The sequence below is a fragment of the Carcharodon carcharias genome, chromosome 11 (assembly GCF_017639515.1).
Source record: "Carcharodon carcharias isolate sCarCar2 chromosome 11, sCarCar2.pri, whole genome shotgun sequence".
NCBI lineage: Eukaryota > Metazoa > Chordata > Chondrichthyes > Lamniformes > Lamnidae > Carcharodon > Carcharodon carcharias.
The window spans coordinates 154021378-154093466 of NC_054477.1; positions in this window are offsets into that span (position 1 = coordinate 154021378).

The following is a 72089-nucleotide window of genomic DNA, read 5'->3' on the forward strand; positions in this document are numbered from 1 at the left end:
TTTGAATCCCACCATGGCAGATGGTGAAATTTGAATTCAATTAAAATCTGGAATTAAAACTCTGGCAATGACCATTACCAATTGTCATAAAAACCCACCTGGTTCACTAATGCCCTTTACAGAAGGAAATCTGCCATCCTTACCTGGTCTGGCCCTACATGTGACTCCAGACCTAGAGCAGCATGGTTGACTCTTAAGCACCCTCCCAACAAAGGCAATTAAGAATAGGTAATAAATGCTGGCCCATGAATGAATAAACGAAAAGTGCTTTGACATGTCTTGAGTCCATGAAAAACACTATATCAATGTATGTTCTTTCTTTCTATAACACCGGCTTTCTCAGTTGCTAACTATTAAAGTACAACATACTTATATAATATGATTGTTATTTCCTATAATGGCATGTTAATAAAATTGTATCATGTACATCACAATTAACTAAGGCTGTTTATTACTCAGTGTCTCTGTGGAAGCAGGAGTGCCATAAATGAGGTAAAGTTGATGGCTCAAATGAATTCTGAAATTACATCCAAGTTGTAATTTAACAGCAACGTTGGACCATGGGCACAAAGCACTCAAACTTGGCTCTTGAGGCTTTTTACATTAACTAAGCTCTTCAGTTTCATTATAGGCTTTACAATCATTTCCAAGTAACTATTATTCCTATAATTATGGAATGCTAATATACAAATCTTATCTGAATTCAACTAAACAACAGTGAAATAGCAATGAAAAGTAAAGCTCTAATTGGACGATTAACCTTAACTCACTGCCAGAACGCAACACAGAATGGTAGAGTCATATGGCACAGAAAGAGCCTATTCAGCTCATCATAATTGTGCTGGCTCTTTGAGAAGGCTATTTAATACTTTTACCCCCATATCCCTTTTTAAACATTACCATTGACACTGCTTCTGCTCTCCTTTCCGGCAGTGATCACCATAAAATTTGCTGCATAAAACAATTTCTTCCCAGTTCCTCTTTGTTCTTTAATCAATTATCTTAAATTTGTAGCTGTTGGTTGAAGACCCTGCTTACCATAGTTATTAAGAGCATGATCCCCGTAGAGACCAATAACTTTTAAAAAGAGGCATCAATTTCCCACTGGTCAAAGCAAATGATTGTGCAACAAGGTTTCACATTTTAAAATGTTTTACTGGAACAAACAAACTAAAATCAGCATTTAATAAACATTACTTGGCAGGCAAATAATATTTTAAACTACAGATCCCTATCATCTTCCTAACACAGCTGAAAATCCCATGCTATTTTTGACATCACACTGCACTCTCCGTCAGCATGCGATCTTGAGTTTCAGGTCCAAAACTCCTCCCAGGTCTAAAAGGACCGTTGCTCCCTGCTTCAGCAGGGTGAATCTTCCAGTGTTTCTTTAAGCAAAGTCCCTTTTCACTCAACCCTTTGAGCATAATTAATTGGACTTCCTGTTGCAAAATACCTTCTGCTGATTCTGTGGTTATTAACTCTTCACAATCCTTGCTCCCTCAAACACAACTTCCAACCTCACCAGCCCTTGGCCTGACGGTTAACCCAAAGGCAATCCTTTTCTTCTGCCTGACATAGCAGCACCTATTATGGATCTTCTTCCTCCAAAACTGTCTGGCTGACTTTGACAGTCTGTGAGTCTATATGCAGCTGCCTCCGCTTTTTGCCCAGGTGTTAAAACTTTCATCTTATTTTCAATAAGTAGTGACCTGTGTCCTTACCCCCATGACAATCAGCTCACATGGGTTTCTTTCCATAAGATAAAAACAAAAAAACTGCGGATGCTGGAAATCCAAAACAAAAACAGAATTACCTGGAAAAACTCAGCAGGTCTGGCAGCATCGGCGGAGAAGAAAAGAGTTGACGTTTCGAGTCCTCATGACCGTTCAGTTCGGTCGAAGGGTCATGAGGACTCGAAACGTCAACTCTTTTCTTCTCCGCCGATGCTGCCTGACCTGCTGAGTTTTTCCAGGTAATTCTGTTTTTGTTTTGGGTTTGTTTCCAGGCAGATTTGGCATGAGGTCACATGAGCTTATCTCCAGGCAGATTTCATATGAGGTCACATGTCCCTTCTGCACACTATTCCATTCTACTTTGAATTAAAGGAGACAATTTAAAACATAAACATCTTATCAAATCCATTGTCTGTAACAATGGGAATCCAAATTTGACAAAATTCCAGTGAAGCAACATAATATGCCATATCAAGTATGCATTCTACCCAGTACAGATCAGATAAGGATCCTCTTTCAGTTATCACAGTTGGAAACTGTGGTAATTGTGGCTTTATCTGATGTGTAATATATATTTAAGAAGAATTATATAAAGGAAGATCACATGATCTTAGTATCCAACAGTACAGTGGCGTGGGCTACCTTAGTAGTTAGTAGTGTAGAAATAGAGTTTGAAGTGTAAGCACATGTTTAGTTGCTGCTGATTACCTTTGTAAATAAACTAAGAGTATCTACCTTTAGAAGTGTCTGCTGATCAACTTGATTAATGCATGAACTTGGTCACCACTCACAACAAACATGCAATGTGGATCCACAGGATCCAACAAACTAATGATGAGGGAAAATCAGGTTTAATAGAAGAAATCATGAGAAATGGAATAGGCAACATACGTCTCACAGTAATTGTAAGTAGAAGTCCTGTTCAAATCGTCAAAGTAATTCCCTCACAAAATGCTGCAATTTGTAAGAATTGGCCCCTTCAATCCAGCAACGGACGATTGGTCTTACTACTTTAAACGCCTCACGTTCTTTTTCCAAGCGAATGAGATTACAGGGGAAGAGAAGAGGTGGGTGATCCTCTTAAGTACATGTGGGAATAAAACCTACGGCTTGATTCAAAGTTTGATGGCACCCAGTGCCCCAGATATGAAAAATTTTGATGAACTGGTGGTCCTTGTGAAGGGTCATAATCAACCAAAGCCCTCAGCAACGATGCAAAGGTTCAAGTTTAGCTCGAGAAATGGAGCCCCCACAGAGCCAGTTGCAAGCTATGTGGCAAGCTGAAGCAATTAACGGAGCATTGTGAGTTTGGTGCATCCCTAAATGATTTGCTAGGGATTATTTAGCGTGCAGTGTGAATGAGGACACAATTCAGAAGCGATTGTTATCCAAAACAAATTTGGATTTAAAGAAGGCGCCAGAGATAGCACTGACATTGGAGAGCACAGTAAGAGGTTCAAAAGCCATACAGGATGTCAAAATGGCGCCATCCTTCACATCGGGCAGGAACGCCCAACCAAAAAGTGCGCGAAAATGCAAGACTCTGCCAAGAAGCGGGAAACAGCCGCCACCAGCTGGAAAATGAGTAAAAAATTACTTAGTGGCGAAATCAAGAAATAATTTCGATAGAGGTGGAAACAAACAATCTTTTAACGATTGGTAGTTAAAAAAAAAATGTTTTTATTGTCATAGAAATGGACACATAATGAGACAGTGCAAGGAAAGAGTCCAGCAGACATTTAAACAAAATAAAAAAAAACCCAGTGGGATCTAAAATGTAGAAGGACCTGAAGCAGAAAATTCAGATATTTATTCATTATTTAATTTGAAGGTCGGAAAGACAGAACCAGTGAAAGTGAATGGCAGACCTGTTAGAATGGTAGTGGACACAGGAGCTTCCCCTACAGTAATTGGGGAACATACTTCGGACATCTGATAATGGGGAACAGCAATTACATTTAGAAGAAACAGCTGCCAAACTGAAAATATACACAGACGCAGACATACAAGCCAAAGGCACAAATAGACTAACTGCCGACTATACCAGCCAATCGATATGGCTACCAGTGTTGGTACTGAGAGGCCGAGGGCCAAGCCTTCTAGGGCAACATTGGTTAAGGAAAATTGACCTGAAGTGGCCACTGTGGTGCCAAAAGGAAGCAGGAAGCGTTTCTGCTTTGGAAAAGGAGTGTGTAAAGACTCAACAACCTAAAGAAATGCAGGCTGTCTTGAGCCAAAACATAGGAGAAAAGCAAAAGGAACTCAAAGAGACCGTGCTTAAGGACAGAGTTTGAGATGAAGTGAGCAACCTCCGAATGGAAAAAGAGAACCTGCTGAAAGACCTTCACACACTACAAGATTCTCTCCGGTCAGAGTTTGTATTATTGGAAAAGTATGAAGAGAAACAAATAATTCAGCACATCTCTGAATAAACTGAAGGATGAGTTGGCAGAGAAGACGCAACAATGCTCAATTTTCCAGGAGGCATCAAACAAAGACAAAACAGAGTTGGAAGAGCTGAAGAATCAACTACATTAAGCCAAAGAAACTATGGAGGAAAAAGTCACTGAATTTTCTTGGAAGCAGACAGATGATGAAATTGTGGAAGACTCAATCACTGAACTCACTCAAGTTGAGAGTAGTCTGGCTAATATTGAAGTTGAAAGGAAGGGTGAGATTAAATTCAGCACTAGAAAGAAGAAGGCACATAGAGAGAAGACACTGAAAAACAAATAAGGCTTTAATCCTAGCAGCATGAGAGTATACTTTCATACATTGGCCTGGCAGTCAAATTGCAAATGCCGATGCACTTAGATGATTGCCTTTACAAGAGAATGATGAGGAAGTCCCAGTTCCACAAGAATTGTTTAATTGCTAAACTTCTTAGATTCCTCGCTGGTATGCGCTTGACAGATCAGAGACTGGACAAGTAGGGACCCAGTCCTACCTCAAGTACGAGAACAAGTGCTTCTTGGTTGGTCACAAGAGCCTGTATCTGATGAGATGGAACTGTACTTCAACAGAACAAATGAAATAACCAGCCAGGATGGCATCTTATTGTGGGGAGCACGAGTGATCATTCCTCCAAAGGGAAGAAAGCCATTGTTAATTGAACTACACAGCACACATCCAGGAATATCCTGAATGAACACCATAGCTTGCAGCTATCTATGGTGGCCTGGGAAAGATGGCAAAATAGAGAGTTTAGTGAAGAATTGTATGCAATGTCAGCAACTGCAAAAGTTACCTTCAACGACTCCAGTTACACCCTTGGGAGTGGCCAGGAAAACGCTGGGTGTGATTACACATTGGATATGTGGGACCTTTCATGGGAACAATGTTTCTGCTCATTGTTGATGCCCACTCAAAATGGATGGAAATATATGAGGTGAAGTCACCAAGGTCTTCTGCTGCAATTAAGAAGTTATGTCAAAGTTTTGCCATTCACGGACTACCAGAAGTAGCCATTTCTGATAACAGTACGGCTTTTACAAGTACTGAGTTTCAACGGCTTATCAGCCTCAACGGTATCACTCATGTGAAAACTTTACTGTACCACCCTTCCTCAAATGGACTGGCCGAAAGGACAGTTCAAACGTTCAAGGCTGGCATGAAGAAGTTAATTGGAGATTCCTTAGCAATGAAACTGGCATGCTTTCTTTTTCATTATAGGACCACCCCTCACACAACAACATGTGTCACACCTGCGGAGTTATTGATGAAACACTGCCTCGGGATGACATTGAGCTTAGTAATGTAGAATTTAGGAGGGAGGGTGGAAAGGAGTCAGGGAAGTTAGAAAACTAGACGCAACTGGCATAGCCGTGAGAGGAAGTTTACTATGGGAGAGACTGTATACATGAAAAACTTTGGAGAAGGATGAAAGAGGTTACCGGATGAAATAAGCGCAGTGACTGGACCTCTATCTTACCCCATGGAGGTGGAAGGCCAAGTCATACAGATACATGTAGAACATCTAAGGAAGAGAGAAACAAATCACCAAGAATTGATTTCACTAGTGTTCAGGACCAGGCCAGCGTTTCCTATTGAGAGTACTCAACCCAGTACAGACATGTCTGATGTTCCTTCAAGAGTTGAGGATACAGATCTGCAGGTATCCACCGAAGCAACTGATGTTCAGGCAACTCCAGAAAAGGAGGTTCCTGACAAGGCACCTGAAGTTGTAGAGCTGAGATACTGTCCACGCATAAGGAAACCCCCACAAAGACTGAATTTGTAAATCACTTATTAGTGTAAGTATTCTGCTATTTTGAGAAAATGGTAATGGTAAATATAAAATGTATTTCAGAGTAAAGGGGATGGATGTGATAATTATGATTTTATCTGATGTGTAATATACCTTTAAGCGGAATATTATAAAGGAAGATCACATGATCTTAGTATCCAGTATTAGAGTAGCATAGGCTACCACAGTAGTTAGTAGTGTAGAGATAGTGTTTGAAGTATAAGCTCATGTTTAGTTGCTGCTGAGAACCTTTGTAAATAAGCTAAGGCCTGAATTTTTCCTGCATCGGGCGAGCTCAATGGGAGTGGGCAGAGGTGGTCGGGAGCCTGCGATCTGCTGCGCACTGCCACTTTAAGTGAGCGGGCCTAATACATGAACGGTAGCGCTGACGCTACCTGTGCGGGCGGGGGGAGGAGGGAGAGTCGGGTCCAGTGCTCTTTCGTGCATGCGTGCGAAAGCACAGAGCTGCCTCAGGGAGATTGAAGCGCTTTTTAAATATATAAAAGCAATAAAAATTTAATGAAACATGTCCCCTCATGTGACTGTGTCAAATGAGATGTGACATGTTTTTATTTTTCAGACAAAGTTTTATATAATCATTATTAAGAAACGTCATCCCGCTTGGCCTTTTCGCCTGCCCAACAACCGTTAGGTTGGACAGACAACATAACATTCATGTTAATTACCTGTCTAATGGCCTTAATAGGCCTATCAATTATCAGCAGGCGCGCAGCTGACTCTGGCACGCGCCCACCGAACCAAACATCGCGAGACTGCGTGATGACATCGGGACACATGCCTGACATCATCACGCGTCACTTTACATTCCGGCTTGTCAGGCCCGCCCCCACATGCCGGAATGTAAAATCCTGGCCTAAGGGTTTCTACCTAAGAAGTATCTGCTGATCAACTCTATCAATAGCACCAACTTGGTCACCACTCACAGCAAACGTGCAACGTGGGATCCACAGGATCGAACAGAGACAAAGAAAACCAGTTAATTGAGATGTGGAAAAAGTAATTTATCACTCAAGATAACCATGTTATGACGGAGATGAATCCCTTGCAACACATGCATGCAATCTCAGAAGTGCACATAACCAGGCTTGTGGTAGACTGCACTCTGTATAGTGTTAAGTTAGGTAATTTGAATCAAATGAAAGTTCCTGTTTCATATACAGAGCATTCTTTGTTGCTGACAGGTAGCAAGGTGGTTCATTCCCTTGGGGATTCTGCCAAAGCTTTAGTGCAGGGTTTAGAGTTTTGGGTCAGGAGCCCAACATCAGGGACAAAGGGGGGTCACGATCCCACACTGTGTGGAAAGCAGTTATTAGTCAATGTTTTTCCCTGAATTGGCCAATTAGTAACCTGAGCGCTAGCCCAGAGAATGGCAGGCAGGCTCCTGAAGTCGGACGGCCAATAGGAAGCTGACCAGCCTGGAAGGAACTGCAGCCTCCAGTTCAGGTAAGAGGGTCGGTGGGGGTGGGGGTGGGTGTGGGGGTGGGGGTGGGGGGTGTCTCTATTTTGAGGCACCCTCTCTCCCCAACATTTAAAATTTTAAAATTAAAAATGGGATCAGACTCAGCAGCCGGACCACCGTTGTAGAGGGGGAATCACAAGGCTGCCTGTAGCCCCAGCTGTGACCAGGCAAGCTGGGAAGGCCTCAAAGCCTGCCCGGAGCACTGAACTCCTTGGCCTGCTGCCAGGAGGCTGCTTCTGGGTCGCTGGCCTAATCACCCACACCCCAGGGAGCCCACAGGTAAACAGAAAATTACCAGCCTACCTCTGACAATAGACCTTAATGGGCCTTTAGTTCCCCTTAAATGACTCCCCACTGCCTGTGGCCGGGTAGCCACTTCTGACCCTCATCCTGCCTTTGAGAAAATGACCTGGGGATGCGATGGTACCAGCACGCTGGCCGATGGTGCGGGATTTCACGCCATCCCACCTCCATACTTAGAGGCAAAAATTTAGGCACTGCTGATGGAGTGGGTGAAGTCCGTGTGAAAATCCATCGTCTGTGTTATGGAAGCTCCACTGCCAAATTCTTGAGGCAAATCTTAATGGTTGGGAATCAGGGGTGAATGACTTACTAACTTCCACAGCCAATTCTCCAAACTCTACATGAGTCCAACAATGCAGAGTCTCCAAAACGATATGTCCCTGCATATGTCTTGGAATTGCATTTCAAGGCTTGAATAACCCCCTTCACCTGGAAAATCATCTTTTTTAACCACCTGTTAAATATGCCATGCTAATGGTGCTTTTTTTGCAAAATCAACTAACAGTTTTGAATAAGTTTGAGTTGCACTACTCTTCCACGTTTAAAGCTTTCCCTTTCAATGCCATAAAATTCAGTTACATCATGGATAAGCAACCAAAATTTATTATAAGCCCAAATTATATATCTTAAAATAACTTTCTTTGAACATTTGTTGAAAGTTCGCTTCATTCAGATTTTCTAAATGTATTGCAAACTATATCAAATGTGAATGTTCAATTCAGCATTTATACACTTGAGATCACAAAAGCAATTATTCTATTTGATGCATTATTTGCAGTTGTCACCCATGCATCAACTGTGAAGAGTAATGAGTTTTGTTGTTTTATCACAGTACCTATTAGGCACTCTATGTGAAGGACAGGCACCAATCACATTTTCTTTCATTCCTTATTAATGACAACCAAATAAATATCTGAAAGCTGCATCTTTGATCAGAAAGCAACCCACATCTGAAGGAATGCACAACAGATGTATTATTGATAAACAGAAGGGGGAAAGCAGACTGAAAATGAGAAGATGCTTTAGGATTGTATAATAAAGAAATGCGCTGGGGAAATAGTTGTGAGTCCTTGAATGTTTCTTCAATAATTCAGCTGTTGTGTAAAACTTTAACTTTAGCAGTGGTGTGCGTACTCGACTGACATATATGATCCAGAATTTGTTTTTGTACATAAACTAAAACTTCTAAAGAGCTCAAGAAATAAATAATTACAATTTGGCGTGCTTTTCTGATAATAAATCTCAAATAAATGTTCATCAACTATAAAACTGAAGGTAAGCTCCCAGCCAACAGGAAAAACCATGAGATCACCATTTGTTGCAAAAATGGATGTTAACAGTGTCCCAATAACAGGGACTGTAACAGTGCCAGGTAGATGGGAAAGATCCACTTTCAAGCCTGATTTTACTAGGCAGAGTGAACAATAAAAATTAATCACTGTTGACTGGTGAGCTAAACATTAAAGACATGCTCTGAATGCTTAATCGGAGTTGGTTCAACTTGAGATTTTCTTTAAATGGTTTGTTAGTATCAACTAATATTTTGATAGTCAAGAGAACCAGTCAGCTCAAGTGTGTTTCACCTTTAGCTTCCAGTGAGAATATAAAACAACGGAGTTCAAGCCAAGTACTTGAAGTGATGCTGCAACTAAATTTAACTGGCTGGAAGGAATGTACCAGAGCCTAGAAAGGCTAACCTCCATTCAAGGTAACTAACTGTAGGATTGAGTATCTTGAAGTCCAACCTTATTGGAATTTTTGAACAACTGCAAAACGGAATAGTTATTTGACCACTTCACGATTGACAGTGTTGTTGGGTTGCACACCTCTAGTTCTATAATAGATATATATCATTGTCAAGAATGTTCAAAACTAAGGAACATCACAGCTGAGCTTGATCCTATCCTTGGACATTTGTTTCCATCCAGTAGAGACTGCAGTAGGCTGATCAAGAGTAGAAGCTATGGGAACATTTTTCCTCTTGAATCCTGGGACACCAAGTTGAATTGTAGCACCTCTGTCACTCCCTCAGCTGAAATGAACTAATGAGATGCAGATTTCATATGGGACTGTGACCTTTCAGGTTTGCATGGCTCAAGAGCTGAAGCCACACATCTGAACTGGAGCTTAGGTTAAAAAAAAACAATGTTTTCCTCTCCCTCACTGAAAAGTGGAGATGTGCAATAGACTCACAGAGCAGGTTCAGTGATTTGGGCTTGATAGAAGAGGAGCTGCATCAGTTCCTAATGAGAGAGGGAATTGACGCAATAATTGTACATGGGCCAGGAATTTCCTGGTGGTTACTCGAAATCCAGCACAGCACATTTGGTTGAAATCCAATCTGCATTGTATGTTGCTTCTGAAGTGCATCCAGCAAAGCTATGAAAATGGAGATGGATCATAGGAAGGAAATTCCCAACCATGAACTCAGGATGGAATGAGTTTGATATACAACAAGGCCTGTTCTCAATCAATCTGTATTTTTGTGTGTGTGGGTTTTTTTTGAGCTGTGGGTTCTTTTATTGCATACCAATTTAAAATAAAGGGGACTACTATTCAATTTTTGGATTCATTATTTCTCCAACCTTCACCTGGTGCAATATAGATCTTTGCAAATCCAGGGTATGGTAAGCAAACTAGGGTGGGTCCCTTTAATTGCTTGCCATTGTTCAGACTTTTGTACTCAGATTTCATATGGCACTGGGACCTTCCAGATTTGCATGGATCACCTGGTAACACTGATTCCTCTTGGGAGACTTTCACAATTGATGGAGCCCTGTAGTATTAACCTATTGAGGCCAGTCTATAACTAATTTCCAAAGTTAACTTAGCTTTCATATGCCACTTTTCTCCTCACATAAGCTTACACAAAATGTACAGCACAGAAATCTTCCATTTGGCTCAACTGCTCTATATGGTATTTTTGCTCCAGATGAGTCTGATTCTATTCCTCTTTATCAAACTCGATCAGCATATCCTTCCATTTCCTTTCTCCCTCATGTAGTAAGCTAGCTTCCTCTTCAATGCATTTATTCTATTTGCCTCAACTACTCCTTGAGGTCATGAGTTCTATATTCTAACTGCTCTCTGAATAAAGTTTGTAGAATGTTTCTGTTGCAGTTTCCTGGAGCAATATGTTGTGGAACCAACATAGGGCTAAAGCTATTTTAGATTCAACATTCTGCAATGAGACAAGGTTAATTAGCAATATCATAGTAAAAAATCCTCTAGGGAATAGTGATGATAATACAATTGAGTTACGTTTGAAAACAACACACTCCAATCACAAGCAAAAATCTTAAACTTAGGACAAAGCTAATTACATTGGTACGAGTTCATAGGTCTCAGTTCAGAGAAGGTTCACTCGACTGATTCCTGGGATGAAGAGGTTACCTTATGAAGAAAGGTTGGACGGATTGGGCCTTGCTACAAAAACATACTTTATGTCACATAATGGTTTTTCATCCACCGGCTGGAAAACTGAATTAAACTTTTAAAAACAGAGGCCCGCATCTTCTGGTTGGTGTGTGGGGGTGGACCCCACTCGCCTACACATAAAATGACACGTGGTGATATCAGGCGTGCACCCCAACGTCACTGCGTGTCATTCCAATCTTCAGTTCGGTGGGTGCGCACCAGAGTCAGCTGCGTGCCCACCGAACTTTCAAAGACCTATTAAGGCCATTTAAAAACTAATTGAAATAATTAACGGAGCTGCCCGTCCAACCTTAAGGTTGTCGGTGGGGCAGGCGAAGAGCCCAGGCGGCCTTCGCATTTTTCATGGAACCTCATCCACGGGCGGGATGAGGTTTCATGAAGGGTTTAGAAATGTAATAAAAATTTTTAGTGAAATTCATTGACATGTCCCAGCTCATGATGCACGGTGACATTGTGGCACAGTCACATGAGGGGACACGTCCAAATAATTTTTAAAACCCTTTTTGTTCTGTTTTTCACAATGAAATTAAACTCCCCGAGGCAGCTCCGTGCCTTAAAGAGTTTTCTGCGCTCTTGCCACTCTCCCTCCTCCTCCCCCCTGCCCACACAGGTAGTGCTGAGCGCTTCCGGGTGTGTGTCACACTGGGCGGGCCTTAATCGGCCCACCCACATAAAATGGCAGCACGCAGCAGATCGGCTGCGCGTCTGCCCACGCCCGCTCCTGTCCAGCCCGCACGATGGGGAGAAAATCCCCCCTCGGCTCTTCTTAAAACGCAAAATAAAAACGTGACTTAAGCTTGCAGCAAAGATGACTACCCAATTTGTATCACCGTAATCTTCACTTTGCAACCCACCGAGATGGAGAGACCACGTCTGCAAAGACCCATCATGGACAATGGCCTCAAGAGAATATGAGTGAGCTGCATACCCTGCTCCCATTATTAAGACATCATGGCAAGCACTGAGGATATTCCCAGACGTGAACCCATCAAGTTGCAATGAAAATGTGCTAAACCTAATCACTTGAACAATGGGACCCCGACTGAGGGAAAGGATTTGCAAGACATGAACTGATTCAGTTACAAGGGGAATCCCCTAGTCATGACAATATTTGGATCATTAGGTGACAGTCATGTGATACGCCCACACTTTGGGTGTTTAAATTACTGCTTTCTCTGCATTAAGAGTACAAGCAGCTGAGATGCTGACCAGAGAAGACTGGAGGGGGGGAGGGGGGGCTCCCTTGCTTCCTCTCTCTCCAACCCACTTAGCAAGCTTTGAACCCTGTTTGCTGACAATCACCGTCCAGGGATGCTCCTGCTGCAGACGGAGACTCCTTAAAATAATTCAACACACCACTACCATCTCTAGGAAAACATCCAGATCATCCAGCTACATCTTTAAATCAGAAGCATTAGGACCACTAAAGGGAAGTCACAAGTCCACTGAATTCAATCTGAAGCCAGCCAAGTCACCAACCTCCATAAATCGTACACCCCTTTTATTTATCTGGACTCAAAGGTGACAAATCTATCCTTCCCACTCTGTGATGTGCATGTGTGTGTGTGTGCATGTGTGTGTGTACATGCATGTGCGTGCATGTGTATGTGTGTGCGTGTGCATGTGTGTGCATGCGTGTGCATGTGTGCGTGCGTGTGCATATGCAAAAGTCAGAGCATGTTTTATTATTTTATTAGCTCAGTTTAACCTCTTAACTTGTTAAACTCAAGAAAATCTGCCTGATTGATTTGTTTATGATCACATCAGAATAACAGATAAACATTCACTGACATGGCAAGCAAATCCTTTTAAAAAAAACTGTTATGGTCAAACAAAGAGAGGGAAAAGGGGGAGCCATTCACCCCCTCCTCACCCTATCGTAACAGGCCTGTATCCAATGCGGTTTAGAAGAATGAGTGGTAATCTTACTGAGACATATCAGATCTTGACAGGGCTTGACAGGGATGGTGAGAGTATCCCCTTATGGGAGGGACTAGAAGGACTAGGGGACACAGTTTAAAAATAAGGGGTCTCCCATTTAAGACGGAGATGAGGAGATTTGTTTTTCTCTCAGTGGGTCATTAGTCTGGAATTTCCTTCCCCAGAGAGCAGTGGAGGCAGAGTCATTGATTATTTTGAAGACTGAGTTAGATAGATTCTTGATTAACAAGGGAGTCAAAGGATATAGGAGATAGAAAGGAAAGTAGAGTTGAGGCCACAATTATATCAGCCATGATCTCATCAAATGGCGGAACAAGCTCGAGGGGCCGAATGGCTTCATCCCTGCTCCTATTTGTTTGTCTGTTCATATGAACATAGGGAAATAGGAACAGGAGTGGGCCATTCAGCCCATCAAGCCTGCTCCATCATTCAATTAAATCATGGCTGTTCGTTTACCTCAATGCCACTTTCCGGTGCTGTCTCCTTATCCCCTGATGTCGTTTCTCTCCAGAAATCTCAATGGTTGACCCTCCACAGCCACCTAGGGTAAAGGATTCCAAAGATACACCACCCTCTGAGTGAAGAAATTCCTCCACACCTCAGTTATAAATGGCCTTCCCCTTATCCTGAGATTACGCCCCCTGGTTTCAGACTCACTAGCCCGGGGAAACATCTCATCTTTGTCCATCCTGTCACGCTCTGTAAGAATGTTGTAAGTTTCAATGAGGTCACCCCTCAGTCTTTGAAACTCTAAGGAATACAGACCTAGTCTCCTCAATCCTTCCCCATAAGACATTCCCACCATCCCAGGGATTAATCCTCTGTTGCACTCCCTCTTTACGTGGACAGGGGATGATTGGCAGATTGGATGATGATTTGATTTCATTTCCAGGCTTTGATTTAGCTAGGAACAATCATCTTGTGCCTAAAATTAGTGAGGAAGGAGTTGAAAGTTACTTCTGTGTCCTTTGGGAAAATTGCTACAGAACTAGCTGTGCTGCAAGAGAAATGGAACAGTCCTTTGCGTAGTGTCTTAATGGGGAAAGCATTAGATGACTATTCAAGTCATTTGGATGAACAGTTCTCCGATTATGCAACAGTTAAAACTGCGGTACGTAATTCTGCTGAGCTTGCCCCCAAAGTGTATAAATTAAAATTTTGTACTTTGATGAAAGGACAGAATCAAACATTTGTAGAATTTGTTAGGGAAAAAGAAATGTTGTTTGTCCAGTGGTTTTGGACACTGAAGTTAGAATAGACTTTTGAGAATGTGAGGGAAGTAATAGTAATAGAAGAATTTAGAAACAGCATCCAAATAACTATTAGGACACATCTGGAAGACTATTACATTTCGATAAAAAGGGAAGCTGTGGTTCTGACAGATGGGTATGATAGTGGGGAGTAGAGGTCCATTTGTAATCTCACAGGGAAACTAGATGAATAGAAAGCTTAGGAAGGGAAAAGATCCTCACTTTAGGAAGAAGACAAAAGCCACTCTGGTCAATAAAAATGAGGATAAATATGATGTAAAGAAACCAGTATGCTTTCACTGTCATATGATGAGGCACGTTAAGGTGAATTGTGGAAAATTGGAAGTTAAATCAGTGACGGGGAGAGCTGGCTAAGGTTGATTGGGTAAATAGACTTAAAGGTATGGTGGTTAATTAGCAGTGGGAAATATTCAAAGAAACAATTCAAAATGTATGATAAAAATACATTCCATTGAAAAATAAAAATTCAGTGAAGAAGATCCATCTGTGGCTTACTAAGGAAGAAAGGATTGTATTAGGTTAGAGGAGGAGGTGTTAAAGTGGTATTGTCACTGGCCTCATAATCCAGAGACCCAGGGTAATGCTCTGAGGACCCAGGTTCAAATTTCACCTTGACAGATGGTGAAATTTGAATTCAATAAAAAATATGGAATTAAAAAAGTCCAATGATGCCCATGACACCAGTGCCAATTGTCATAAAAACCCATCTGGATCACCAATGTCCCTTAGAGAAGGAAATCTGATATCCTTACCTGGTCTGGCCTACATGTGACTTCTGACCCCACAGCACTGTGGCTGACTCTTCAATGCCCTCTGAAATGGCCTATCAAGCCATTCCGTTTTCAAGGGTAATTAGAGATGGGCAATAAATGCTGGCCTAGCCAGTGACACCCCCATCCTATGAACAAATAAAAAAAAGAGAGGCTTATAGTTGCAGTCTGCGGATTGGGATTGTTTTAGAAACCAGCGAAGAGCTACCAAAAAATTGATAATAAGCAGATAAAAATAGAATACGAGAGTAAACCAGCCAGAAATATAATCTTTGGAATTCTCCGCTCCATCGCATTGTTGATGTGCCATCATTGAATACATTTACGGCTGGGATGGACAGGTTTTTGATCTCTCAGCGAATCAAGGTACATGTGGAATGGGCAGAAAGTGCAGTTGATGCCCAAGATCAACCATGAACATACTGAATGCTAGAGCAGGCTTGATGGGCCAAATGGTCCACTCCTGCACCTATCTCTTATCTTCGTAAGTAGAAGTTCCCCTTGAGTTCCATATTGGGCTTATTGGTGATTATCTGATGTCTGGCATTCATTTTCCCATCCACCCATTTTTCAATGTGATATTTCTCCTGAAAACGGAAAGAATTTAAGAAGGTTGGGTTTTAGGATGGATATCAAGAAGAGGCCCAAATCAAATTGAAACTTTCAGCTGGCTCAGCTTGGAGTTGTCAGCTGTATTGTTTTGTAGTCATTTTAAGTGTGAACAGTACACAGCTGCAACCTTAGCCCACCTAGGTATTTAATTCTATTGGGCAGAATATTTTCCTGTGAGGCTTAGCTTGGAACAAATAATTGACTGTTTATAATTATTCTCTGTCAAATTTAGTAGATGCACGCAAACATTAATTGTGAGTATTTTGAGATTGGCTGGCCTAGTTAAGAGTCTGTCACGCGAAAACAATTCCACCCTGGGTGAGAAGTGGGGTGAGTCAAATTGGCTGCCACCAGTGCAGTGTTGTGAAAAGAAATAACAGGTTTTACAGGGCTTTATTTTCTTGGCCTAAGGGTAATCTTGCGCAACTTAAAAGGCCACTTTGTCCGGACAGAGTTCTTGTTGAAGATTACAGGAGCCCAGACAATCCCTGGTAACCTCTTGTATTTTCCAGCTATACTTTGATCATTTCTTTTCTGGCATGATGCAAGCTGAAAGCATTTTTTACTGGGTAAACACATCAAGCTGCTTAAGTAGAGCCTAGTCAGGCTAAGCTCAAAATTAATTATGGTCCTATTTTTCTCTGGATGAAGAATGCTAAAATGCGAATACAGACCTTTGTACCAATATTACAGTCACGCATATGCAACCAGCCATATTTGGATTACATCTTATACGAGAATTGATAAGCACATGAGAATTGAAGGGCATGTTGAAAGGGTTAAGTGAAGAGAGGTGGAGCATATATCCACTGGCATGGGCCAGGTGCTGTGAGTAGTCTCTTTCTGCACTGTGAATCTGAATTGAACCAAAAATACCCTTACTGACACCAGATTGAGCTGTAAGTTTATTTTCTGTGCCACTTTGAATTTTGGAATGATGCCTTGGTTTGCTCTGCTTCAGTGTAATAAAGTCTGATGAATAAAATCAGTTAGAATTTCATTGGCAGCAGTAATTGAAGAAATCCCACAGAAACAAGTAGAAGTACGCAAATGTAACCTGCAATAGGGGTGCAGAAAGGACACTACATCCCTGGAGATAATTGTGGTCACATAACTACTGCCTGCATGTGTAATAACTGATCTAAAACATTGAAAGAAAGATCACTTGAAATCCAAATCAACCTGGCTTCTGCCAGGTATTGTCAAGATACAGCTTTGCATAAATTAACAGCTTCCACTCTGCACGTGCATCTTACGTGAATGCATTACTCCCGATTCAGACCTGTTCCTGCATGTCATGTTTACAGATAGCAGAAGACTCCAACTTTAATGGGGAAAGCAGTTGTGAAGTTGCCTTAAGGTGATTACATGCAACATTAATAAGGTAACGTTGAGACTACCAGCGAGCAGCAGAAAAATGGAATAGTGATTCCTAGGGGCAAAACTTTTCAAGTTTATTATAATCTGCATTATAGTTTAAAAATGTTGAATAAGCTGACTTTGTATCCCCTGTGATTCAGTTTTCAACTCGCGAGAATATCTAACAGTCAATTTACCAGATACGAATGTGTTAAGTTTCATTAACACCTCCAGACTGAGCTGCTGCATTCTACTTCAGCCTTGCACCTTGAACAAGTACATGAGGGAGAAAGGAATAGAATAGAATTTTGCTGGGGTTAGATGAAATAAAGTAGGAGCAGCCCTGGATGGAGCATAAACATTGGCATAGACACGTTGGCCTGTTCCTTTGATGTAAAATTATATGTGGTTCCATGAACTTAAACATTTTATGGGAGTAATTTTCTACTGTTGACCACCCTGTTTTGATAGCATCCATCAGTTGGAACAACAGCTGGCTCCTGGGTGCCTACCTGACGCAATTTTGCAGGTGGGCCTGTAAATAAATGCCCATCATTCATGCCTGATGCGTGTGCAAATCTAGACCCCATGTCGGTTATAGGGCCCCATTTGCAACTCTCAGGTACAGATGGACAAACCATCCAGTGGCAGCAAACTGCCCATTTGTGCAAGCAGTGAGCAGGCTAAATGGTGGGCTTTGGAGGCTGCCTCCAGAACGTTCAAGAAGATTTTTTTAGGAGAATTTTCATTGAACCAGAAGCAGGAATAGCCCTCCTCGTCCTATAAAAATACTGTGGCCTGCTGTTGGTCAAAGAGTAGGCCCTCAGTCTCCACCCCCAACATAACCCCAGTGCCCTCTCCCCCAGTGATGTCTTCGGTGGGGGGTGGGGGGGGGGGGGGTGGCGGGGGTCATTAGGAGGATTAGTTGGAGGTTTAAAGGGCTTTTCAAGGAATTGATAGGGTAGACAGAGAAAGAGAAACGTTTTTCCCTTCAGCCGAGGAGTAAGTATAACATCAAAGCCTGAGTCAGGCTTTTCAGTAGGCAAGTTAGGAAACATTTCTGGATTCAAAGATGCTAGCTTAATTAATAATTTCATATCTCAGACTAATAGATTGTGGATTAAGGGATGTAGAACCATGTTGAATTGATGGAATTAGGCTATCATCCAGATGAATGGTGGACCAGGCTAGAGGAGCTGAGTGGCCTACTCCTGTTCTCTCAATGCTATCAGCTACCTACGAGTGGACATCCATTCCCCATTATGGATCACTATAGACGCCAGGTGGAAAGATACATCTCCAGGAAATTACAGCCAGAGGGGAGGAAACAGCCAATGAAAGCATATTCGCTTTGGAGTAGTTAAAGACAAAAATTATATCTGTTTAATAGTATTCAATAAGCCACTATAGTTCATCTTTCATATTAAATTAAACTTCAGTAACAACCCTCAGAGACCTCACATTTCAGCAGGTTAAAGAAATCTTCTATGAAGCTAATGATTTTCTTTTTCAGGCCCCACTTAACAACCAGCTATGATGCATGATTTTTTTTTCATGTTTCCAAATCAGGAGAAAAAGGCTGAAAATCTGCTGTGGATAATGAAAACCCATGTCTGGCATCCAAACGCTATTGCTTGTACACACACCAGGTGGTGCTGCAGTACCTCTTAGACACTCAGAAAACAGCAGAAGCACCGACATTGTGTTTATTATTCCATCAAGCTTGAAGGTTTTATTTTAAAGATAAATCGAATTTATATTGCTATCCTTTCCTGTGTCACTTATTCTCCAGCAATGAAAATAGGCATAACTTTTGCCAGCTTAACATCTCTCCAAAATGTTTTTACCTCTTTCGAACAACCTTCAGAAGTATCATATATTAATACATACTTGCTCTTCTTCAATTAATCTTCAGGCTCTTTCTGAGCTTCATCAACATTTCAATGTCACCTTTCACATCCACCTCGGAGATCCTTAAAAAAGAATAGGCTGGCATTTCCCACAGTATTTAAACTCAATACCATTTTATTTAATGTCAGCAAGAAATAGAAGCAGTGAGGGATCATTCCCAACCTTCATAATGGCGTTTCTTGTGTGGTTGCATATATTGAGGGCTGTTGCATACATCAAACTGCCACTCAACGCCAATATCTCCTGCCTTATTTGCAGAACGTTTAAGTCACTAGGGGCAGAATTTTATGGCCCTATTGCGACAGGGGTGGGGGTCATAAAATGCAGTCAGCCGTTCAAATCTCCATTGACTTGCACATGAACAGGAGAGTGAGCACATCCAGAGTGTGGGGCACAGCCAGAGAGGGTATTCTGAATTTGGTGCAAAGTGGGAATTCGGTGCATAAGGGACGAGGTGCTCTTTGCATTTTTTCCTTGCTATCCAACTTCTTAAATCTTCAGAGCATGCTGCAGCAGTAGAGGCTACAAGGGAAAGGAATCACTGGTAAATAGTGGATAAGGTATTTACTACTTTAATCGCTTATAGTTTCAGGTCTTTTTGTGGTTTACAGTTTGTATATTCTACAGCAACGAGGATCAGGAAAGAAGGGTCCGAGAGTAATTGCCTTAAAAGGTTTAATTTAAAGGGATAAGTCATGGTAGGAGAGCTCAAAGCCGTGGTGTGCTCCTCGTGCTCCACGTGGGAAGCTGGGGACATTTCCAGTGCCCGGGACCAGCACGTGTGCAGGAAGTGTGTCCAGCTGCAGCTCCTGGAAGCTCGGGTTTCAGAGCTGGAACAGCGGCTGTGGACACTGTGGAGCATCCGCAAGTCTGAGGGCATCGCGAAAAGCACATTTAGAGAGGTGGTCACACCGCAGATGAAGGACTTGAGAAAGCAAGGGAATGGGTGACCACCAGGCAGTCCAAGAGAAACAGGCAGGTTGTTCAGGAATCCCGTGGGGTCCTGGTCTCAAATCGGTATACCATTTTGGGGGCTGATGAGGGTGCTGGTTCCTCCAGGGAGTGCGGACAGAGCCAAGCTTCTAGAACCAGAAGCAGCCTGTCTGTACAGGAGGGGAGGAAGGGAGGAAGAGCAATAGTAATAGGGGATTCTATAGTCAGGGGAACAGATAAGCGCTACTGTGGCCGTCAACGTGACTCCAGGATGGTATGTTGCCTCCCTGGTGCCAGGGTCCAGGATGTCACTGAACGGCTGCAGGGCATCCTGAAGGGGGAGGGTGATAAAGCAGAGGTCATGGTACATGTTGGTACCAATGACATAGGTAGAAAGAGGGATGAGGTATTGCATCAAGAATTCAGGGAGTTAGGCAGTAGACTAAAAAGCAAGACCTCTCGGGTTATAATCTCTGGATTACTCCCAGTGTCACGTGCTAGCGAGCTCAGAAATAGGAGAATAGCGCAGATGAAGATTTGGCTTAAGAGTTGGTGCAGGAGGGAGAGTTTTAGATTCCTGGATTACTGGGACCGTTTCTGGGGAAGGTGGGACCTGTACAAGCGGGACGGTCTACATCTGAACCAGAGTGGGATTAGCATCCTTGCAGGTGGGTTTGCTAGTGCTGGAGAGGAGTTTAAACTAATTTGGCAGGGGGAGGGGACACAGAATGTGAGCAGAATAGGGACACATCATGATACAGTAAAACAATCAAGTCAGAGGGAGTACAGCTGCATTAAACTTCAAGGGAGTACGGCAAGGGTGGATGGCCTCTACTTTAAGGCCAGGAGTATTACAGCTAAAATGGATGAGTTAAGGGTGAGGATTGACATGTGGAATTGTGATATAGTAGCCATGACTGAGATGTGGTTGAGGGAAGGGCAGGATTGGCAGCTCAGCATTCCAGAATATAGAATCTTCAAACGAGACAGGGGAAGGGGTAAAAGAGGAGGAGGCATTGCATTATTAGTTAAGGAGTCAGTTACTGCAGTGAGGAGAGATATCTTGGAGGGGGCATCGAATGAAGCTTTGTGGGTGGAGTTTAGGAATAAAAAGGGGCAGCCACATTGTTAGGTGTTTATTATAGACCCCCAGATAATCAGCGGGAAATTGAGGAGCAAATATGTGTACAATTTGTGGAGGTGTGTAAAAACAAAACAATAGGGTAATTATATTAGTTAATTTCAACTTTCCCAACATTAATTGGAATGGACATAGGCTTGGATGGAGTGGATTTCTTGAAATGTGTACAGGAGAACTTTTCAGGTCAACATGTAGCGGGTCTAACAGAGGATAACGCATTGCTGGACCTAATTTTGGGGAATCAAGCCGGACAGGTGGCTGAGGTGGTGGTGGGCGAGCATTTTAGCGATAGCGACCACAACATGGTGCAGTTTAAGTTTGTTATGGACAAAGAAATCGACAAGTTGTAAAAAAATGTTTTGGATTGGGGGAGAGTGGATTTTAGTAAAATAAGGCAGGATCTGGGCAAGGTAGACTGGGAACAGCTACTTGTGGGAAAACCTACAGAGGAACAGTGGGGGGTGTTCAAAAAGGAAATGGGGAGGGTACAGGCTCAACATGTCCCCTCTAGGGTGATAGGAAGGAGTAACAAGCCCAGAGAACCATGGATGACCAGAGATATTCAGGTTACGATGAGAAGGAAAAGAGAGGCTTTTAGCAGGTACAAGGGAAGCAAATCAGCAGAGGCATTAGTGGAGTACAGACAGTGCAGGATGGAGCTTAAGAAAGCAATTAGGAGAGCAAAGAGGGGATATGAGAAAGCTCTGGCTGGTAGAAGTAGGGAAAATCCCAAGATATTCTGTAAATATATCAAAGGGAAGAGGATAACGTGGGAAAGAGTAGGGCCCATAAAGGACCAAGGGGGAAATCTATGGGCGGAACCAGATGACATCGCTAGAGTGTTGAATGAATACTTCATATCCATCTTTACCGAAGAGAATGAGGATGAAGGTATTGAACTTGGAGAGAGAGACTGCGAGGTTGTTAAGCAAATTGATACAGGGAGTGACAAGGTATTGGAGGTGTTGGCAGGCTTAAAAGTGGACAAATCTCCAGGTCCAGATGATTTGTGTCCCAGACTGCTGAGAGAGGCAAGGGAGGAGATCGCAGGGGCTCTGATCTGAATTTTTAATTCCTCTCTGGCCACGGGGGAGGTGCCAGAGGACTGGAGAACAGCTAATGTGGTTCCGCTGTTTAGGAAGGGTTTAGTGACTGGAAGCCAGTGTCCAGTGATGTACCACAGGGATCTGTGCTCGGTCCCCTATTATTTGTCATTTATATAAACGACATAGGTGACTATGTGAGGGGTAGGATTAATAAGTTTGCAGATGACACAAAGATTGGCCAGGTGGTTAACAGTGAGGTTGAGTGTCTTGGGCTACAGGAAGATATAGATGGGATGGTCAAATGGGCAGATAAGTGGCAGATGGAATTTAACCCTGAAAAGTGTGAGGTGATACACTTTGGAAGGAATAATTTGACAAAGAAGTATTCAATGAATAGCATGACACTAGGAAGTTCTGAGGAACAAAGGGACCTTGGCGTGTGTGTGCATTGGTCTCTGAAGGCGGAGGGGCATGTTAGTGGGGTGGTGAAAAAGGCATATGGGACATTTGCCTTTATCAATCGAGGCATAGATTACAAAAGTAGGGAGATCATGTTGGAGTTGTATAGAACCTTGGTGAGGCCACAGCTGGAGTACTGTGTGCAGCTCTGGTTGCCACATTATAGGAAGGATGTGATTGCAATGGAGGGGGCGCAGAGGAGATTGTCTGGGGTGAAACATTTAAGTTATAAAGAGAGGTTGGATAGACTTGGGTTGTTTTCGTTGGAGCAGAGAAGACTGAGGGGTGACCTAATCGAGGTGTACAAGATTATGAGGGGCATGGACAGGGTGGATAGGGAGCAGCTGTTCCCCTGAGTTGAAGGGTTAGTCACAAGGGGGCATAAGTTCAAGATGAGGGGCAGGAGGTTTAGGGGAGGATGTGAGGAAAATTGTTTTTACCCAGAAGGTGGTGACGGTCTGGAATGCATTGCCTGGGAGAATGGTGGAGGCAGGTTGCCTCACATCCTTTAATGAGCACTTGGCACATCATGATATTCAAGGCTATGGGCCAAGTGCTGGTAAATGGGATTAGTTAGGTAGGTCAGGTGTTTCCCATCTGTTGGCACAGACTCGATGGGTTGAAGGGCCTCTTCTGCACTCTGTGATTCTGTGACTTTGGCGAGAGCATAAAATCCCGCCGGAGTGAAATTCCACCCTTGGGGAAGGAAGTAAAATTCAATTTTTGTGAAGTGTAGAATGGGTGGGGGGGAGGGAGGGGTGTGGAGGTGGAGTATGGAGGGTCGTAGAGAATCATCAGCCCACCATGCACCCCACCCTAATTTCCTTATCACTGCTGAAAATGGGCATTAAAATTAAGCAGGCTGTATAAAGGTTCAAGTGTCATTGTGCCTCATGGACCAGATGATGTGAAGCCCTATGATACCAAGTGTATTCCACTGAGGAATATTTATTTCTGGTCAGTCATGGAGAGGACCATGGCATCCCATTACTGTGGTACTGTGCAGTGAATACTAGATTACACACTAGTATGTAGAACGAGCATTTGACTCAACTGGTCCATGCTCGTGTTTAAGCTCCATGCATTCATCTTTATCTAATCCTTTCAGCCTATCCTCCTATTTTCCTTCTCCTTTGTGTACTTATCCAGCTTTTCCTTAAATGCACCTATGTTATTCACCTCAACCACTCCTTGTGGTTGCAAATTCCACAGTCTTACAGCTCTCTGAAGAAGAGATTTCTTCTGAACTGCCTATTGGATTTACTGGCGACAATCTTATATTTATGGCTCTTGGTTTTGATCTCCTCTAAGAGTGGAAAGATTTGGCTTTGGATTCACATTTATGTTTAGAGTTGAAAACTGAAGTAATCTTTACTGATACTTGTCAGAAAAATGTGCCATAAAACATGTTATAACTATTGATCTTAATTTGTAACACATGAATCAGATAGGCTTGATTTTCAGTGTTGTCTTTTTAAGTCTAGGACTGAGAGGTTTCGAGACAGGGGTTCTTATCTGGGGGCCCACAACTCCTCTAGGGAACTGTAAGATGGTTTCAAGACATCCACCCAAAATAACTAAGAATGTGGAGACAAAAATACAACACATATCCATAACTTAACTGCTTACGACCTGGAAGAACTATTTGTCTGAGCGAGTTTGCCTACCTAATTAGGGTCACTGCTTTCTGAAACTAATTTGTTACAGCCTCATCTAAGGCAGACAGCTTATAGGAGAACTCAGTAAAACTTGGAAATGACTAGTACTGTCCCTGGAAGTATCTCAGCCACTGGCTCTTGTCTATTTCGCCTTCTCACTTTCCCATATTTCAAGTGCCAGGCTGCTGTGTTGAATGTGTCTCAAACTCAATATCATCATCATTGTTTGAAGCAAATGCATTTCTTAATAGTGATAAATCTGAGAGAAACTTCCAGGTAATGCCGGTGCAGAGAATGGAAAATGTCCTTCGCTTCAATTCCATACAATCATCGTCATGGTGATCAGTCAAGGCCTTTATCCTATTGACCTCGATCTTTGGTGATGGGCTATTTCGCTTTCATGAAACATGAACAGAAATGGAGACAACAACATTTGTCACCTGACAATGATATACAGTTTACTTTGAAAGTCATCTACATTTATTTTACAGCTAGCATCCGGCGAGGCTGGATTCCCAATAGCATTCTCTAGGAACAGGAATTCTTAATCTCTTCCTTTATTTTGAGGTTCCCTCGCCCATGCTACAAAAAATCCATGGATCCTCCATAACACAAGTGTTCTTATCAATTGAGTATTTATTAATTATTATTTTTGCTTTACTTAGTTGTTGTGGGCTGAGCAATTACTTGCTGTCGTTAAGCCAACATTCAAAGCTAATGTCATATGATTTCCCTTGCCAATTAAAGCACATTTGCTTTAAAAGTCATCCATCACACAAATACAAACAATGAAGAATCATCTTGTAATCTTGCCTGAGCGTTTTGCTGTTCAGATAGGAGACATTCTTCCTCCATCGCGAACTGAGCTGACGGTCAACGTGCAGCAGCGGTGGATCAGCAACTACGTCAGATGATTGACACCATCATAGCTGGTGCCTTGACCTCCCTCCTTTGAGGTTGAGTAGTTGAGTGACGGTCAGGTGAACTTGCGTTGAGACACGAACACCTTTTCATGTAGCCGCATCATTTCAACACTGCTCACAGAACAAATTACTTGCACAATGCAGTCACCCTAGGTAGGTAGACAAACTCATCAGACAAATGTAGATATTTCTTTGAGATAGAAAGCTGTTAATTTAGGGGAGCATTTTGTATTTTTCTCGCCACATTCCCTCATTATTTTTAGCAGACCCCTCGAAATTGCCTTGTGCATCCCTAAAGGGGTCGTGGACTCCTGGTTGAGAACCCCTGTCTCAAAATGTCGCAGTCCTATACTTGAATTAAGCCTATCTGATTCTTCTGTTATAAATTAAGACCTGTAGTCGTAATGTTTTATGTTTTGTATTTTGCAAGATTAATAGCTACTTTTTGTGCTCAAATAAAAATTGCAGGTAGCTCCAAACAGATGTTTTATTAAGGGTAAGAGATGCTAACTTAGACACCAGGGAGTGGGATTGAATTGCACAGTGCAGTTATCTCTCGGTACCTCATTTCAGGCTTCCGCATTCGGATTGATGACTGACAATGGGCAGTGGGTGGGAAATTTGCCCAAACGGGTGCACAGCTAGTGGAGCAACTGTTCCATGTGCTGGTCCATGTTGACCTGAGACATGAGACACAATTGGCTTTCGGTCTCATTTAAATGCCGTCGGTGAGTCGCTGAATTGGCAGCCCACTACAGCTCGCTGGCTCTGGAAAATCATTCAGCTCCATGCGAACATCCCAGGTCTTAGGTGAGGCTCAAATGTGCCAACAGCAAGTCAGAAACATTTGATTAGGGTCTAGGAGGCAGACTCCTGGGCCTGGTAAAACAATAATCCACTGCCAGGTGGCACCAAGACTAGAGTTAGGTTCTTCCTCTGCCGCCCAGGTTCGAGTTGACACAGATTTGAGTAGAAGTGTCTGGAAAATAAGGTGTTGAGGTCATCCCTTCACCAATCAGTAATCTCCTTGCCTGCCCTTGCTAATATGGTCATTGATTACCCCTTCCCAAGCCATTTCATTTGCTGCTCAATTACAAAATCAATTTCCCTCCTGTCTACTTTTTGTGCCTGGTGGAGGGTTTCAGTTGGTCAGAAATTTGGACAGTAATGACTACAAAATCCCCTGTTTCAGGAAGAAGCCCTGGTTAAAAACCTCTTCTCCCTTCAATTTGGCCTAAACCCTGCCTTATTTGGCCTCAGGAAGACATGTTTTTTAAAAAAAAGACAGTCAAGCTAAAGCTGGCTGAGAATGTAAAATAACCACTTGCTGGAAAATTCCTATGTGGATTACGCTTGAACGACTAGTCCAGAGAACAGAATGTCACACCTAAAAATGTGTCATGGCCTACTTCAGTCAGAGACACTTCAAAGGAAGAGATGCAATGCAAAAGACTGAACTTTAATCTCCTGTGGTTGTGGAGACAATGGAGACTGATTACCATCTCAACAGAAACCATCTCCTGTTGAATTATATCCCAGAATGTGGACAGGATCTAAGTTGAAAGAAACCAGATTCTTGGCATAAGACATGTTTGTTTTCCCCTTACAGGAATACACAAGAAAATGGGTTAAAGAGCCAGCTGCAACCCTGATCTGTGCACGCTACCTTTGGTATTCTGGTTCTGATGTGCTGGTGTGTGCTGTGAAGGTCACAGCTGAAGAACACCAACTAGGCATCCATGCAGCATGTAGGTAAAAAAAAAAGTATTTTCTCTGTCGCTGAAGGTAAGTCATATGTCAGCAAAGCCACAGGCATCAAAGAACCAGGAGAACTTCAGCTAACCTGCAGAACCAAGTGTCTCCAAACTAGCTGTTCAACTGCCGAAAGCAGCTGCACTGGAATCAACAACCTAAAGGCCGCAATGTTTTTCCATCTTCTCCTCATGGACAAGTCAAACTTTTACTTTTGGACTTGACTTCTCATTTCTAATCTGTGTGTATGTGTGTTGCATTTTTATTATTTTTTCTCAAGTTTTTAGTAACTAAAAAGCTCACTCTTCCTTTGAATCAAGAAAGCCTGGTTAAAGTCCTTCTGGCTCCTTCTAATACATGAATAAATTTGGATTGGGTAAAGGTTTCCACGAGGGAAGCGATCTTTTTTAAATTAACCTTGTTGTGACCAAATGTGGGGTGGGGGGGGTGGTGGCTGAATAAAGAAGGGCAGCCAGTTTACCCCTCCTCATCCAGGATCATAACAAATTGTGGGACCTCACCCAGGGACTGGTTGTAACAACATGCGCACGCACACACACACACACACACACACACACACAATCTACCATTGCAAATGACTCTCAATCCAGGAAAATGAATCAAATAGTGTTGGGCCAGGGGAAGAAGATGAAAATCCTGTCCCACTGTAATATCAACACAAAGAGCAGTGTCAAACAGGTTTACTAAGGATAGGGAGGTAGCTGCAACCTATATTCTATTTCTGGAGAAGCTAGCATCATTTTAAAAAGATTTTTTGGAAATGTGTGAATGGCTAAGACTCATACAACACGTAGGGCAAAATTGTATTCCAAAAACTGTCCTGCAAAAATTATATGATGATTTTTGCTGTGATTTGAATAATTGTGCTCTTAATTTGGCACGATATGTCTTTTACACCAGTTTGTGACAGAAAAAATTATGTTGGATGGTGATATTTGACTTCATAGTTCTACTATATCCATCTGATCACTGATAATCTTGGAGAGAGAGAGATAATAGTCTTCTGATTCTTCTTCATTCATTAAACATTAGTCTGTCAGGATGCAAATTTATTGTAGTATTACATCCTTCCTGACCAACATCCAAATCATACAGCATCATTCAGCCACCATGCTTATGCTGGCTCTTTGGAAGAACTGTTCAATTAGTTCCACCCACTTTCTCTTTGCCCTACAACCTGGAAATGTCTCTTTTTCAAGTATATAGACAATTACTTTCTGAAAGCTACTATTAGACCTGATTCCACAACAATTTCAGGCAGTATATTGCATATTCCAGATCATAACAACTAGCTATGCTTGACTCATTTCCCCAATGATTTTTTTTAAAAAATAACTCAAAGCTGTGGTTACCAATTCTGCTACTAGTGGAACCAATTTCTCTCCATCTATTTCATCAATGTCTCTCATAATTTTAAGCAACTCTATCAAATCTTCTCTTTGCTCTATCTACCCAAAGAACAGTTCCTCATCCCAGGTGTCATACTGCTAGTATGTTTATCGTCATTTTACTAATGGTTTCTTAATGTGCAATTTGCTTGAGGTGAACAAGAAAGAGTAAAACATCAATCTCATTTGAATTGTAGAATAACTTTGGAAAATTGGAATTTGATACTCTCTGGAACCAAAGCTCTGAGACAGGTTCTAATTCCAAAACATAAAATCAAAGCTGAAGTTCTTCTATAACACTGCCTTAGTATGTGCAAAAGTTGCCCCATCTGTTACGCCAAGTAGAACTGATTCCTTTGTACATTCACTTTCATTTACATGTGTCTCAATGTGTAGAAGATATTTTCAGCTCAGTCATTTCTTGTCTAAATAATTTGATCAATGCAGCATTTTCCATCATCCTGGAGTGTTTGCAATTTAATATTCAATCCCCATGCAAATCTTTGGACTGTTAAATTATTCTTGCAAAAAAAATAAAATCACATAGCATCATAAAACTGCATGGAAAGTGCTCATGTCACTCTACACCAAATTGAATGTTGTCTTTGGGTCTATTGAATAATTAATGAATTATTCAACCATTCCTATTATATTTTTGTTAATGACTTGGTAAAATTAGAAGGGAAAATGATAGAACTAATACGTTAGGGGAGGAATAAAAAGAGTAATTTCCTAGGAAACTATGTAAATCGGTGACGGATACCTGTTCTCAGATTAAATCTGCTGGAGGGATTGTGACATCAACATCGTTGATAGAGAACTTGACCATGTTAATCTTCTATCACCAACATGACAAATGGCTGGTCAAGTGTCAGTCAGAGAATTTTTATGGAACAATGATCAAAGGTTTAGGTTAACTCTGGACAAGGGCAAGAAGCAATGTTAAATAAATTAATGATATATCCGTGGATTTTCAGAAAGCTATTGGCAACTTATATGTTGGCGATTAATTTATCTTCCTCTGCTTTTTTGGTAACAGAATGGAGAACTAGATAGCCTTCCAGATCAGTATGCCAAGGCACCAATGAGGGAACAGGCTGTTTTGGATCTAGGTATTGCACAATGAGAAAATGCTAATTAATAACCTTGTAACAAAGGGCCTTATAAGAAAGTGTGATCATTGCTAATGGTTTGTTAATTATGTTGTTAGGAAGCACAGGTGAAGGGCATTGTTTAATTAAGTACTTTGAGCACATATAACAGTCAGCTCCCAAAACAACATTTTAATTTGATTTGCTAAGTTTCCTTTAAAGTTTTGTCTTCTTTGTTATAGTGCCCCCTTATGGGCTGTCAATTAGTTACTTTTTCTGTTTGTTTATTTTTATTGGTATACTCAAAAGAGTATAAATAGGGGACAGTTGGGACACTGGGTGTGTGAGGAAAGCTATGAGATTGAACAAAGTCAAGAACTCTCTCAGAAAAGATCTGCACCTTTGTTTTGACTTCACCAACTGGCTTGGATTATATCAACAATCAAAACATGGTAGAATAACTAATTGAGTTTGATGGATAGTTGACAATGACGGATATCTGTTCTCAGATTAAATCTGCTGGAGGGATTGTGATTTCAACATCGTTGATAGAGGATTTGATCATGTTAATCTTGATGAGGTACAAAATTCTTCTATCACCAACATGACAAATGGCTGGCCATGTGTCAGTCAGAGAATTCTTATGGAACAAGGATCATAAGGTTTAAGTTAGCTGTGGGAAAAGACAAGGAATAATGTAAAATAAAATAAAAATATTACATTGGAGGAGGGTCGATTTCAGTGGGATGAGAACAGATCTGTCCAGGGTAAACTGGAACCACAGATTGACAGACAAAGCTTTATCCCAACAATGGGCTGTCTTTAAAGAGGAGATGGCTCAGGTACAGTTGAGGTACAAACCAACAAGGGGGAAAGGTGGGGCAATGAAAGTCAGAGTCCCCTGGGTGATGAGGGGGGGAAGCGAATTAGATGAAACAGAAAAAGGGTGGGTATGACAGGTATCAGGCTGATAATATAAATGAGAACTAGGGTGACTACAGAAAGTTCAGAAGCAAAGAATAACAGGAAACTGGTGAGATAAAGAGAGAGTATCAGAAATGACTGGCAGTTAACATAAATGGAATCCAAAAGTCTTCCTTCAGCATATAAATAGTAAAAGAATGGTAGGAGGAGGAGTGGGCCAATTAGGAATCAAAAAGGGAGTCTACACATGGAGGCAGAGGGCATAGCTAAGGTATTATATGGGTGCTTTTCATTTGTCTTTACCAAGGAAGAAGATGCTGCCCAAGTGAAAGAGAAGGTAATTGAGATTCTGGATGGGCTAAGCCTTGATAAAGAAGAGGCATTAGAAAGGCTGGCTGTACTTAAAGTTTATAAGATAACTAGGACCAGGTGGGAGGCATGAACATATGCTAAGCAAAGTAAGGGTGGGAACTATTGAGGTACTGACCATAATCTTCCAATCCTCCTTAGAGGGTTGTGCCAGAATAATCGTCCTGGATAAATTAATGGGCTAAATGGTGACCAAACCCAAGACTTGATGAACTGCATCCTGGAGTTTTTTTAAAAAAGTAGCTGTAGCAATAATTAATGCACTTGATTTTGAGCTTCTAAAATTCCTTACATTCTAAAACAATTCCCAAGAGTTGGAAGGTAGCACATATAAACCTGATATTTAAGGAAAAAGGAAGAGAGAAAATGGGAACTACAGGTCAGTTAGCCTAACATAATGAGTAGGCAAAATTCTAGAATCTATCATTGGGGGTGGAGTAACAGGGCACTAAAAAAATTGTTATATGACTAGGCTGAGTCAACATGGATTATGCAAGGAAAATCCTGCTTGAAAAATCTGTTGGAGGTTTTTGAGGAGGTAACTGGTCGGATAGATAAGGGGAAACCAGCAGATGTAGTATATTTGGGTTTTCAAAAAGCATTTGATGAGGTGCCACTCAGGGTTATTACATAAAATTGGGACTCATCACATTAGGGGTTTTATGTATATAAGCAAGGATTGAGGGTCAGTTAATGGACAGAAAACAAAGAGTAGGAATAAAATGGATTTTTTTTTAGCTGACAGGCTGTAACTAGGGGGGTACTCTGGGATTAATACTTACATCTCAGCTATTTACAGTTTATACCAATAGCTTAGATGAGAGGATTGCGTGTAACATTTCCAGGTTTTCTGATGGTGCAATCATCATTGTGAAAGTAACCACTGAGGATGATACAAAGATGCTGCAGGGGGGTAGAGGCAGGTTGGGTGAATGAGCAATAACAGGCCAGGTGAAATATAATGTGGTGAAGTGTGAATTTATCCATTTTGAAAGGAAAAATGAAAAAAAGAAGCAGAATATTTTTGGAATGGTGAGAAAATGAGAAATGTTTGCGTTCAGAGATGCCTAAGTGTCCTCGTTTATGAATCATAGAAAGTTAACATGCAGGTGCCACAAGCTATAGGATGGAAAACAGTGTGTTAGCTTTTGTTACAAAGGGATTCGAGTATCAGGTTCTTAAACCTGGAACTCACTCCCTAACAGCATTGTGGATGTACCTACACTACATGGACCGTAACGGTTCAAGGTGGTGGCTCATCACTACCTTCTCAAGGGAAATTAGGGATGGGCAATAAATGCTGGCTTAGTTAGTGGTGCCCACATCCTGTAAATGAATAAAAACACAGGTTATCAGCTGGTTTTGAGGCCTTAATATGGGTGAATAATTTTTCTGCATTATAACAAGTGACTGCCATTCAAAATGTACTTCATTGGCTGCAAGACTGCAAGATGCTTTGAGGCGTCGTGAGGCTCAGAAAGACGCAGTAAAAATGCAAACCTTTCTTTTTCCTATCTTAAATGAGCCATACCGTATCACAAGACTTATTTTGGGGAAGGTATGCACAGCTGCCTGCCTGCCGTGGAGAATAGAAGACAACATGCACACCTGGATTTTCATCTTTGAGGCAGTTACTGGGAGTCAGGAAAATTCTCAGCTCTGCCCACCTGCCTCAGGTGAAAGTGCCCACAAGGGCGGGATCTTCATTGCCAGTGGCCGGGTGCAGGCTGGAGCCTGGCCAGCCTACCCGGGAAAGAGGTCGGAGGCAGCCACAGGGGTTGCTGTGTTCAAAGGCAGGCTCTTTTAAAGGCTTGTCTCGGTGCCGTGGGACCTTGTTCCAGTTAAAATAGAATCTCAAAGGCCCCTCAGCCTTCACCCCTCACACCCTCTCACCCCCACATGCTCCCCATGCCTCATTCGTGCCACCTCATTCCCCCCACCTACCCACTATGGTCCCTCATTCCCCCATGTCAAGTTCTGCCTTCCAACCACCCCCAAGGCCCTTCAAGCCCCCATGCCAAGCTATGACACTTACATTCCATTGGCCCAGTTTATGCTATCTAGAACCTGTAGTGACAGTAGCACATGTAAAAAAAAAGCTTTGAAAAAAGCAATTAATTCATAACTTTCTCCTATGTTGAAAATAATTCATTTCACCATAAGCTAATAAAAGTGTCTATCATCCAGAACCTTTTAAAGTATCAATAACAAAACCAAAAACCCTTGGCGCAAACAAACATTGTGAAATTGACAGCAGAGATCAGAGAGCTTGAGCTGTCAATCAAACAATGTCTTCTCTGGGGCACAGCTGTTTCAACAAGAGTAATAGTTGTCTGGGCTCTCAGCCAAATATACATAATGAGGATTGGCTGAGAGCCCAGAAATCCATTCAGTTTGTTGAAACCCCAGAGAAAACATTATTTGTATAAAAGCTCAGGCCCTCTGATCTCTGCTGTCAATTTCACAATGTTTGTGACACAGTGTTAAGTGGGTTCAAGAGCTTGTGATTTTTGTTATTGATACTTTAAAGGGCCTGGTTGATTAACACTTTCATTAGTTTGTCATGAAATTACTTCTGTTTAACAAAGGAGAAAGTTGTGAATGAATCACTTTTTTAAGGCTTTTCCCCCCCCCCCCCCCACATTCTATTGTAGCTACAGGACTACAGGGTTCATTAGTTCTAGATAGTGTATGGTGGGTCAATGGTCATGAAAGTGCAATAGCTTGTCATCGCGTCCATGAAGGTCAATGGGAGGTGGGGGGGCTGGATGGAAGGGTAGAGCTTGGCATGGTAATATGAGGTGCTATGGGGAGGGGTGGATGGGCAGAGCTTGGCATGGGGGCATGAGGGGCCATGGAGCTGGGTAGAAGGGAAAATGTTTGGCTTGGGGACATGAGGTACCACAAGGGGTGGGTGTAATGGCAGAGCTTTTCATATAGGACATGGGGAGGAACTTTTGAATTTACCTTTTAAAAGGTCCCTTATGAATACTAGGGCTCACGACTCCTCTGAAAGGCTATGAACCACTACTCTTAAAAAACCTGGCCCGACTCCATTAAATTACAGAGGAATAGTACATGCCTATCGCCACCATGGAGCTGGCCAGATTGGGAGTGCCAGTTGCAGGCTTTTGACAGGAAGCAGCTTGTACCCTTTACAGGCACCCCCGATAATCAGACAATCTGGGAATGGGGTTGGAAATCCTGGAATCAGGACCTGCCACCATTTCTAAAGGGCTCCTGAGTTATCCCACATCGCTGAAAATCCAGGCCACTGTGTGTACACAAGTGCCACAAATTCTGAGTTACTCCGTCAATTAAAGATAATTGTCAGCCCATAGGGGGCAGCCTAACACCACCATTTAAGCCACACTCTCTCTTCCATGCAGTCTTAAGTTTTCACATTGAATTTTCCACATATGTGAGCTTTAGTTACAATCAGACAAATTACTATTGATATTTTTAGAACTCTTACAAAATATTGAGGGATTTGTTTTCACGTTTTTTTTCTGAAAGACGCCAGTAACCAGTTATAGCTTGATGACAATGTTAACTCTGAACTCTTTTTGACTGAGGAATAGTTAGCAGTGCCATCACCACCTAATGAGATTAGACTACCAGTGGTCGGGCTTAGCAGTAGCTTTGCCTTTCAGCCTGTTCCACAAAAGATATTTGTGAATACCTCTGAATTATTGATAAGTTCAGTGAGTTCAGTGAGTCAGTAAGTTCAGTTACCTCCCTAAAGGCAGGTAAACAAACTGATCCTCAATTAGACGCTTAGTATTACTTAGTCTGATAAAAGTTGGTGAATTGAAGATGTGCTATGTGCAGCAGTGGATATATCCAGTGACTCACAAATCAGGAGGTCATGGATGAAAAGGATCTGGAATTGATCACCAGTGAAATAAATTAAATATGCCACTTTTCCTTTCACAGTGTCGCTTCCTTCAAATTGAAAGTGCTACAATTTATTTGAAGAATCTAGATATATTTGTGAAACAAAATGAAATGGATTTTTTCCCTCTATCCAAAGAGAAACAGAAATGAGGATTTGAATCTGTTTCCTGAAGCTCAGGAAGGTTTTTGACAGTCCTAGGTATAAACTGAATCAAGGATGGTGTGTCACAAAAGTTTAATAATTCTCATAATTTTATTGTGATTTATTGTAAAAGTAGGTTAATGGTGGGGTTTGGACAGTTTGTGTGTGCATGTGTGTGTGTGTGTGTGATTTAATTGAAATGGAGCTGGAGGCTTTGACTCATCAAAATAATCTAGGTTTGAAATGCTAACTTTGTAAACATGGCTGAAGTCTTAGAATGTAAATTGTGAGAAGAATTTGCATTTTTAGATAAATCAGGGCAGCTTGAATTTCAAAGAGATCGTAGGATGTTACACCTAGCCAGAAAATCTCAGGCAAGCAGTGTGTTTATTTTTCCCAAAGGTTACTGATAATATTGAAAAGATTTACATTATGAGAAAGGTAACATTCCAAAAACATATGAGAACAATGGGATTTACATTAAAAGAAAGAAACACTTATAAAGGAGAATGAGGCTATGAGTCAGGGAAGGCCTTGTAAGGTCTATCAGAAGTGTGAGAAGCCTCCTGTATTGTGTGCATTATGCCTGCTGTCCACAGAAACCAAAGCTGGGAAAAGCCACTTTCAATTCTACTGTCCAGGTTATTGTGTGGACTTGCTTGGTTTTTTAATTTAGTTTTTACCATTGCCTTAATGAGGGTGTAACTGGAAGCCAGATTAATTAGGGGTTTTAGGAGTTAATATAATAGTAACTTGTAAACCCATGTATGTGCTTGAAATATTTTGCTTTAATATATGTTTAATTTAGTTTTCTAAAAATCCCTGAAGTCTTGGTAGACTAAGGCATGCATCTCAAAATAAAATAGAAAATTGCAAAACCATTGTGATCGTGGGATTGAGTTTCTTTCATGGATTCGACCCGTTTGGCACACATCATCTACCACGTCATAACAGGTGCTTATTACAGGGGAAGGGACATTTAAGGGGAAATGCTTTCAGTGTGGGGAGGCATTGTGATGCAGTGGTAGTGCCCTTTCCTCGAGGTCAGAAGCTCTCCAGAACTTGATGGCCACAGGAGCTGTGTTTATAATGCGGCCGAGCATGTTGACTATCAACTGTAAATCTTTTCAGTGCATCCGATGGAGAGTTTGCTCACCAGCCTAGTTGCTGGCAAACCATTGCAGTGCTTTTCTAAGCATGATTATGGACCAAACCAATGGATGTTCATGGTTACAAATGCCCCCTTAAGACATGGTACCTGGAGGAGGAAGAGTCTTCTGCGAAAAGTAATTTCTCCAATGTCTGTGTGTATGAATTAATTATTAACAGGTAAAATTTATATTCCAGATTTCCAGCATCCGCAGTATTTTGCTTTTATCTGAGGGAAGATTCTTCTTTGTCCAAGGCTGCCTCCAAAGTTTTATCATTGTTGGAACTTCGGACAGCGAGCGAGCAAATGCTTGCAGGTAAAGAAACGCCAACTGAGGTTATAGCAGTGCATGGAGCACTATGGAGTAATAGTTCCCTGAAGAAGAACCAGGATGAAGGCAATTCCAGGGTCTTGCTAAGGCCAGGCTGGCAGGACTCGGCGAGGGGGCTGAGATCACCACGTCGGGGGGGGGGGGGGGGGGGGGGGGGGGGGGGGGGGGGGGGGTGCGGGTGGTGGATGGAGGGGAAATGTGGGAATGGTGAATTTCTGTGGGGAGCATCTGATGGGCACAGGTTTCCTGAACAGGAGCCAGCTCCCACCAACGCCACCCCTCCCAGCCAGGCTGGACACTTTGCACCAGCCTCCTCTGCTGCAGGTAAAACCCCATTGGCAGAGGAGGCCAATTAGTGGTCATTTATTGGCCACTTAAGGGCCTCAATTAGACCACAGGCAAATGGGCTTCCTCAATGTCCCCCCTCCCCACCCACTGCAGGTAAAATGTTAGCCCCAGTGGAGAGGAGACCACATTGTGGATAGTGAGGAGAGAGGAGGTAAGATAATTGTTACACCTTCATTTGCACAGGAAGGTGCAATGAGAAGGGAATGATTGAGGAACGCTCGCTTATCATGGAGGAAAAGGTCCCTTCGGAATGCTGAATGGGGGAGGGGAGACAATGAGTTTGGTGGTGGCATCACAATGTATTCGTTGGAAATGGCGTGGACGTTTCTCAGTACCTACTTCCTGCAAAGATTCCATTCCATTCTTCCAGCTGCTCCATTTCCATTGCATCTGTTCCAATGATGCAGCCTTTCACACAGTATTTCTGAGATGTCTTATTTGTCCCTCAACCGAGCATTTGCTCCAACATGGCTTTTAGGGCCCTTGACCGTGTCTACTACATCTCCCACAATTCTTCTCTCATCTTTTGCCCTCCGTCCCTCCCAGAACCATGATGGGCTTTCCCTTGCCCTCACATTCCACCCCACTAACCACTGCATTCACTTTCCTTGCCACATCACCATTCCTTGTGGCTCTCTAAAACCATCTCTCCCCCTTATTCAATCTCTCCTGACTTTAACCCTATCACAGATCTTCCTTTTGTCCTTTTCCTACCCAACCCTTGCTCCAAACACATTACATCTCTAACTTTTCTCAAGCCTGACATTGAGCTGAAAGGTTAACTCTATTTCTCCCTCCACAGATGTTGCCTGCTCTATTGAGTGTTTCCAGCATTTTCTGTTTTCGTTTCAGATTTCCAGCATCGGCAGGATGTCACTTTTCAAAGAATTGTCCAACATTGTCCAGTGGCCTGATATATGATCTGGGATTCCAGGGTTCCCAGAAGCACAAAACAATGAATGGGCATTTTGCACCTAGCATTTTACAAATCCACTATCCCTTTGATCTTCTCTGGAGTTTAGAAGAACGAGAGGCAATCTCATTGAAATATACAAGATTCTGAAGGGTCTTGATAGGGTAGACGCTGAGAGATTGTTTCTGCTGGCCAGGGAATCTAAATCATTTAGGACTGAGACGAGGAGAAATTACTTCACTCAATGGCTTGTGAATCTATGGAATTCTCTACCCCAGAATGTTGTGGATGCTCCATCTTTCAATATGGCTATGATGTACAGATTTCTGGTCTTTTGGGGGAATCAAGGGACACAGAGAATGGGGGGGGGGGAAAGCGGTGTTAAAGCCAAAGATCAGCCATGACCTTATTGAATGGCGGAGTAGGTTCAACGGGCTGCCGGGCCCACTCCTGCTCCTATTTCTTGTGTTCTTGTAAATGCTTTGGGGTGATTTTCAACTGCCCCATTCACACTGGAAACAGAGGAAGACTGGCTCCCCACAAAAGATGTTAGATTCTTTACCTTCTCATACTGCGCTACAGAAACGTTGGGAGTGTTCTTGAGTGACACCATCAATTTCCAATATGGCCAGTCCCCTCACCATTCTCAACCCCGCCCAACAACCCCCACCTTTGCTGGGTAAACTGTGTGGTTTAAAACTGGAATTGAAACGTTCTGTCCTTTGGCTTCCCAAGGTCAGTTCAACACATAAGAAGTTGTTGACCGCCACAGCTGAAAGGTGGGAGCTTACTTCAATATTTAAATTAATATTCCACACCAGTCATAAGAACCCTGCACAGCTTTCAGGGACTTCAGGGTGGAGTGTTTGCTGTGCGTGAATGGGGAATGATCGGAATGGTGGAGGAGCAAAGGGATTTGGGTGTCCAGGCACTCAAATCATTAAAAGCCTGTGCACGATAACTAACAGTGATCAAAAAGGCTAATGGAACGTTTGCCTTAAGAGAGCTAGAATACAAAGAGAAGGGAGGTAAAGTTTAGTTATCAATCTCCACCCAGAGTGCTGCATTCAGTTTTGGACATTGCACTTCAGGAAAGACTTGGAGACACTAGAGAACCAGAATTATAGGAGTGCTCAAAGAGTTAAATTAATAGAACAGTTTCTTTGAACTGGCATAAATATTTGTATTTCCCAAAGTTTAGAAGATTGAGGGATGATATAATTGTGATGTTTAAGATGATACAAAGGATTCGATAGAGCAGGTAACAGGAAATATTTCCTCAGGTGGGGAAATCCAGATAAAGAGACATAACCTTCATGCTAGAGCTCAGCCATCCACAGGTGAAATCTTTCAGTGTCAGGAAACAGGTGCTCATATTTCTGGTAGACACTCCCAAGCATGAAGCTCAAAGCTGAGGTGCAAAAGATTAAACATACAGCCTTTCTAGATTTAGGCTTCAAAAATAAGGACTCTCAGTTAGACCACACAATTGATGCAGAAGTACTTAGATTAACAACTAGTTCAATTTTGCAGCTGTATGCTGGGTTTCTGCTTGTTTTCCCTACTGGAGCCCATTGTAAATGGCCCTATGGGATAATTATTATAAAACGGTGCACTTAAAGTGGTTCTGTTGACATTATAGTTTTTAATATGCTGTTAAAGAGTCATTAGAAGCATTTTCTATGTTTCTGAAATGTTTGCTAATATGCATTTTTGACCCTATTTATTTCTCAAGGACACAAGTACAGGATTGTATGGTTCAAGTGATACAAAAATGAAACAAGGCATGCCAGAGAGATCAGCAGGCATCAGACCATATCTAGAGACCTTGGCACACCTACCTGCCAAGTACGTGGAGACACTAGAGAACCAAAATTATAACAGTGCTCAAAGAGTTAAATTAATAGAACAGTTTCTTTGAACTGGCATAAATATTTGTATTTCCCAAAGTTTAGAAGATTGAGGGATGATATAATTGTGATGTTTAAGATGATACAAAGGATTCGATAGAGCAGGTAACAGGAAATATTTCCTCAGGTGGGGAAATCCAGATAAAGAGACATAACCTTCATGCTCGAGCTCAGCCATCCACAGGTGAAATCTTTCAGTGTCAGGAAACAGGTGCTCATATTTCTGATAGACACTCCCAGGCATGAAGCTCAAAGCTGAGGTGCAAAAGATTAAACATACAGCCTTTCTAGATTTAGGCTTCAAAAATAAGGACTCTCAATTAGACCACACAATTGATGCAGAAGAACTTAGATTAACAACTAGTTCAATTTTGCAGCTGTATGCTGGGTTTCTGCTTGTTTTCCCTACTGGAGCCCATTGTGAATGGCCCTATGGGATAATTATTATAAAACAGTGCACTTAAAGTGGTTCTGTTGACATTATAGTTTTTAATATGCTGTTAAAGAGTCATTAGAAGCATTTTCTATGTTTCTGAAATGTTTGCTAATATGCATTTTTGACCCTATTTATTTCTCAAGGACACAAGTACAGGATTGTATGGTTCAAGTGATACAAAAATGAAACAAGGCATGCCAGAGAGATCAGCAGGCATCAGACCATATCTAGAGACCTTGGCACACCTACCTGCCAATGACCAAGAAAAATCACCTCAGCTGGCTCCATTCAGCAGGAAGCCATTGACAGAGATTAACAGTTTGCAGCAAGGATGCCTGAAACTAGCTTGCAGTTTAGGAATGGCACAATTAGTGGTTGGCAATTTCCCACTGCCCTCAACTATCCTGCATCTTGCTCATTACTGTCTCACACTGCACTATCAGTTAATATGTTGCTCACATACATGAGCATCAAACTTTTGTCTACATCCTTTAAAAATATTATGACACGACTGTCCAATATCACTGCACTGCTGCATTTCCTAAACCACAAGGGCTCACTCTTAGACATAGGAACAGGAGGAGGCCATTCACCCCTCAAGCCTTTCCTACCATTCACTTAGCTCATGGCTGATCTTTGTCTTAACTCCTTTTATCTGACTTTCATCAATGTCTCTTGATACCCTTATCTAACAAAAATCTCCTGGTCTCAATCTTGAAAATTTTGATTGACCCAGGACACATGGCATTTGGGGTGGGGGGGATGTGGGTGGGGGGGAAGTTTTAAACAGCTAACTACACCTCGCAGCCACATGCCCAAGTTCACCCTACACTGGATGGCAATGGATAATGCATGTTTGGGTCTCTCTAGATTGGTGAGTGAGCCCTTGAAAGATGTAAATCTGGCAATTGTATTTTACAGCTTAAATGCATCCAAAGGTATCCATGAAACGCTTTGAGAGAGGGAAAGTGTGTGAGGACTTGGCACTGGTAAGTGTTAAATTTGGAAAACATTGACAGACCATGTTCTAGGGAACTGTGGACTATCTATCTGGCACATGTTGCCATTGTAGTCTTACCTTCCAATATAAACATTTATAGATTTCAACAGTCTTTGTCTCCCTCTACAAGCACTTAATTTTAAATGGCCATATCAGTAGCATGTAAATGATCAGCTATGATCTAGGGGAGGTGATACTGATGGTAATATTGTCGAAACTAGTAATCCAGAGACCCAGGGTAATGCTCTGGGGACTTGGGTTCAAATGCCATCACAACAGACGGTGGAACTTGAATTCAGTATCAATCTGGAATTAAAAGTCTAATGATGACCATGAAACCATTGTCAGATTGTTGTAAAAACTCATCTGGTTCACCAATGCCCTTTAGGGAAGGAAATCTGCCATCCTTACCTGGTCTGGCCTACATGTGACTCCAGGTCTGCAATGGGTGACCCTTAAAGGGCCTAGCCACTCAGTTGTATCAAACCGCTACAAAGCCACAAAAAAGGAACGAATCCAGAGGGACCATCTAGCATCGACCTAGGCACCAGAAGCGACAATGGCAAACTCTGCCTTGTCGACCCTACAAAGTCCTCCTTACTAACATCTAGGGACTTGTGCCAAAATTGGGAGAGCTGTCTCACAGACTAGTCAGACAACAGCCTGACATGGTCATCCTCACAGAATCGTACCTTATAGATAATGCCCCAGACACCACCATCACCATCCCTGGGGCATTATCCTGTCCCACCAGCAGGGCAGACCCAGCAGAGAAGGCAGCACAGTGATATACAGTTGGGAGGGAGTTACCCTGGGAGTCCTCAGCATTGACTCCAGACCCCATGAGATATCATGGCATCAGGTTAAACATGGGCAAGGAAGCCTGCAGCTGATTACCACATACCGCCCTCCCTCAGCTGATGAATCAGCAATCCTCCATGTTGAACATCACTTGGAGGAAGCACTAAGGGTGGCAAGGGTGCAGAATGCACTCTGGGTGGGGGACTTCATTGTCCACCACCAAGAGTGGCTCGGTTCTACCATTGCTAGCCGAGCCCTAAAGGACATAACTGCTATACTGGGTCTACACCAGGTGGCGAGGAAACCTACAAGAGGGAAAAACATACTTGACCTCATCCTCACCAACCTGCCTGCTGCAGATGCATCTGTCCTTGACAGTATTGGTAGAAGTGACCACCGCACAGCCATTGTGGAGATGAAGTCCAGCCTTCACATTGAGGATACTTCCCATAGTGTTGTGTGGCACTATCACCGTACTAAACTGGATAGATTTTAAACAGATCTAGCAACTCAACATTGGGCATTCATGAGGCGCTCTGGACCAGTAGCAGAATTGTACTCGAATACGTTCTATTACCTCATGGCCCAGCATAACCCTCACTCTACCATTACCACCAAGCCAGGGGATCAACCCTGGTTCAATGATGAGTGCAGGAGGGCATGCCAGGAGCAGCACCAGGCATACCTAAAATGAGGTGGCAAACTGGTGAAGCTATAACACAGGACTACTTGTGTGCCAAACAGCGTAAGCAGCAAGTGATAGACAGAGCGAAGTGATTCCGCAACTAATGGATCAGATCTAAGCTCTGCAGTCCTGCCACATCCAGTCATGAATGGTGGTGGACAATTAACAACTCACTGGAGGAGCAGGCTCCACAAATATCCCTATCCTCAATGATGCAGGAGCCTAGCACATCAGTGTAAAAGATAAGGCTGAAGCATTTGCAACAACCTTCAGCCAGAAGTGCTGAGTGGATGATCCATCTCAGTCTCCTCCAGAGGTCCCCAGCATCACAGATACCAATCTTCAGCCAATTCAATTCACTCCACATAATATTAAGAAACGGCTGAAGGCAACTGGATACTGCAAAGGCTATGGGTCCTGACAATGTTCTGGCAATAGTACTGAGGACTTGTGCTGCAGGACTTGCTTTGCCCCTAGCCAGGCTATTTCAGTGCAGCTACAACACTGGCATCGATCTGGCTATTTGGGAAATTGCCCAGATATGCCCTGTACACAAAAAGCAGGACAAATCCAACCTGGCCAATTACCACCCCATCAATCTACGCTCCATCATCAGTAAAGTAATGGAAGGGGTCATCAACAGTGCTGTCAAGCAGCAATTGCTTAGCAATTGCCTGCTCACTGAAGCCCAGTTTGGGTTCTGCCAGGGACACATCTCCTGACCTCATTACAGCCTTGGATCAGACATGGACAAAAGAGCTGAACTCCTGAGGTGAGGTAAGAGTGACTGCCCTTGACATCAAGGCCACATTTGACCGAGTGTGGCATCAAGGAGCCCTAGCAAAACTGGAGTCAATGGGAATCAGGGGAAAACTCTCCACTGGTTGGAGCACAAAGGAAGATGATTGTGGTTGTTGGAGGTCAGCCATCTCCGCTCCAGAACATCATTGAAGGAGTTCCTCAGGGTAGTGTCCTCAGCCCAACCATCTTCAGCTGCTTCATCAATGGCCTTCCTTCCATCATAAGGTCAGAAGGGGGATGTTTGCTGATGATTGCACAATGTTCAGCGCCATTCATGACTCCTCAAATACTGAAGCAGTCTATGTCCAAATGCAGCAAGACCTGGACAATATCCAGGCTTGGGCTAACATGTAACAAGTAACGTTCACACAACACAAGTGCCAGGCAATGACCATCTCCAACAAGAGAGAGTCTGACTATCACCTCTTGATGTTCAATGCGTTGCCATCACTGAATCTCCCACTATCAACATGTTGGGGGTTACATTGACCAGAAACTGAACTGGACTAACCATATAAATACTGTGGCTACAAGAGCAGGTCAGAGGCTTGGTATCCTGTGACAAGTAACCCACCTCCTGACCCTCCAGATCCTGTCCACCATCTACAAGGCAGAAGTCAGGAGTATGATGGAATATTCCCCACTTGCCTGGATGAGTACAGTTCCCACAACACTCAAGAAGCTTGATGAACATCCAGGACAAAGCAGCCCACTTGACTGGCACCACATCCCCAAACATTCACTCCCTCCACCACTGATGCGCAGTGGCAGCAGTGTGTACCATCTACAGGATTTACTGCAGAAATTCACCAAGGCTCCTTAGACAGCACCTTTCAAACACATGACCACAACCATCTAGAAGGACAAAGACAGCAGATAGATGGGAACACCACCACCTGGAAGGTCCCTTTCAAGTCACTCACCATCCTGACTTGGAAATATATTGTCGTTCCTTCACTGTTGCTGGGTCAAAATCCTAGAACTCCCTTCCTAACAGCACTTTGAGTATACCTACATCACATGGACTGCAGCAGATCAAGAAGGCAGCTCACCACCACCTTCTCAAGGGCAATTAGGTATGGGCAATAAATGCTGGCCCAGCCAGCGATGCCCACATCGCTTGAATGAATAAAAAAAAACATATTAATTGGCGGAGCAGGCTAGAGGGCCCATATGGGCTATAATCCTAACCATACTTTGTGTGTTCTTAAGTTTGACTTATTATAGCTGCAGTTCTGTTAGGATGCCTGCACATCTCTTCCCCATCCAATCGCTCCACCTACTTTTAGTCACGAGTCCCAAGCCAAGTCTCCCAATGCAGTGAGACTATTGGAGCTTTTCACATAAGCTGATCCATCAGCACTTGATGCAATGCAGCCTGCACAGCAAGACCAGAAAATGTACTCGAATGCTAAAAACTGAGTGGGGCTGATTTTTTTGTCCTTTGCTTTATTGCAGGGCATGCTGCAAAAGGGAAACAGTGGTCAAAACATCCCGGTATCGATAAAACAGAAGCGGAAGAAGGTATAGAAGTGGGGATCAGAGATGATTTGTTGAATTACCAGAATACTCAGGATAATTAGTAATTTGTTTGAGGTCATTCAGAACAGCAAAGAGCTAGGCTTGGTGCAGCCTTTGGCAGTAACAGAGAAGAAACAGATACTGCTGATGGTTAACATTGAATTTTATTAGATTGACTTTAGCGGAGGTTCACGAAGAGTTGATAAGTTTGATTGTCCTTGACAATAAAATACAAACTTGTAAAAAGATATTGAGGTTAGGAGAGTGAGAGAACCAAAGATTTCAATGCGGGGAGATTGGCCGTTGATTCAAAGGAAGCAAGCTCAATAGCCAATGTCATGCCCCACACGCGCTCAATCTTCAAGTGGGCAGGCGGGCGGGCGGGGGTGTTGGAGCTGTGCCCGCCATCAATTAAAAGGCTACTCAAGGCCATTAAAGACCCAATTGATCCAGATTGTGCGTTGCCCTTGAGATTTTGCACTCATCGCACGGGCAAAACTGGCAGACAGCCCACATTTAGCAAAGCCTTATCCAAGGGCAGGATAAAAAGGGTCAGCAGCATTGCCAGTGTGCGTAGTGAGGAGGTTAGGAGATAGTTTATAGCTGGTTGCTTATTTGAACTTGACAGCTTCATCTCAGCTCTGAGTTTCATTCTAAGCATTTCCAGGGTTCGTTTCAGGACTCATTGGTGTTGCCAAGGAGGCTTTTGACCGTGTGAAATGTTCCAGGTATCAGACAGCCTTCTGTAACCCTGATAACGGGATTATGCTCTCCACTGGAGGCACCTCCTCTGAGGAGGAAGTGAGGGGCAGAAGGGAGAGGAAACCACGTGTCCCAATGCAGCTTCCTGGGGAGTGACCTGTGGAGGAGTGGCTCAAGCACAAGGGGTGTAGGACCAGCAGTGAGTCCAAGGTTGAAGGATCCTCAGAAGACGCCGCTATCCTGTAGCCTGGGTTTACAGGCGGCGATGCAGCTACCTCAATATGTCCAAAGTGCAATGCCGAAGGAGGTTCCATCTCTCCTGGGAGACCGTGACCTCCGTTTGTCAGATGATTGAACCTGAGATCACCTCCATCTGTGTGGGTGGAAACCCCATGCCAGTGGCTCTAAAGGTCAAGGTGGCCCTCAACTTCTATGCCTCCGGCTCTTTCCAGGGGTCCTTGTGGAGCGTCCCAATCAGCTGTCCACAGTTGCATCAAGCTGGTGACAGAAGCTCTGTTCAGGTGGATAATGATATTTATTAATTTCTGTTTGGATGAGGCCAGCCAGGCTGAGCAAGCCAGAGGCTTTGCAATGCGATTGCTGGGTTCCCCCACACCCAGGGTACTATCAACTGCACACATGTGGCCATCAAGGCGCCAGCGGGTCAGCCGGGTGCCTTCGTCAACAGGAAGGGCTTCCACTCAATGAATGTCCAGATAGCTTGTGGCCAAAAATGCAGATTCTGCAAATCTGTGCAAGGCACTCTGGCAGCTCCCATGACACTCCCAGACGCCAAAGCTATTTAGTGTCCTGGCTCGACTGGATGCTTGGCTGCTGGGTGATAATGGCTGTCCTTTGATAAGGTGGCTTATGATGCCTCTCCACCACCCAAGAACAGAGGCAGAGCAGCGTTATAATAGGAGCCAAGCCTCCACATGGGCAGTGGTAGAGAGGGCCGTAAGTCTTCTGAAGATGCACTTCCGAAGCCTGGAGCACTCAGCAGGAGCCCTACAATCCCACCGCAGAGCGGGTGTCACTGATATTGGTTGAATGCTGCACTCTCCAAAATGTGGCACTGGCAAGGGGGGACCCACTGGAGGAAGAGGATCTTGAGACAGCTCTACAGGACACAGTGGGTGAATCAAGTAGTGAGTCAGAAGAGTAGCACAGTGAGGAGAACACTGAGAGTGTAGAGGCAGACCTTTCTATCCTCCAGGGTGACATGAACACCAGGGATGCCTTTATCCAACGATCCTTCAGCTAGGTTGCCAAAGACTACTTCCACCTCAAGCCAAGTGTGCCGCCTCATCCAGGATGTCTGAAATGACCCTTTCACTTGAACCCAAAGTCCACTCAGTGCCTGTGCAATAAAGATTAGAGCCACTCACGTCCGGCATTACACACTGGCATAACCTACGCCAAAAAAAAATGAAGCACACTCAGGTCATTATGACAAAAGCAAAATTTATGTAATTTTCACACTCAAAACAAATGACCATTACCATCTCTGGTGTTCATTTCCACACCAGTAAACATATAAACAAAACATTACAGAATAGGAAATCACCCATGACCAGTCCCTCTTGTGCTCATGGTGCCTTAAACTTATGTTTATGATGCTGTGTCTTGGTGCCCCCACCCCCCCCGCACCTCACTCCCCACTCCTCACTGTCAGCAGCATTGGAGGCAGCCCACTGACTCTGCTGCCTTGTTAGTTTTGATGAACTTGGCGGTTGTCCTCTGGCCAGTGAAACCTGTGCTGGCTCCGCCTGGGAGGGAGCGGCCAGTGACATGGCTGCCATCTCCCCAGTCATCGCAGCTTCATCAGATGCCACAGTCACTGGCAGAGGGAGGAGGAGCTGCTGCCCTCATCCAGAGTGCCCTGAGAGGAGGCCACAGAGACGAAAAGCAGCTCATGTGCCAAAGTGAGATCACTCTGGACCTCCCTGCACACCACTGATGGAAAGGCACCTAGCTGGGATACTGGGTTCCCCATGCATCTCCCACACTGACACTGACCACCTAAGGTCATTGCCTGTGTGAGGGTGTGCAGGTCTGGGCGCAACCCCGGGAACTCTTGATTCTGTCCCTGGAGCTGCCTCTCCACGAGAGACATTACTCTCTCAATGGAGGAGGCAATGCGCTCACCCATGAGGGTCAATTCAGTGCTTATGTTCTGCATGGACTCCTCCACAACAGAGACAATGGCACGCTTACCCTCATGGATCTCCACTAGATCCTCTCTCACATCCCACTTGACATCCACCATCTGCCGCCTAATGGACAACTCCAGAGGTTTATCATCTGCTTTTGACTCAGTATCATCCTGGTCCCGTGCAGTCCTCCGACTGCCTGAACTCTGGGCACCCTCTGCTTCCGCCTACACCTCAAGTGAGTGTGAAGTGCCCCCCTCACCGCTGCGCACCAACATTCTAGCAGAAGATCTAACGCTCACTGAGGTGCTGGTATCTGCGCTGGTGCCTGCTTCAGAGAGCAGATGCAGCTGAAGACCAGCGGTCCTCTGGCATCAGAGGTGGCTCTTCGGGTTCCTGTAAACAAGCGCCTGCTGGTGAATCCACGGGAGAACAACGACATGTCATTAGTTTAAGTCATCACACTGTCACTGTGCATGCCAGGCACCCTAGTGAGACCATGGAGATCTGTATCATGATGCCATCATCTTTCCGTGGTCAATGGAGACTCCAGTTTTGCGGCTCCCATCAATTAAGGGACTGCACAATAATGTTTGCACCATTCGATATTCTCATCTCTGCGCATTACACTCCTACCTTTGTCTGTTATCCCAGCCTCTGTACGACTGGGTGAACAAAGTGCATGACAGCTCTCCAGCTCCAAGGCATCCTGCTCAAATCTGGTCAAAATTAAGAGGTTTTGGGGGCCTCCATCTGTCTGTGAGCTCTCAGTGGTTATGCGCCTTCTTCTCCTGAAAGGACAGGAGAGCATTGATTAGTCCACTCTCTACCTGCAGCGCCATTACAGCCTGGCCAACCCCACCTGAGGAACACCTCGCAGACCACAGCCGAATTGAGCAACAAGGCACTCAGTCTAAGCAGCCAGGGCTCACCCCCTTGGCCAGCTCCAACATCATTGACCATTGGCACTCAGACTCTAACACTCCCGAGCTCCATGGGGGGACAGCCCTACCTTAACACTTCTCCACACTGATCCATGCCAATACGGTATTCACCCTTCCCGAGCACAGCAGGTTGTTGAACCTTTTGTGACTCTGTACCCATGTCCGCTGCATAACATCATGGCTGCTAACCTCAGCTGCCATCTCCTCCCAAGCTTTTTTTGTCTGCTCCGGTGGCCTCCTCCTTCCATCTCTGGGAACGAGGGTGTCCCTCCTGGTAGTCACCTCCAAGAGCACCGCGATGCACTTATCCGAAAAATGGGGCGCCATGTGCCCATCTGGCCTACCCTCCCACCTGGCATCTCCAGCCGCTGTTGAGGCCATAACTTCAGTCTCCAGAATTCATAATACATGATTCGTCCCTGGCAGCTTTCAAGGAGCTGCATCTGCCGGGTTTAAACTATGACACAGCAGATGGTAAACTAAGCTGTTCAAATCACAGAGGGAAACTTGAAACAACATTTGGTCCTCTTCTCCTCTTCCCTGTCAAAGTACTTTTTAAGCATATTTACATGACACATACTCTGCTTCATTCTTCTGTCTGGAGTATTTATTAAATAATTTACTTCACTCAGTTTCTTTTCAATTGTGTGAGGCCCATTAAACCTTGCTCAACAAATCACCCAGTACTGCTAATAGAACTAACACTTCTCTCCAGCAACAAAATTCCAAGCTGTACCTTTCCTGTCTGCTTTCACTTTCATCATTTGCTGTGATATCTTTAAATGTTCCCTAGCCAACTCAAATGCCCTGTCCAATCTCTCTCTGAAGTTTACATAACACATAATCCAGGAGAGTAGTTTCTGAATTTTGACCCACCAATTTCTGATAAATCAATTTCAGTGGTCCCCTTACCTCATGACCATAAACTAGTTCAAAAGGACTAAAACCAGACAATGCATTAGGAGCATCCGTAAAAGCAAACAACAAGAATATAATTCCTGTATTTCAGTCCTGTAGATAATCCTGACTATGCTCTTATCATAATTTTGAGAGTCTGATGCTATCTTTCCAAAGCCCCTTGTGACTCAGGATGATATGCTGCTGACTTAAATTGTTTTATCCTCAAACTGTTCATTACTTCTTTAAGCAGCTGTGATATACAATTTCAACACTGATATGATTATGTTTCATTAGGTAAAGCATATCCTGTAAAACATTTAGTTAACTCTTCAACAACCTTCTTTGTTGCAATATTCTCAAAGACATTGTTTCAGGAAACTGTGTAGACACATCCATTATTGTCAGTAACTACTGATTTCCAACTTAGAGAGGGGTCTTACACAATCAAGCATGACCCTAGTAAAATATTCTTCAAATGCTGAAATTGGAATTCGAGGTGCCAGCTGAATCACTGCTTGTGCTTTTCCTATAACCTGACATGCATGACATATTCTATAGAATTTGGCTACATCTATGCAATCCAGGCCAAAAAAATTGTGTTTGTACTTTTGCCTGCATCTTTCTAATTCCTAAATGTCCCCCATTGGAATTTCATGAACTATCCTCAGAACTTCATTTCTATATCCAAATGGTATTATAACCTGATGTACATCCCTCCAGCTTTCATTTGCTGAAACATGATATGGCCTCTATTTTCTCATTAAAACATTACCCTTAAGGTAATAGCATTCTGGAATGCATTTTGCCTCTGTTTCTGAGTAAGCTGCCTGATATAAATGTTTTATTTGCATATCCTTTTTCTGTACCTCCACCAACTGCCTTGAGTTAAACACTTCAGCTGAATTGTCCTTTGTTCTTTCCTCCTGAACAATGTTATCAAACACAGTGCCAGCTAATTGGACTTCAACACCTTCTCCTTGCCTTTGAATATCCTGTTCTTCTTGTTTCAACCTATGAGCTTGTTATCTCATAATCTGGAACCAATCCAGGATGGTCTATCTGCAACATTTCTGTTGATGATCCCCCATAGGCTTCTCAACTACCATAGGTGTCACCCATGTTTTGACCAAGCTATACCATTACCCAAGATAAATTAAACTCCTGCAATGGGCAATTTTCCACCACTCCAACAGTTACTTCTCCTGTTTTCCACTTACTCTTTAAATTTGCCTTCCACAGGGGAATAGGTTTAGCATCTCCATGAACCCCACTTATTATCACCTGTTCCTGCAATACTCCCTCTGAACAACAAATATAACTATCTCACATCATTAAAGATTGACTAGCCCCTGTGTGTCTTAAAATTTTAATATATTCGCCTACTCCACCCTGTACACGTGGAAAGACTTTCCCTTCACACACATAATAGTTAAATATCTCTGCCACCTGCTCCTCAGAATTCTCTTTGGTAAATTGTGAACACATTCCCACATCTTTACCTATCACTGATTCTTCAGTTTTACCTGTACATAAACCCTTGGTGTTTCCTGTGCCTGAACCTCAGAACCTACAGTACTTTTACTTCCAGAACTTTTCTGCACTCCTATAATTCCAACAGATTTCCTCTGAAATTTCCAGTACACTGAATTTGTGTATCCAACATTATTACAGTGAAAACACCTCAATTTTTGAATGTCACTTCTACCCTCAACATCTTCCTTTTTATTAAAAAAATACTTGCTGAGAATTTCCACTTACTCCTCTTCACTGAATACTCAGCTTTTTTTCACCTTCCCACTTTCTATCATTTTCTGATTCATAAGGGTGATTGGAAAAAAGGTTTAGCTCTATGAACTAACTCATAATCATCAGCTATCTCTGTTGCTTGCTTTACAGATTCAAATCTCTGTTCATCCACATGAGTTATCACCACCAACGGAAATGAATCTTTAAACTCTTCCAAAAGAATTACTTCTCTAAGAGCTGCATATGTTGTCTCTATCTTTAATGCCCATATACATCGGTCAAAATTACTTTGTTTTACTCTCTCAAACTCAATATAAGTTTGCCCAGGCTGTTTTCCCACATTCCTAAATTTCTGCCTGTATGCCTCAGGAGCCAACTCATTTGCACTCAAAATAGCCTTTTTAACCACATCATAAGTCACCAATACCTCTCCTGGCAGTAACATATAAACCTCATGTGCTCTACCCATCAACCTGGATTGTAACAACACTGTTCAGTTTTCCTGTGGCATTTCATCTGTTTAGCTATCTTCTCAAATGAAATAAAGAATGCTTCAACATCTCTTTTTCACAAACTTTGGAAAGGCTTGTAAAATTTAACATCTCCCCACTGGGTTCTGATCGGGAAATATGTCCTTCTTCACTTCTTGATGTCTTTTATTTTAACTTTGAATATTTTAAGCTGGAATTCTCAGTCTCTCTCTTTTTTTCTTTCCTGCATTTCTGACTGCTCCCTTTGAAAAACCCTTTCTCTTTCCTTTTCTTTTCCTGCTGCCTCTAGCTTCAATTTTTTTTTCATTTGCAACTGAATATGAGCCCATTCCAATGAACCACCCCTTGGAGAACTTGATCTCTCAGGTATTCCTTCCAACTTCAAATGCCGTGCTATACCTTCAATTATGTCTGATTTCCTCACCCCTGCAGGTAATCCTAATTGTAACTTATCTGCCAATTCCATTAGTTTAGCTTTATTTACCTTTTGTAAAACCACCGAAGTTATAACTTCAACTCCCAGTCAAGACTTAGCAATTGCCAAAGCCATATTGACGTCTCACCATTATAAAAAAAAAATTCACACCAACTCCTAAGTTCAAAGTGCTTCTCATACTCTTAACTCCATGATTCACCAACTCCAAACCAATCAATGAATTTCAAATATATCCCACAAAGAGCCTCCATTTTTTAAAATTACACAGTCAATAGTGGATGCTGAGCTTTTTAAATTCCAGAGAGAAACTTGAAATAACTGTCACAACTAATTTTCAACGTGTATATTTTGAGATTTGGGCTTTGAATTCAGTAATAATAAGACCACTGAATCTTAAAGAGGTTTTTATAAAACATAATCAAACATTTATTAATAAAATAAAAGATTATAAGTATATACTTATGTCTACAAATTACTGCTAAGTAACTTTTAAATCCCCTAGTTAACCTGATTCCCAGTTATGCCTTCATTAAGGCAACAGTAAAACACATAGAATTGAATGACCCAGGCAAAGCAAACAATACTCTGAAGAGTAGAATTCACAGTGAGTTCCCTTAACGTCAGCCCTTGGAGGTAGTGGTTTGGTACATTCAGGCTGAAGGTGTTTCACATTTGTTGAATCTTAGACTATCTACCTTTACACACACCCTTCGCTCCTTTATACATATTTTCTACTTTGCATACAAATAACCATTGTTTCACTATGCCTTTGGACCTACTGATAATAAAAGTCTCTCTTAGCATTAAGTTTTACCAGTAATCTTTGGTAAAAAAAAATAAACACACTGTTTCTAAACTTCACCTGGCTAGGTGACATATTTCACCCCTCCTTTGAAAACAATCTAGCCTGGTTCATTTTAAAATGCAAATGTCCTTTTACACCTTACATTCTAAATTTCCCCCATGTTAACCATGTTTACATCAAAGCCTTCAGACCAGCTGCCTTTAATCCAATTAAGTCTCAAACACACACACACACACACACACAAACACACAGATACATACGTACACAAAAAAATACTATTGCACAATAAATTCCAGTGACATTATGAGACTATTATATCTTCTTGACACTGCACAGTCAACAGAGGACCCTGTGCCGGACAGGCCCCCGCCTGGTCCTCCCCGGCCATTGAGAAGGTGTGTTTCACTCTGGTCAGTGCTTAATTGGCCAGCCAGCATGAAATCGCGGTCATGGGCCGATCACAGTCAGGGGCCTGTTTCTCGACAGGTCCCGGGCCCACCCGATTGAGCACACCAACCATGGGAAATATTCAAACCTTGGGATATTAGAACAATCATAAGCACATGATTAGCACATAAGCCCCCTTTGCATTAGAAGTTGGAGTGGACATTGCGAAGTAGAAGTTCAAAAGAGTAAGGATAAGAAAGAAACTTGGACTTCAGTGAGAAATAAAACCTGAACTCAAATAATTGAAAATGGTAGAACTGAGATTTAAGAAGATGCAGCTAGAATATTGAAGAAATGCAGTTAAATTGCTGAAAGTGAGTATGCAGGTACAGCAAGTAATAAAGAAGGTAAATGGAATTTTGGCATTTATTGCTAAAGAAATAGAGTATAAAAATGGAATGGAGAAGTGCTGTTGCAACTGTACAAGGCATTGGTGAGACTGCAGCTGGAGTACTGTGCACAGTTTTGGTCTCCTTACTTGAGGAAGGATATAGTTGCACTGGAGGAGGTTCAGAGGAGGTTCACTAGGCTGATTCCAGAGATGCATGGCTTGTCTTATAAGGAGAGATTGAGCAGATTAGGCTTATACTCACTAGAGTTTAGAAGGATGAGAGGAGATCTAACTGAGGTTTATAAGATGCTAAAGGGGATAGACAAAGTAGACTTGGAGCGGATGTTTCCCCTTGTGGGGCCATAGAATGAGAAGGCTGTAGTTTTAGGCTAAGGGGTGGTAGATTTAAATCAGAGACGAGGAGGAGTTACACTTCTCAAAGAGTCATGAATCTGTGAAATTCACTATCTCAGGGTGCAGTAGATGCCAGGACGCTGAATAAATTTAAAGAGGAGATAGACAGATTTTTAATTAGCGATGGGTCAAAAGATTATTGGAAGAGGGTGGGAAATTGGAGTTGAGGCCAAAATGAGATTAACCATGATCGCATTGAATGGCGGGGCAGGCTCAAGGAGCTGAATTGCCTATTCCTGCTGCTAGTTCTTATGTTCTTAAAGGAGGAACAGAAGGCCAGAAGTGCAATTTTTGGTGTCTCAGGAACAGCAGTGAACTGTGAATCATTGAATTGTTTGTAGATGAATATATGACATTTATAGGGAGGAAATGGCCTATCAAGCCTTCCCTACACTACAATGATCAGGACATAATAAGTAAACACTTCATTCCTCACTCCTTGCACTTCCCTTCAATATAATTTCCTGGGAGAGACAAGAAAACAGAGAAATAAATCCAGAGTCAATAGAGGGGGAAATAGTCTGGAAAATTCCTCTCTAATCCCCTCAGGTAATCAAAACCCATTTCAGGGGATCAGATTGACCCAATGATCTTTACACTTACCTTCTAAATGAGGCAATATCTGCCTCAGTCAAGATCAGTCCAGCTCCCCTATGAAGCCACACAGAGAGTCAACACCTAACACACCAACAAGCAACACATTCCACTTGGGGAATGAAGACCAGCACAATGTCCAATCTATTCCTGCCCTTGTTTCCTTTCTCTCTCCAAGTTGCTAAACCAGGATATTCTATCAATAGGGAGACTAACTAGCCAATTAATTACTTTCTCTGTTAAGTCATCAGATATCTGAATAGCTGAGATTCTTTAAGCGAGGAAGAGATGATTCTCAATGTTGACAGGGAGCGAGTATAACTTTGCTGATTGAAAAAAAATGCCAGATCCTGATTCTAGGAGCCGTGTGTCCCATTAGCATCCATCATGGTATTCCCTTTGGATATGTTACACACCTCCATCCAGTCAAGAACTGTCAGTGCAGCTTTGCTAGGATTTATCTGGCAGATTCTCAAAGCATCATTGATGAACTCTGACTCACAAAGGTTGGACAGCCAGACCGAAGACTTGTGACCGACTATGGTACTATCCAGTAAAAACATGTTAAACCTCAAGCAGAGGGAAATGAATATCAGCAGCATATATGGATGAAAAGCTGTTGAACCAAACCGAAGTGGAAGAGAGGAGAGAATAAAGTCAAGTGCGACCGTAAAAGTAAGCTGGGGGGAGAGGAAAGGGAAGGGAAATAGGAAAAGTATCTCAAAACCTCCCCAGGTCACTGGCACATCTTGAAAGGTATAGTGATCAATCACCAAGTAACTTGCAGCATAGTTTCTCACAACGTTTGGAAAGCAGGAAAAACAGGAGATTGAATTCCTTAGGAAGTGACAAATTCTGTAAGATCAAGATTCAGAAAGTCTTTTCTTGAAATGTAAAAGTCAAACTCTAAAATAAAACTGTTGCAGATTTTGCTGCTTCTTTTAGCACAAAATGACATCTGAGAAAAGGTGAATGAGGAAACTTTGACCTGTCAACAACAACACAAATAGCACCTTTAATGTCAGAAAGCATCCCAAGACACTTCACAGGGGTGTTATGAAGCAAAATTTCACTCTGAGACACTTAAAGTGCTATTAACACAGATACCCAAATGCTTGGTCAAAGAGAAAAGTTTTTAAGGTGTGCCTTAAAGGAGGAAAGTGAGGTAGAGAGGCAGAGAGGTTTAGGGAGGGAATTCCAGAGATTAGGCAACTGAAGGCACTGCCATCAATGATGGAGCGATGAAAACTGAGAATGCTCGAGAGACCAGAATTAGATGAGCGCAGATATTTCAGAGACTTGTGGGGTGGGAGGACATTGCAGAGGTAGGGAGGGGCGAGGCTATGGATGGGCTTGGAAACAACAGCGAGAGTTTTAAAATTGAGATGTTGCTCAACCAGAAGTAAGCGAGCACAGGGTTGGCAGGGGAACCTGAACTTGGTGCAAGTTAGCAGATTGGGGGGTCTGCTGATGGGAATTCTACCCTTTACATTAATCATGTCACTGGCTGATAAGATCACCATTCTGCTTCAGAGAGATCGTGCACTTCAAATAGTATTAAAACCTAAAGGGTTTAATTAATGCAGGGGTTCTTCTGATTGGGCAGCATAACCTTGGTGCCTAATTATCCAGAAAAATGTAGTAAATGTGCTTACACTGTTTCTCTAGGGTTTTGAAGGATCTTTGTTGAAGTTATGGGCCAGGATTTTACAACGCTCCTGTGTGTTTCCCTATGGCGGATGTGGTGAGCTATTTAAAGCTCCATTCAGTTTGGTGGGACCATAGTATCCCACCAGCTGGACAGGCCATAAAACCCTGGCCATGGAGGCCAACTCTTACAGGGGTTCACATTCCTTCCACTCCCCCGCTCCAGGTCAGCTCCTATTATTCTTAACCAGCGGTTAGGTCAAGAATTCAGTGACAGGAAGATGTGCATCATTGGAGGGAACTTCCACAGGTTTTCTGCGAGCTTCAACCATGACTTCGGGAGAGAAAGGCTGCATGTGGCTTTATGCTGTTTCTCTATTTTTCTGCTAAAGGGCTTCACCTTTAGAGCAGAATTTCCCAGCAGGCATCAGGGCCAAGCCTGCATCTGCCAGGCCGGGGAAGCCATTTTCCAGGAGGAAGACTTGTAATTCGTTGCTTTCGAGCTTGCCAACCAATTAAAGATGGCGGGTGGGCACTATCCCAGCCCAATCGGAGGTCTGGAACCTCAACAGCCCCACCAGGGATGTGGCACTGCTGAGACAAGTAGAATGTGATGACACCTTAAAATGGAGATTCCATTAGAGGGGTGAAAATCAAATATTTACGGAGGGCAAAACGGGCAGGCCTCTCCAATTGGAGGAAAAATCCCTCTGGCAGCAGTAATTGGGCCAAGTGTGCACCTCACGGCCCCCTTTTTGGAAGACGGAGCCTCCAGTCTTCACATAGACTCATGCAGTGGGAGTGGGGGGGGGGGGGGGGGGGGGTGATGGGGGTGCGCTCCACTGTCGGAATAGGGCAACTGGAGTGCTCTGAATAGTCCCTGCTTGTGGCCTTAAATATGCAAATTGGTTGCCCACACCCTCACAGCAGGCCATTGAAACAAGTGCAGCTAAGGAAATTAGTGCATTTCTTTTTATTCATTCATGGGATGTGGACGTCGTTGGATAGGCCAGCATTTATTGCCCATTAATAGTTGACCTTGAGAAGGTGGTGGTGAGCTGCCTTCTTGAACTGCTGCAGTCCATGTGGTGTAGGTACACCCACAGAGCTTTTAGGGAGGGAGTTCCAGGATTTTGACCCAGTGACAGTGAAGGAATGTTGATATATTTCCAAGTCAGAATAGTGAGTGACTTGGAGGGGAACTTCCAGCTGGTGGTGTTCCCATGTGTCTGCTGTCCTTGTCCTTCTAGATGGCGGTGGTTGTGGGTTTGAAAGGTGCTGCGTAAGGAGCCTCGGTGAGCTCATGTAGTGCATCTTGTAGATGGTACACACAGCTGCCACTGTATGTTGGTGGTTGTGGGAGTGAATGTGGGGTCTACTAATAAAGCTGCTGCTTTGTCCTGGATGTTGTTGAGCTTCTTGACTATTGTTGGAGCTGCACTCATCCAGGCAAGTGGGGAGTATTCCATCACACCCTTGACTTGTGCCTTGTAGGTGGCGGACAGGCTTTGGGGAGTCAGGAGGTGAATTACTCACTGTAGCATTCCCAGCCCCTAACCTGCTCTTGTAGCCACAGTATTTTTATGACTAGTCCAGTTCTGCATACCTATGTTTGGTGAGTGGGGGAGTTCAGTGAGGAGGGGAAGGAGGTCTCCCTTTCCTTTTGCTTTTTATAACTTGTTCACCCTGTAGAAATTGATTCTTACTCTTCTACAGGGAAAGAAGCTAGCTGCAGGGTCAATATTTGCTAAGTGTTATGGTCTGTTCCAGCCCTGAGGTTTAAAATGCCAAAGAATTTGTGGTATGACTAATACAATATTTAAAAGAAAATAAATAACTGAATAAAATAATTAAGTTAATAATTAAAACACATAAGGATGGCAGGACATGTAATGTGTCATGGCTACAGTATGTGGGTACTCCTGGGTGCCAGTGTGATCCAGGGCAAGCACATCTGCAGTAAGCGCCTGCGGTTTGAAGAGCTTTGGCTCAGAGTCATTGAGCTAGAGGTCAAGCTGCAGATGCTGTGACACATCAGAAAGGGACAAAGTTATCTGGATGCTTTGTACCAGGAGGCGGTCACATCCTTTAGGATAGGGTCTACTGATTTGAAAGTTGGTCAAGGAATGCAGCTGTGACTACAGCTAAGGCAGATAAGGGGACCCAGAAGACAGGGATGTCAGAGCATCAGCTTCTCCAATTGCTTAACAGGTTTGTGTTCTTTCAGCTTGTTTGGATGAAAGTGAAGGCTGCAAGGTGGATGAGCTGACTGACAATGGCACCATAGTACAGGAATCCACTCAAGTGGGGGAGCACAAAGGAATGTAGCGTTAGTAGGGGACAGTATAGTGAGTAGGATTGACATTGTTCTCTGCAGCAAAGAGCAAGAGTCCAGGCGGCTGTGTTGCCTGCCTGATGCAAGGGTTCTAGACCATTGCACAGAAGAAGCAAGCTTTTTCTCTTAACAGCACACTGTTATGAGCCCACAGTGATACATCATAGCAGCACCTGTAATCCAACAGCACCGGGATGACAGGCAGGCAGCAAGCACAGATTCTCATCCAAAGAGACACAGCTCTCAGCAACTACATTTGTGTAGCACCCAGTGCAGCCAATAACCAAGATAATCACAATGGTGAATAGAGACTTGACAATGGACTGGCACACAGGAGATCTTCTTGCAGAATTTCACCTCTTTACACAGTAGATGCGCTTACACTTTGTGGACCAGCAGGTGCAGGAACAAGAGAAAAAGGCTGCCAATATATTTGTTGCTCTTGGCATCGTGTGTAAAGTCATCAGGTACATCCGATGAAGACCAAAAAGACTCCAATAAAATCTTCAAGCTCATCGAAGATCAATGAAAGGTTCGAGTTAACTTTTGAATTCACAGGCTGGAGTCCATGTCATCCCAACAACAGCCAAGTAAACGCATCAATCATTTTACAAACAGATGGCGATGCAAAGGACATAAATGCGACTTCAATGCTGATGACCTTGCGGAGAGAGTGATTGAGCTTGTCATCGTTTCAACGCCCATCAAGTCTTTCAGGATAGTGCTACTGGGCAAAGTCAAAGGTTACGCAATAGATACACAACTAGATGAAGGTAGAAAATTTGAGGCATCATGGCTGGTGAACAGCACCTTCAAGATCACGATCACCAATCTACCATTGCCCCAGTAACCAAATGATAAAGACACCCAAAACCTGCATGCGGTGAGGTCTTACACACTTACCCAGGCAGTGTCCAGCATTTTTCAACATGTGCAAAATATGCTTCACCAGAGGGAATTGGGGGAAAAAAAGTGTCACAAGTGCAACAAATCAGACAAGGCTAAAGCACAAAATTCACAACAAAGAGGGTCTCCACAGAAATCTGACACCAAAACAGTGCCGCAAAATGTGAACATGTCAATGAAGTGCAAGACGCTCCCACAACATCACAGTGTACAAATCCAAGCCAAATTGTACATATTGTCTACCTCACTCATCATGTGGATGGAGTCAGAACCATTGCCTCTATAAATGTTAAACACCATCGGTCCTATGGGCAGTATAAGATACGTGCAAAAATCGATACCGTGCAAGTGCCAACATCTTATCATTGTACATTCTGAACACCACATGCACAGGACAATGGCACAGCGTAATCCAGTCAGCATCCCACAGGCTTTCTGCCAACTACAGGTCTGACATCCCATGCATTGACACATCACAGTACAATGCCAATACAAAAGATCAAGAGGGACACCGGGGATTTTTTATGTTGTGGAAACCAGTGGTCCGACAATAATTGGTCTGCAAGCATGTGGTGACACACACATGGTTACTATCCACAATGTGGTCGAGGTCACTACCACTGCACAGGAAAGCACTGAAGGAGGCACTGACTCCATAAGAGACACACAGATAATCTCTGATATCCTGAGTCAGTTACCCAACAAGCCTGGCCAATGAAGAGGTGCCTCTAGACATCCACGTGGACAATATTGAACATGAGGTGGAAGACAATCTCCACTTTGACTTGATCCATTTCAGGCAAGGTCAAGCTGAATAATATAACAAGTCACTCAAGAAGACCCATAGCTTCAACAGCTGAAGCAAGTTATTATCTCAGGTTGGCCAGATCACATCAAGGATGTTCACGAAAGTATCCAATCATTTTGGCACTGCAGAGATGAAATGGGCATCTCCAGAAGCAAGCAAGTCTTCATACCTCAGGCAATGCGTCAAACCACATTAAGTCACCTACATATCGGACACATGGGCACAGAACAAGCATCACAACTTGCCAGAGAAACAGTTTATTGGCCAGATATTAATAAGGACATTGACAAATTAACACAGACATGCCATACCTGTCAGATGCACCAACCACAATAAGGTAGAGAACTATTGTTACCACATGAAATCCCCGTCCCATGGTCGAAAATTTATTCCACTCTGATTTATTCCATGTAGACGGTGAAGCTTACACCTTGGTAACAGACTATTTTACCAAATTCCCTTTCATTGGTCAGTTCAAGGACACAACCAGCTTTACAGTTTTTTGACAAACTCACCGCAATTTTCAGCATGTTTGGTGCACCTGAAACCACTGTCTCAGACAATGGTCTTCAATATACAGGACGACCATCCAGGACATGTGCACAAAGTGGGGTGTAAAACACATCATATCATCCCCACCCTACCCTCAGTCCAATGGGTTAGCAGGACAGACCATCAAGATGGTCAAGATAAAACTTCTGAAGCATAAGGCAACCAACAGGATTTCTGAACTGCCATGCTCAATCTCCGTGACACAACACAGGGAGACGGTCTACCTCACCCATCAATTTGATGTTTGGAATGCAAGTCCATACCACTCTCTCACCCCACCTACTCCCAATGTAGATGGAAGCTCATGATATTCTATTAGGATGGGGAGAGAGGATATCCCAGCTGAGCGACCAGAGAGCAAAACCGCTAACACAGTTAAATGTAGGTTAAAGCGTGTGTATACCAGATCATCACACAACGACATAGGTACAAGGAAAGGTACTGCAAAAATGCACACAGCCATGGTCATATGAGTTTGAGATGCCAAATGGACAGAACCTCAGAAGGAGCCATCAGCATATTCATATTGCGCTGCTAATCCACTGACAGATCAGACTGACAATGACTCTGACACGGATTACCATGTTTCAGCAGGTGTCTAAAACCCTTCTCTTGTTGATTCCTATCTCAGAATGTGTAAAATAGTCGGAGGTCAAAGAAAACAGACGCTGGGCATAAGACATGTTTTTTTTTTCCCTTACAGGAACACACAGGGAATAATGGGTTAAAAATCTAGCTGCAGAGCAGTGCAATGTATGCTCATATGCTAGTGTTCTGTGTGTGTGGCAGCACAAGAAGACCAACTGGTCAACCCAGCAGTAGCAGGCAAAGTCTCTCTCTCCATCTCTCTGTTGCTGGAGGCAAGGCAGCAGAAGCCACCATCAAAAAAGAAATACGACAGATTCTTCAGCTAACCTGCAGAACCAAGTATCTCCAATGTGAACCCACTGTAAAACTGCCAAAGGCAGCTCTACCGGGATCACCCAACATAACGGCTGCAACGTTTTGCCATCTACACCTCACAGGCAAGCCAAATACTGATTTGTATATCTTTTATAACTTTTATTTGGACTCTTAACTTCTCATTTCTGATCTGTGTGTATGTGCATTTTGTTTTTATTATTTTTCTCAGGTTTTTTAATAATTAATAATTTAATAAACTTACTATTCCTTGACTCAAAAAGCCTGGTTAAATTTGCTCCTTCAAAAAAAAATACATTTGGACTGGGAGAAGGTAGCCATGGGGAAAGGGATCCCTTTTAAATGAACCCTGTTGCAACCAACCGAGGGGGTTGAATAAAGGAGGGGAGCCAGCTCATTCCTCCTCACCTGGGAGCATAGCAAAATTGGGGTCCTGTTCGGGGGGACCTCACTCGGGGACCAGTCATCACATCAGTCTCAATATCTTGCTTTGCATAGCTAGCATAGAGGCAGATCTCTTGAGGCCTACAATGAGACCCTCAACATATATGATGGCAGCAGATCATAATAGATGGCAACAGCCTTCAAAAGGGAATTGAATAAATACTTGAAGGAGAAAAAAATTGCAGGGATAAGGGGTATGGAGGAGTGAAGCTAACTAGCTGTTCTTCAAAACAGCTATCACTGAACTCAAAACAAAAACAAAATTACCTGGAAAAACTCAGCAGGTCTGGCAGCATCGGCGGAGAAGAGCAAAGTTGATGTTTCGAGTCCTCATGACCCTTCAACAGATTCTGTTGAAGGGTCATGAGGACTCGAAACGTCAACTTTGCTCTTCTCCGCCGATGCTGCCAGACCTGCTGAGTTTTTCCAGGTAATTCTGTTTTGTTTTGGATTTCCAGCATCCGCAGTTTTTTGTTTTTATCACTGAACTCAGTTGACTGAACAGCCTCCTTCTTTGCTGTAATGTTCAGTGATTCAGATTTGTTTCCAAACATTCGATTCAGGCCGACTTTGTCCCGTAGTATATTAAGCACTCAGATGTTGCACTCATGCTTAACAGAGATGTTGGGAACAACAGCTGCACAAACAATTGAAGCCTAGAGGGGAAAACATGTAATGGAATGACCTTGACAGTTTTAAGTATGGGCTTCTTCATAGGTCAGCTGCAGGACGTGTGACTGAAGGACCATTAATAAATCAATAGTTAGAAATAAAAAGACATGTTTGTGCACAGTGCCAAATGTTTGAAAAGGCATCAGTTCAAATGGTAGCACAAACTTTATAAGAACTGAGTTAGGATTTAAAGTCTGCTATCAGTTCAGAATGAGGAGAGTACTTTTTTTATGATTGCCAACATTTTTTGTGCTAAGAAATTCTGTAACTTCAAATAATGAAGAAAGCTTTTTAAGGATCTGATTTTCAAATATCGTCATAGTCACTGTGAAGCAGGATTGTACTATAACAAAAACAGAATTACCTGGAAAAACTCAGCAGGTCTGGTAGCATCGGCGGAGAAGAAAAGAGTTGACATTTCGAGTCCTCATGACCCTTCGACAGAACTTGAGTTCGAGTCCAAGAAAGAGTTGAAATATAAGCTGGTTTAAGGTGTGTCGGGGGGGGGGGGGGGGTTGGGGGAGGTGGGGGGGGGGGGGGTGGTGGGGAGAGAGAGAGAGAGAAGTGGAGGGGGTTGGTGTGGTTGTAGGGACAAACAAGCAGTGATAGAAGCAGATCGTCAAAAGATGTCACAAACAACAGAACAAAAGAACACATAGGTGTTAAAGTTGGTGATATTATCTAAACAAATGTGCTAATTAAGAATGGATGATAGGGCACTCAAGGTATAGCTCTAGTGGGGGTGGGGAGAGTATAAAAGATTTTAAAATATTTAAAAAGAATGGAAATAGGTGGGAAAAGAAAAATCTATATAATTTATTGGAAAAAAACAAAAGGAAGGGGGAAACAGAAAGGGGGTGGGGATGGAGGAGGGAGCTCAAGACCTAAAGTTGTTGAATTCAATATTCAGTCCGGAGGGCTGTAAAGTGCCTAGTCGGAAGATGAGGTGTTGTTCCTCCAGTTTGCGTTGGGCTTCACTGGAACAATGCAGCAAGCCAAGGACAGACATGTGGGCAAGAGAGCAGGGTGGAGTGTTAAAATGGCAAGCGACAGGGAGGTTTGGGTCATTCTTGCAGACAGACCGCAGGTGTTCTGCAAAGCGGTCGCCCAGTTTACGTTTGTTCTCTCCAATGTAGAGGAGACCACATTGGGAGCAACGAATGCAGTAGACTAAGTTGGGGGAAATGCAAGTGAAATGCTGCTTCACTTGAAAGGAGTGTTTGGGCCCTTGGACAGTGAGGAGAGAGGAAGTGAAGGGGCAGTTGTTACATCTTTTGCGTGGGCATGGGGTGGTGCCAAAGGAAGGGGTTGAGGAGTAGGGGGTGATGGAGGAGTGGACCAGGGTGTCCCGGAGGGAACGATAACCTACGGAATGCCGATAGTGGGGGTGAAGGGAAGATGTCGTCTCAATTTCTCTGCTCCTCTCGCCCATTCTAATCTCTCTATCTCTGAACTTACTGCACTCCATTCTCTCAGGTCCAACCCTGACATTGTCATCAAACCCGCTGACAAGGGTGGTGCAGTTGTTGTCTGGCGCACTGACCTCTACCTCGTGGAGGCTGAGCCTCAACTCGCAGACACTTCCTCCTAACTCTCCCTGGACCATGACCCCACCACTGAACATCAAGCCATTGTTTCCAGGACTGTCACTCACCTCATCTCCTCTAGGGATCTTCCTCCCACAGCTTCCAACCTGATAGTTGCCCAACATCGGACGGCCCGCTTCTACCTCCTACCCAAAATCCACAAACAGAACTTCCCTGATAGACCAATCGTCTCAGCTTGCTCCTGCCCCACAGAACTCATTTCTCGTTATCTTGACTCCCTTCTCTCTCCCCTTGTCCAGTCCCTTCCCACCTACATCCGTGATTCCTCTGACACCTTACGTCACATCAACAATTTCCAGTTCCCTGGCCCCAACCGCTTCCTCTTCACCATGGACGTCCAATCCCTCTACACCTCCATCCCCCACCAGGATGGTCTGAGGGCCCTTAGCTTCTTCCTCGAACAATGCCCAACCACCACTACTCTCCTCCGTCTGGCTGAACTTGTTCTCACACTGAACAATTTCTCCTTCAACTCCTCTCACTTCCTCCAAATAAAAGGTGTCGCTATGGATACCCACATGGGCCCCAGCTATGCCTGTCTCTTTATGGGGTATGTGGAACATTCCTTGTTCCAGTCCTACTCCGGCCCCCTTCCACAACTCTTTCTCCGGTACATCAATGATTACTTCGGTGCTGCTTCATGCTCTCGTCGGGACTTGGAAAAATTTATTAAATTTGCTTCCAATCTCCACCCCTCCATCATTTTCACATGTTCCATCTCTGACACTTCCCTTCCCTTCCTTGACCTCTCTGTCTCAATCTCTGGTGATAGACTGTCCACCAATATCCATTACAAACCTACTGACTCCCACAGCTACCTCGACTACAGCTCCTCACACCCCGCTTCCTGTAAGGACTCCATCCCATTCTCTCAGTTCCTTCGCCTCCGTCGTATCTGTTCCGATGATGCTACCTTCAAAAACAGTTCCTCTGACATGGCTTCCTTCTTCCTTAACCGAGGTTTTCCACCCACGGTTGTTGACAGGGCCCTCAACCGTGTCCGGCCCATCTCCCGCGCATCCGCCCTCACGCCTTCTCCTCCCTCCCAGAAACATGATAGGGTACCCCTTGTCCTCACTTATCACCCCACCAGCCTCCGCATTCAAAGGATCATCCTCTGCCATTTCCGCCAACTCCAGCATAATGCCACCACCAAACACATCTTCCCTTTACCCCCCCTATCGGCATTCCATAGGGATCGTTCCCTCTGGGACACCCTGGTCCACTCCTCCATCACCCCCTACTCCTCAACCCCCTCCTATGGCACCACCCCATGCCCACGCAAAAGATGTAACACCTGCCCCTTCACTTCCTCTCTCCTCACCGTCCAAAGGCCCAAACACTCCTTTCAAGTGAAGCAGCATTTCACTTGCATTTCCCTCAACTTAGTCTACTGCATTCATTGCTCCCATTGTGATCTCCTCTGCATTGGAGAGACCAAGCATAAACTGGGTGACCGCTTTGCAGAACACCTGCGGTCTGTCCGCAAGAATGACCCAAACCTCCCCGTCGCTTGCCATTTTAACACTCCACCCTGCTCTTTTGCCCACATGTCTGTCCTTGGCTTGCTGCATTGTTCCAGTGAAGCCCAACGCAAACTGGAGGAACAACACCTCATCTTCCGACTAGGCACTTTACAGCCTTCCAGACTGAATACTGAATTCAACAACTTTAGGTCTTGAGCTTGCTCCTCCATCCCCACCTCCTTTCTGTTTCCCCCTTCCTTTTGTTTTTTTCCAATAAATTATATAGATTTTTCTTTTCCCACCTATTTCCATTCTTTTTAAATATTTTAAAATCTTTTATACTCTCCCCACCCCCACTAGAGCTATACCTTGAGTGCCCTACCATCATTCTTAATTAGCACATTCGTTTAAATTATATCACCAACTTTAACACCTATGTGTTCTTTTGTTCTGTTGTTTGTGACATCTTTTGATGATCTGCTTCTATCACTGCTTGTTTGTCCCTACAACCACACCAACCCCCTCCACTTCTCTCTCTCTCTCTCTCTCTCCCCCCACCGCCCCATACACACCTTAAACCAGCTTATATTTCAACTCTTTCTTGGACTCGAACTCAAGTTCTGTCGAAGGGTCATGAGGATTCGAAACGTCAACTCTTTTCTTCTCCGCCGATGCTGCCAGACCTGCTGAGTTTTTCCAGGTAATTCTGTTTTTGTTTTGGATTTCCAGCATCCGCCGTTTTTTTGTTTTTAGGATTGTACTATAATGGTTGTGCACCAAGCTATTTTGTATCTATTCCACCCAATCAGAAATAGCCTGCAAGTTCAATGACAATGGAATGTTTCAACTGAAACTATATAGCTCAATCAGCAACTTTGTGAAGGGTGAATTAAACATACGTAAGGATATTTGTATTTTAAATAGTAGAGCTGAGATGTGTAGCACAATGGAACAAAGAGATATGTGTTAATCACTGAGCCTACCCATCTATCTCTTCTACACAAGGGCAGGTCATAACTTAAGTCTCACATGAGACTCTTAAGCCATTTAATAGGACAGGATAGCAGTGCTGGTGCTCCATTGCCTTCCTCAGAGATTCTATCATGGGAGTACCTTCTCCTAGTTGGCTACAGTAGACCCCTACCTTCCCACCTAGCCATTCTAGTGGGAGGGCTACCTACACACGTCAAACTCCACTGGAATTTAATCCAGTATTCGGGGCAGCTGCTCCTCCTTCTGCTTTCTGAGCCTGTCTGGAGTGAGGCTGAAATCAAACATTTTGATGCAATAAAAAATACAGTTGAGACAGTAGTCACTCATCTGTACATGGATACCCTGCTGAGGGTCAACCCAGTATTTAGGAACCGCATTCACTTCTGATTGTCTCGAGTGATGTTTGAACCCTTTAATGTCCGACTCAGAAGTGGGGATGCTACCGCCAAGCCAAAGTGCAGGTCAAGTGGCTTTGGATTGGAGTGCCATTCTAGAGAAGGTGTCCCAGGTAGCAGAACACCAGGGGTGGGTGAGGTGGGGGGGGGTGGGGGGGGGGGGGGGGGGGGGGGTGCGGGGGGGGCACAACGAGAAAGTCCCAAACCAAAAAGAAGATCCCAAACCGGGGAGTGGGACATAAGGACATCCCAGAAGGAAGTCCAAGGCTGGGACAGTTACCAGGATCAGAGATAGATCCCATTGTGTCAAGATAAAGCACAGGAGCAGAGAAAAAAAGGCTCCAAGTTAAAGACAGAGCTGCGAGGAGCAGATTTGGAGCAAAATGGGCTTGAAATAGGCCTGAATACCTGAGAGGGCAGCCAAAGGCTGGTGACTCCTTGCTACAGACCGTAAGGGCAAAGGTATTTTTTTAGAGCAGTGTGGGTGTTCTGCTTAACGGCTAAAGATATGAAAGTGTGCTTGGAGGCTGAAGTATGAGTGTACTCAGAGAGCCGGGGGAAAGGAATCTTGGAAGACAAGATTGAAAATCTTGAGGTGGATCCTTGATGAAGCCTACTGAGTGGGATCGGCTTTTGCAGAGTGTTATGACACAGAGATTTGTAAAGGCTGAGTAATATAAAATCCCAGAGGGAAACTTTAAACAACTGTCATAACTTATATTTTCAATTGGTACGTTTTTAGTTGCAGTTCTAAATTCAGGAATAAGACCACCAGTTCTCGACATGTTTTTATATCAAACTAAATGAGACATTTATTAATTACAACAAATTAAACACATACACATGGCTGTAAATTACTGCCATCATAACTTTTAACAAATTCCCAAATTAATCTCCATTAAGGCAACAATAATCATTAGACTTAAACAGACACCAGGCAAAGCATTTTTCACCTTACCTATTCAAAATAAGGTTCCTTTCAATTTGTTCCTTAACAGCCACTGTGGTAGGCTTATAGGCTTAGATCTTACATGCCTCTGACCTGCGCACACAAACTCCTTTTTGTTATACCCAGCCTTCCCTTTTGAATGTAAACTTTCATTGTATTACCAGGCCCTTTGAACCCCTTTCATAATGCCAATTTTTTTAGTAATATAAGCATTGCATGGTGTCTCCTAGCCAGGTGCAAGATTTCGCTCTCACTCTTGAATGCTCTATTTGGCAAAATGCAAATGTACCTTCTACCTTACTGTTTACATCTCAAAACAAGTAGATATTAAAGCACCCAGACTAGCTGGCTTTAATCCAATTAACATACACACAAACTAAACCTCTGTTTTAAAAAATCTAATTTCCAATAACATTATATACATTAATATCTCTTCATGACAAGAGAATTACAAGTTGAGTTCTTCAAACGTGGAGTTTGGGAACCCTGGAGAGAATGACAAATTGTTAGTGAGACCAGTGGGCTTATGGTGTGACAAGTGTCTAGGTAGGTGTTGAGAAATCCATAGAATCTGCTTTGGTCACATCTATCATTTACTTTGGAGTGTGGTGTGTCTGACCACAGTTCACCAGTTCGTCCACATGTATCACATACTTATCCTGAATATTAATGTATAAGGTAGAAATGGTAACTTGTTTTATCTTTCCGAATTTGTTTGTGTCTGTAAAGATAGCGCTGGGGTAAAGGGAATAGTAAATATTTGAATCCTTTTCTTCTGTTTGTATTGAGATCTTTCCAACCTTCTTTGCCTGGTGTAACACAGTTCATTTTTCTTATTCAATAAATGCTTTATTCTTTGTGTTAAAAGTTCATCAAGAGATTCCTGTGAATTTGTTCAGTAACTTTCCTCCATGTTTTTCGAGAAAAGGGAGGATCTTTTAAGCTAAGTTCCCCTCTGGAATCTGAATTTTCCAATAGTAACATCAGCTGGGATTATAATCACTATTCTGAGTACAGAGGGAAACCTGAACCAATTTATCATCTTTAGTTTATCATTCTGCCTATTTGTTAGTTTTATCATTTAATAAGGAGTACCATTATCATGAAACTAATTCTTTGCCAAGGCTATTTTGTTTAGGAAAGGAGGGTAACTGTGAGGATAATTTTCTCTTGATGGCATTGTGCAAGTGATGCGAGGATGACTTTATACCATTATGTATTAGTGTAGATTTTCTAAGTCTTCATCTGCTGTCAGCACACATCAGCAAAGCTACATTAGTGTGCTAGTGAGCAAGATTTGCCAGAAACTAATTCACAAATATAATGCCCATGTGATTCTATCTGTTTTCTTTAGTGCAGATACAGGTTTATCCCAATGAAAAATCTCAACCCTGGAAATTAAACCAGCATCCAGGGTCAGCACCAAGCACTTTCAGGTCAGGTGTGACTCAGTAAAGTTCTCCCTGCCTCGGCAATGTGCTTTAACTCCAAATGCAGCAAGATCATTTGTTACTTGACCCCATTAATGTTATTATGATGAAGACCATATTAAGACATAGCAAAAAGGTCCATCTGTGCTTTTGTTCATTAGTGGACCTGTGCACGGATGAACCATTCTTCAATCCTTTTCTTCAGGTCAATGTTATGTTCCCTCAAGACCAACAACAGAATGTATTGCACAAGTCAGAAAAGCACGGCAAGACAAATTGAAGTTGATATCCTCTTCCACAAAAGTTACAGATTAACATCTTTAAAAAAAAATCTATAAACTGTTTACATCGGTAGGTAGATAATTAGCCATAGCCCAGAAGGGACCATAGGCATCTTTGTCTAGAGAGAGGGACAATTGGTTATATAATCCTTATTCATCAAGCAATGGCTCAAGTCTCAAGTCTACCTTAGCCAGAACAGGAATTGTTGGTATTACTCTAAACCACACGTCAGCCATCTAAACTGTGTGGCCCTTAATGCTCACATAAATTGCTCAAATAATTTAAGGGTTTTAGCGAAGATTAGAATTACACATTCCTCCTTTATCATCTTACCTAAGTATTTCATCTGCTGTTAATTATGCAGTTCCTGATGCACATGATATCATGCTGACTTTGTTACAGACATGTCCACTGTCAGATTTTATTTCTCCCAACTGAAGAGTTAAAATAGCTCAATTACTATTTCATAAGGGCTTTGTACTTGCCAAATCCAACTGCTTTGGTTCCAGTAGACCTTTACTGCAGTAGAAACAGAATTAGAATACTGAAGCATTGCTTACATTCCTATGCTGTTATTTTCAGGGTAATTTTAATCGAGTTGCAAAATAAGTAAAAGTACTAATACAAAATTTATAATGCACATGATATCACACTTTCTTCTGGGCACATAAGAAAGTTAACCATTGTTGGCTTTAATTGCTTTTATCTTTTCTCCTGATTTTCATGACGTGCTCAGCTATGGTTCCACTGCAAGCACTTTCTCCTGTGTCAGAAAGTTGTAGGTTTATGGACCCATTCCAAAGATTTAAGCACAAAACCTAGGCTGATGCTCCTGGTGCAGTACTGAGGGAATGCTGCACTGTCACAAGTGCTGCCTTCCGAATGAAATGATGAACTGAGACCCTGTCTGTCCTGTAAGGAGGGCATCAATGACTCCATGGCACCATTCTGAAGGAGATCTCCCTGGTATCCAGTCCAAATGTAACCCTCCAGAAAGGGATTATCTGGTCTTTGTCACATTATTGTTTCTGGGGCTTTGCTGTGTGCAAATTGACTACCCTGTTTGCTACATGACAACAGTGACTACACTTCCAAAGTATTTAATTGCCTGGAAAATGCTTTGAAAGGTCCTGATGTTGTGAAAGACGCTATATCAATGCAAGTTTTTATTTGTTTTCATTCTTTTTTTCCAGCTGATCGTCGAAGTAAATATCTATTTAACGACCCTTTAATAGTGGAGATTATTTCCTCAGAATGCTGCTTACAGCTTTCAATATATGTGTGTAAATTCAAATGGTGGATGCCAAAAATGAGGTAAAAGCATTTTAAATATTAGCATGTGTTCAGTTTGGATGTAAAGAGACTCACATTTATACACTGAATCCTGATATTTGCCCTGTTAAACCTAGAATCTGCAATTCTGCTGTGAGGATAAAAATTTTAATAGTATAAATGCAGAGTACCAGTACACAAACGTCAGGCTGTTAAGATCATAACTATTCAAGCAGCAATGTAAAAACATCCAAATTCATGAATTATAACTACAAGCATAGTTATATGGCTATTAATGAGTCTCCATGGGCTCTCCCAATGTCTCAATATGTTTAGCCAATGAGAAGCTGAGATCAGGATGTTCCCATGTTCAATCCCCAGTCTATGTTACGATAGTTTATCTGAGCTGATGCAATGGTAGAGCTGCCATTGTCTTCAGTGCCCTAGGTTAGGGAATGGAAAGATGGCGGTGTTCCTTTTTGTCATCATCGGCCAGTATCTCGTCCATCGTGTAGTTCAGGAGCATTTGGCCATCAGGTGAGAACAGAATCAGACTCAGCCGTGATCCCCACGTTCAAATAACCTGCTAACAGGCACAGTGTCGAGGTTCACGGGCGAATAACGGCCATTTGGCTGAGGTACTTGAGAGGATGAGAACCAGTTCCCTACAAGGAATGAGAGGATTGAAGTGGAAAAATTTGAAGTGAAATTCCACTCAAAAAAGTTTTTCACTCCAGATG